Source organism: Oncorhynchus keta, unplaced genomic scaffold (genome assembly GCF_023373465.1).
Source record: "Oncorhynchus keta strain PuntledgeMale-10-30-2019 unplaced genomic scaffold, Oket_V2 Un_contig_4167_pilon_pilon, whole genome shotgun sequence".
Classification (NCBI taxonomy): Eukaryota; Metazoa; Chordata; class Actinopteri; order Salmoniformes; family Salmonidae; genus Oncorhynchus; species Oncorhynchus keta.
The window spans coordinates 294-72,382 of NW_026287625.1; the positions used below are offsets into that span (position 1 = coordinate 294).

Below are 72,089 nucleotides of genomic sequence, written 5' to 3' on the forward strand. Positions count from 1 at the left end.
GGCTAATACCTCTACACAGATAAACAGTCAGTCAGGCTAATACATCTACACAGATAAACAGTCAGACAGGCTAATACCTCTACACAGATAAACAGTCAGACAGATAAACAGTCAGACAGGCTAATACCTCTACACAGATACACAGTCAGACAGGCTAATACCTCTACACAGATAAATAGTCGTAGTTATAATTCATTAAATAATCCATCTGGACATTTACTGCAGCAGGAAAGTTCCCCCCCCCCCTCTCACGTCCCCTCCTCCCCTCTCAATCCCCCTCCCCTCTCACGTACCCCCCTCCTCTCTCACGTCCCCCCTGCCCTCTCCGCCCCCCTCTCCCGTCCCCCCTCCCCTCTCCCGTCCCCACCCTCCCCTCCCCTCTCCACGTCCCCACCCTCCCTCTCCGCCCCCCTCTCACGTCCCCCTCCCCTCTCGTCCCCCCTCCCCCTCTCCGTCCCCCACCCCCCTCACACGTCCCCCCCTCCACCTCTCACGTCCCCCCTCCCCTCTCTCACGTCCCCCTCCTCTCATGTCCCCCCTCTCACGAAACAGTGGGCGTCACTGGGTGAGTCAGACCCCTCTACAGATATAACACCGTCTGATCTGGGATGTGTGTGGTCTGGAACACATCAACCTCCCATTCTGTTTTGTGTGTGTACTGTTGCTACTGCAGGATGACAGTTTAATGGCCGTGGGCCAGCTACTGCAGCATGACAGTTTAATGGCTGTGGGCCAGCTACTGCAGGCATGACAGTTTAATGGGCCGTGGGTCAGCTACTGCAGGATGAGCCAGTTAAATAACAGATGTGGCTGAGCAGGATGACCAGTTCAATGGCTGTGGGACCCCTACTGCAGGATGACAGTTTAATGGCCTTGGGCCAGCTACTGCAGGATGACAGTTTAATGGTTCAGGCCAGCTACTGCAGATGACAGTTTAATGGCGTGGCCAGCTACTGCAGGATGACAGTTTAATGGCTGTGACCCCTGCAGATGTGGTTTAATGGCATGACCCCTACTGCAGGATGACAGTTTAATGGCTGTGGCCAGCTACTGCAGATGACAGTTTAATGGCTGTGGACCAGCTACTGCAGGATGACAGTTCAAGATGTGGGCCAGCTTACTGCAGGATGACAGTTTAATGGCCGTGGGCCAGCTCTCCAGGATGCCAGTTTAATGGCTGTGACCCAGCTCTGCAGGATGACAGTTCAATGGCTGTGGGCCAGCTACTGCAGGATGACAGTTTAGATGTGCTACTGCAGGATGCCAGTTAAATGTGGGCCAGCTACTGCAGGATGACAGTTTAATGGCCGTGGGCCAGCTACTGCAGGATGACAGTTTAATGGCTGTGCGCCAGCTACTGCAGGATGACAGTTAAATGGCCTTGGGCCAGCTACTGCAGGATGACAGTTTAATGGCTGTGGGCCAGCGACTGCAGGATGACAGTTTAATGGCCGTGGGCCAGTGACTGCAGGATGACAGTTTAATGGCTGTGGCACCAGCTACTGCAGGATGACAGTTAAATGGATGTGGCCAGCTACTGCAGGATGACAGTTAAATGGCTGTGGGCCAGCTACTGCAGGATGACAGTTTAATGGCTGTGGGCCAGCTACTGCAGGATGACAGTTTAATGGCTGTGGGCCAGCTCTGCAGGATGACAGTTTAATGGCTGTGGGCCAGCTACTGCAGGATGACAGTTAAATGGCTGTGGGCCCTACTGCAGGATGACAGTTAAATGGCTGTGGGCCAGCTACTGCAGGATGACAGTTTAATGGATGTGGGCCAGCTACTGCAGGATGACAGTTTAATGACCCCTCTCAGGATGACAGTTGGCTCGGGGCCGTGGGCCCTCTGCAGGATGACAGTTTAATGGCTGTGGGCCAGCTACTGCAGGATGACAGTTTAATGGCTGTGGGCCAGCTACTGCAGGATGACAGTTTAATGGATGTGGGCCAGCTCAACCTGCAGGATGACAGTAATGGCTGTGGGCCAGCTACTGCAGGATGACAGTTTAATGGATGTGGGCCAGCTACTGCAGGATGACAGTTTAATGGCTGTGGGCCAGCTACTGCAGGATGACAGTTTAATGGCTGTGGGCCAGCTACTGCAGGATGCCAGTTAAATGGCTGTGGGCCAGCTACTGCAGGATGACAGTTAAATGGCTGTGGGCCAGCTACTGCAGGATGACAGTTCAATGGAGTGGGCCAGCTTAGGATGCCAGATGGCTGTGGGCCAGCTACTGCAGGATGACAGTTAAATGGCTGTGGGCCAGCTACTGCAGGATGACAGTTCAATGGCTGTGGGCCAGCTACTGCAGGATGCCAGTTTAATGGCTGTGGGCCAGCTGACTGCAGGATGAGTTCAATGGCTGTGGGCCAGCTTCAATGGATGTGTGGGCCAGCTACTGCAGGATGACAGTTTCAATGGCTGTGGGTCGAACTAAAACATCCTTTCTCTCCTCTATCCTCTCCAGAGCAGACTACCCAACATGCAATGGGGGTAGTTTAATGAGGAAGTCTCTAACATACACACCAGAAGCTCCCAGGAAGGTATCCCTGTCTGGAGGGTTGACTACTCCACTGGGTTCGGATCCTCATTGAGTATATGAAGATTAAACGCATTAGGAAGCTATGAGCAGTATGCATCATGGGATTGAGGAAGCGGGAGTCATCTCTGAATATTTGACAGATATAATGGGTTTGTTTCAGCTCTCCTCATTAGTGAGTCTCTTGGCCGAGACTATATGCAGAGGAGAATTTAAGCACTGACCACAGTAGGAAGCCCTGACCACAGTAGAATAGGATGACCCACAGTAGAATGAAGCCCTGACCACAGTAGAATAGGAAGCCCTGACCCACAGTAGAATGGGAAGCCCTGACTACAGTAGAATAAAGCCCTGACCCACGGTAGCAGGAATGACCACAGTAGAATAAGCCCTGACCACAGTAGAATAGGATGGCTGTGACCCACAGTAGAATAGGGAAGCCCTGACCCACAGTAGAATAGTGGAAGCCCTGACCCACTAGAATAGGAAGCCCTGACCACAGTAGGAATAGGGAAGCCCTGCAGTAGAATGGGAAGCCCTGACCACAGTAGAATAGGGAAGCCCTGACCCACAGTAGAATAGGGGCCAGCTGACCACAGTAGAATAGAGAAGCCTGACCCACAGTAGTAGGAGAGAAAAGGAAGCCCTGACCACAGTAGAATAGGGGAAGCCATGACCACAGTAGAATAGGGAAGCCCTGACCACAGTAGTATAGGAGCCCTGACCACAGTAGAATAGGGAAGCCCTGACCCACAGTAGAATAGGATGAAGCCCTGACCATGGTAGAATAGGGAAGCCCTACCACAGTAGAATGAGCCCTGACCACAGTAGTTTAACCCTGACCACAGTAGAATAGGGCCCTGACCACAGTAGAATAGGGAAGCCCTGACCCACAGTTTGTAAAATAGGCCCTGCTACTAGAATAGGGATGCCAGTTTAATGGCCGTGACCACAGTAGAATAGGATGCCAGTGACCAAGTAGGCTAGTGGGCCAGCTGACCCACAGTAGAATGACAGCCCTGACCCAAGTGGATGTGGAAGCCCTGACTACTGAATAGGAAGCCCTGACCACAGTTAAATGGATGCCCTGACCCAGCAACTGCAGGAGTCTGACAGTTCAATAGATGCCTGACCAGCTAGAATGCGAAGCCCTGACCACAGTTTAATGGCTGTGGGCCAGCTACGAGTAGAATAGGATGACAGTTCAATGGATGTGGGCCAGCTGACCTGACAGTAGAATGGCCCTGACCACAGTAGAATAGGAAGCCCTGCCAGTTAAATGGCTGTGGGCCAGTAACTAGGATGACAGTTCAATGGATGTGACCCAGCTAGAATGGAAGCCCTGACCACAGTTTAATGGATGACCAGAGTAGAACTAAAAGCCTGACCACTAGAATAGGGAACCTCTGACCCAGAGCAGAATACCCACCACATGCAATAGGTAGTCTGACCACAGAGAATCTAACCTGACACCAGAAGCTCCAGGAAGGTATCCCACTGTCTGGAGAATAGGGAAGCCCTGACCACAGTAGGGTAGGGAGCCCTCATTGAGTATAGGGAAGATGACCACAGTAGAATAGGAAGCTGACCCACAGTAGCATCATGGGATTGAGGAAGCGGGAGCCTCTGACCACAGTTGAAAGAGATATGACCACAGTTGGGTTTGCCCTGACCTCATTAGTGAGTCTCTTGACCATATGCAGAGGAGAATAGAGAAGCACTGACCACAGTAGAATAGGAAGCCCTGACCCACAGTAGAATAGGGAAGCCCTGACCCACAGTAGAATAGGGAAGCCCTGACCACAGTAGAATAGGAAGCCCTGACCCACAGTAGAATAGGAAGCCCTGACCCACAGTAGAATAGGAAGCCCTGACCCACAGTAGAATAGGAAGCCCTGACCCACAGTAGAATAGAAGCCCTGACCCACAGTAGAATAGGAAGCCCTGACCCACAGTAGAATAGGAAGCCTGCCCACAGTAGAATAGGGAAGCCCTGACCCAGAGTAGAATAGGGAAGCCCTGACCCACAGTAGAATAGGGAAGCCCTGACCCCACAGTAGAATTGACCCACAGTAGAATAGGGAAGCCCTGACCACAGTAGAATAGGGAAGCCCTGACCACAGTAGAATAGGGAAGCCTGACCCACAGTAGAATAGGAGCCCTGACCCACAGTAGAAAAGGGAAGCCCTGACCACAGTAGAATAGGGAAGCCCTGACCACAGTAGAATAGGGAAGCCTGACCACAGTAGAATAGGGAAGCCTGACCACAGTAGAATAGAAGCCCTGACCACAGTAGAATAGAGAAGCCTGACCACAGTAGAATAGGGAAGCCCTGACACAGTAGAATAGAAGCCCTGACCACAGTAGAATAGGAAGCCCTGACCCCACAATAGAATAGAGAAGCCCTGACCCACCGTAGAATAGAAGCCCCTGACCCACAGTAAAATAGAGGCCCTGACCCACAGTAGAATAGAGGAAGCCCTGACCACAGTAGAATAGAAGCCCTGACCACAGTAGAATAGGGAAGCCTGACCCACAGTAGAATAGGAAGCCCTGACCCACAGTAGAATAGGAAGCCCTGACCCACAGTAGAATGGAAGCCCTGACCCACAGTAGAATAGGGAAGCCCTGACCCACAGTAGAATAGGAAGCCTGACCCACAGTAGAATAGGGAAGCCTGACCACAGTAGAATAGAACCCTGAGTAGAATAACTGACCACAGTAGAATAGAAGCCCTGACCAAGTAGAAAGGGAAGCCCCTGACCCACAGTAGAATAGGGAAGCCCTGACCACAGTAGAATAGGGAAGCCTGACCCACAGTAGAATAGGGAAGCCCTGACCCACAGTAGAATAGGGAAGCCCTGACCACAGTAGAATAGGGAAGCCCTGACCACAGTAGAATAAGGGAAGCCCTGACCCACAGTAGAATAGGGAAGCCCTGACCACAGTAGAATAGGAAGCCCTGACCCAGAGTAGAATAGGAAGCCCTGACCACAGTAGAATAGGGAACCCCTGACCCACAGTAGAATAGAGAAGCCCTGACCACAGTAGAATAGGATGTTAAACAGTAGAATATGACCAAGTAAAATAGTCTTCACAGTAGAATAGGTAACTCTACTAACAAGACAATAGAAGCCCTGACCACAGTAGAATAGGAAGCCCTGACCACAGTAGAATAGAGGAAGCCCTGACCCACAGTTTTAGAGGATACAACATATTATATAAAGCCCTGACCACAGTGATCAGGTTATCTGAATAGGGAAGCCCTGACCACAGGTGGCCCTGGTTCACAGTAGAATTATCTGCACCACAGTAGAATAGAAGCCTGACCACAGTACAGATGGTCTGGTTCATCAGTAGTTATCTGACCACAGTAGAATAGGAAGCCCTCCCACAGGTGGTCTGACCACAGTAGAATAGGGAAGCCTGACCACAGTAGACTCCTGACCCACACAGTAGTGGTCTGTTCAGAGTAGTTATCTGACCACAGTAGAATCCCTGACCCACAGTAGAACAGGTGGCCCTGACACAGTAGAATCAGGTTATCTGACCCAGTAGACTCCCTGACCACAGTAGAATAGGGAACCCCTGACCCACAGTAGTTAGCCTGACCACAGTAGAATAGGGAAGCCCTGACCACAGGTGGTCTGGACCCACAGTTATAGGAAACTCCCACAGAATAGGAAGCGGTTCACCAGGTTATAGGGAAGCCTGACCCACAGATGGTCTGGTTCATCAGGGAATCTGACCCACAGTAGAATCCACTGACCCACAGTAGTGGTCTGACCCACAGTAGAATCAGGTTATCTGACCCACAAACTCCCTGACCCTACAGTAGAATAGGGAAGTCTGGTTCACAGGTTATTTGCACCAAACCCTGACCCACAGATGGCCCTGACCCACAGTAGTTATCTGACCCAAACTCCCTGACCCACAGATGGTCTGGTTCACAGTAGTTAGGGAAGCCTGACCCCAGTAGAATAGGGAAGCCCTACAGAGTGGAATAGGGAAGCCCAGACCCACAGTGACCAAAGCCCTGACCCAGGTGGTCTGGCCCTGACCCACAGGTTATCTGACCCACAGTAGACTCCCTCCCTACAGATGGTCTGGTTCATAGGTTATCTGCCCACAGTAGACTAGGGAAGCCCTGACCCACAGATGGCCCTGGTTCACAGTAGTTAGCCTGACCCACAGTAGAATAGGGAAGCCCTGACCACAGATGGCCCTGGTTCATCAGGTTATCTGCCCACAGTAGAATAGGAAGCCCTGACCCACAGTAGAATGGTCTGACCCACAGTAGCTAGGAAGCCTGACCTACAGTAGACAGAAGCCCTGACATGTACATTTCTCACCCTGAACATGGCCAGTATGTTAAACTGTATGTCCATTACAAAATGTTTCCATTGATATGGTAGCTCTACTAACAAGAATAGCGTTGCACCATGATGTCTTGGTGCTGATGGTTCCAAAGCACCAGTTTTTTAATAAACATGTTATATAAACTGACAAGTGATTGAATGTGGATCTGCACCAATACTCCCTGGGTGGTTTGGTTGAAACAAATTATCTGCGAACTCCTCCCAGTATTGAATGCATGGTTCATACATTTATAATTGCTCGGTAGAACGAACCCACGACCTACAGGTGGTCTGGTTCATCAGTTATCCCCAAACTCCCTCCCTACAGGTGGTCTGGTTCACAGGTTACACACTCCCACACACTCCCTACAGGTGGTTCGGTTCATCAGGTTATCACACACAAATCACACACACAGATGGTCTGGTTCACAGGTTACACACAAACTCCCTCCCACAGGTGGTCTGGTTCACAGGTTATCTCACACAAACTCCACACCCTACAGATGGTCTGGTTCACACTCTCATAACTCTGCTGCTCAGATGGTCTGGTTCATTAGGTTATCCTGATTGCCACTACAGGTGGTCTGGTTCATCAGTACATATTTCTGCACCAAACTCCCTCCCTACAGGTGACTCTGTACTCCTTGTACATATTCTCAAACTCCTACCTGGATACCCCTGTTCACTGTGACTCTGTACCAAACTCCTTCCCTACAGATGGTCTGGTTCATCAGGTACCCCTGCACACAAACTGACTCTGTACTGGTTCATCAGGTGACTCTGTACTGGTACTCCTGGTATATAGTCTGGTTCACCTGGTTACCCTGCACCAAACTCCCCTCCTACAGATGGTCTGGTTCATCAGGTTATCTGTACCCCTGCACTGTGACTCTGTTCTAGGTATATAGCCAAACTCATTCCTACAGATGGTACTGGTTCATCAGGTTATCTGCACCAACTCCAGACAGATGGTCTGTCTCAGGCTCTACCTACAACAGACAGCCCATGCACATTTCTCACCCCTGAACATGGCCTATATATAGCCTCTGTTGATTTGATGATGTTTAAATTGACTCTGGTGCTGGAATAGCGGAAAGCGTCTGTTGTCTTTGTACCCCTGACTTGCGGTAACAAATCAGTGGTTGTTTAATAAACTGTTGAAAACGACAACTTGATTGAATGTGGACTCCTTGGACAGATATTCCTCTGCGGTTTTGTGATAACCTGCACCGATGACTACTGTATTGAATCCTTGTATACATTTTCATAATTGTACCTGGTACCCCTGACCCTGGTGTTGCAACTCCTTGTATATAGTCTCACGCACGCACACACACACACCCCTGCACCGTGACACACACACACACACACACTCACACACACACTGGTACCCCTGCACAGTGACTCTGTACTCCTTGTATATAGTCTCATTACTACCTAGTACCCCCTGACTCACACACACACCCACTCACATAGTACTCTTGGTATCACTCACAGTGACTCTGTACTCCTCTGTTATAGTCTCATTGGTATCACTGCACAGTTTGACTCTGTACATACTTCTTGTACAACTACCTGGTACCCCTGCACAGTGACTAGGGGCCCTGACTCACAGTAGAATACATAAGCCCTTGGCTAATGGAACCCCTGCACAGTAGAATAGGGAAGCCCTGACACAGTAGAATATAGTCTCGTCCAATTAATCAGATTGCCTGACCCACAGTTATCTTTATTTTTGCAATGACTTTAAACTCTACGCCCAGTATCATTGGTCAATGCATTTACAGTAGTACCCCTGCACTGTCAACCGAGCTGACTCCAGTATATAGTCTCATTCCCCGACCCATGCACTGTCGGGCTGTAAACAGTATCCTAGCTGATTTTTAAAGGACCCCTGACCCACAGTGACTCTGACCCACAGTAGAATACTCTTTTCATGACCCACCTAGGAAGAGACCCTCACTGGTAGAATCTGTAATCATTGATATAGTTATTTACCTGACCCCTGCACTGTTAATCTGTAAGTTGTATATATTCTGACATTTATGGAAAGAAAGCCCTGCACTGTGACTCTGTGATGAGTAAATTAGCGTTGCACGCCAGTACCTGGTACCCCTGACCACCGTGACTCTGAAGCCCTGACCACAGTATATAGCCCTGACCACAGTACCGGGGAACCCTGACCACAGTTAATGAACTCCTGTACCACAGTAGAATACTAGCCCTGTACCCAGTGAACCGTGACTGCTCTCACAGTAGAATATAGTGACCCACATTTATAGGGAACCTTCTCTTCACAGTTTGAGCTCTTTACTTTGAATATATATTGACCACAGTGAATTGCCCCTGCTAGTAGAATTTCAGTAGAATAGCTAGCTCTGACCACTAGACTGGAACGGTGCACAGTGACTCTGTACTCCTGACCATGTTCAATCAGGAAGTGACCACAGTAGTAGGGAGCCCTGACCACAGTAGAATATAGTCTGACCCAAGTAGGTAGGGACTGAACTGAGCTCTAACTAATAGGAAGCCCTTGTCAACCAGTACAATAATTAGCCTGTTCAAGTATTTAATACGGGCCTGACCACAGTAGAATAGGGAAGCCTGGCGTGTGGTCTCCGCATCATCCAAAAAGCCCTGACTCGGAGAAAGGGCAGTCTGATCTTGAATAAAACTACACATTTAATATTTTTGATATTTTAATACAATCTCTGACCCGCTATCAATCAATGCATTTGCCATTTGAATAGCTGAACCCTTCGTACACAGCTGATAGCCCTTCCCCAGTGCTTTCGGGCTGAAACCCAGCTGATTTTTAAAGCCTGACCCAGAATAGGGAGCAAGCAATAGCGCCATCTTGACCCTCTAGAATAGGGAAGTGACCCACAGGAAAAACTCGCTGACCCACAGTAGAATAGGGAAGCCATAACCCTCAATAGATAGAAATTTTGAAGAGGAACAGGCTATGTTAAATATATTTTAGCCTCTTATGGAAGAAAAAAATGATTTATGAGTTTTGTGATGAACAGAACATAGGCAAGATGACCCAAAGTAGTATAAGCCCTGACCACCATAGGGCGCCCTGACCCACAGTAGGGGAAAAGCCCTGACCCACAGTAGAATAGGAAGCCCTGGCCCACAGTAGAATAGGAAGCCCTGACCCACAGTAGAATAGGGAAGCCCTGACCTCACAGTAGAATAGAGAAGCCCTGACCACAGTTTAGGGAAGCCCTGACCCTCAGTAGAATTGGTTTACCCTGAGTAGAATAGGGAAGCCCTGTTGCATTGTAGAATAGGAAGCCTTTCACAGTAGCTCTCTTGCTACAGTAGAACGGGAATTTGACCCACAGTAGAATGCTAGCCTAGCCATGTAGAATAGGGAAGCCCTGACCCAAGCTTTAAATTTGACCCACAGTAGAATAGGTGCCCTGACCCACAGTAGAATAGAAGCCCTGACCCCAGTAGAATAGGGAAGCCCTGCCACAGTAGAATTTGTCCTGTCCGTGGCCCCAGTACAATAACAAGACCCTGCCGGCCCAGTTATGGTTATTAGAGCTGCAAGTTTTAGCAGAACATTTATATAACCCACAGTAGCAATGTGGAAGCATCTATCTGCCCCAAGGTAAAGCCCTGGCTAGAATAGTCTGGTTCACAGTCAAAATGCCCTGACACACAGTTTAATCTGGTTCCAGTCTGATACTAGTCTACAGATGGTCCCTGGTTCCTGTTCAATACAGAATCAAATGTGGTCTAGCCCTTCAGGTTATAGCATTGACCCTCCCACAGATAGGTCTGGTTCACAGTAGGAAGAAGCCTAGACCCCAAACAGGTGGTCAATGACCCAGGTTAAGCACCTGACCCTAGTGACAGATCTGACCCCAGGCCCAAACTGAGTTCCAATACTAGTCCAACAGTGAGGAACTGTCCCCATGATGAAATTCCTACCAGTTTGGGGTAAACTGCAGTGATCAGGTTATCTGGCTCCCTCCTACAGGTGGTCTGGTTCATCAGGTTATCTGCACCAACCTCCCTACAGGTGGTCTGGTTCATCAGGTTATCTGCACCAAACTCCCTCCCCAGCATGGTCTGGTTCATCCCAGGTTATCTGCCCCAAACTCCCTCCTACAGTTGGTCTGGTTCATCAGGTTATCTGCAGGAACTCCCTCCCCTACATGTGGTCTGGTTCATCAGGGACAACTCCCTTTGTCAGGTGGTCTGGTTCATCAGGTTATCTGCACCCAAACTCCTCCTTACAGGTGGTCTGGTTCATCAGGTTATCTGCACCAAACTCCCTCCTACAGATGGTCTGGTTCATCAGGTTATCTGCACAAAACTCTAGCTACCTACAGGTGGTCTGGTTCATCAGGTTATCTGCACCAAACTCCTCTCCTTACAGGTGGTCTGGTTCATCAGGTTATCTGCACCAAACTCCCTCCCTCCCCTACAGGTGGTCTGGTTCATCAGGTTATCTCACCAAACTCCTCTCCCTACAGATGGTCTGGTTCATCAGGTTATCTGCACCAAACTCCCTCCTACAGATGGTCTGGTTCATCAGGTTATCTGCACCAAAGCTCCCTCTTACAGGTGGTCTGGTTCATGGTTATCTGCAAATAAACCTACAGATGGTCTGGTTCATCAGGTTATCTGCTCCCTACAGATGGTCTGGTTCATCAGGTTATCTGCACCAAACTCCCTCCCTACAGGTGGTCTGGTTCATCAGGTTATCTGCACCAAACTCCCTCCCTACAGATGGTCTGGTTCCAGGTTATCTGCACCAAACTGTCCCTTACAGATGGTCTGGTTCATTAGGTTATCTGCACCAAACTCCCTCTTACAGATGGTCTGGTTCATCCCAGGTTATCTGACCAAACTCCCTCCTACAGATGGTCTGGTTCAGATCTGCCAAACTCCCTCCCCTACAGGTGGTCTGGTTCATGGTTCTAATGATCCCTCCCTACAGATGGTCTGGTTCATCAGGTTATCTGCACCAAACTCCCCCTCCTACAGATGGTCTGGTTCATCAGGTTATCTGCACCTGCTCCCCTCCCTACAGATGGTCTGGTCAGGGATCTGCAGGCTACAACAGACAGATGAACTGGTTGCATTTCTCACCTGAACATGGCCTATCAGCCTTGTCTGACTTTTGATGATGTTTAAATTGATATGGTTGCTGGAATAGCGGATGGTCTGTTCATCTTTGTGCTGACGTTCAAACAGTGGTTGTTTAATACTATTATAAACCAGAAATGATTTCATCAGGTTATCTGCACCGGACAGATATTCCTCTCGGTTTTGGATGCAACAAATGTTCAGAACAGTATTGAACCATACATACCCTACAGGTGGTCTGGTTCCTCGGTTATCTGCACCTCCCTCGAAGATGGTCTGTTGCAAGCTGCCGCGCTGAGGACACAGGTGGTCTGGTTCATGAGGTTATCTGCACAAACTCACACACACATGTCTGGGTGAGGACACACTACGTCCACAGGACACACACAAGTACCTCCTGACAGACACACACACATCACACACAACACACACACAGATGGCTACACCCTCACAGACACACACAGTGCGTGAACACTCTTTCACACTCTATTATGCTGCTGACTCTGTTCATTATCTATCCCTGATTGCCTGGTAACAAACGTTTACCACCTGCAACTTGTGAATATTTCCTACCTGGTTTACCCCTGAAATGTGACTCTTTACAGTTTCATACATATTCTCATTCCTACCTGGTACCCTGCACTGTGTCTGTACTGGGTACTAGGCAGCGCTATATAGTCTCATTACTACCTGGTACCCCTGACTGTGACTCTGTACTTGATCCCTGCACAGTGAGTCTGTACGGGTGACACCCTGGTATACAGTCTCATTATACCTGGTACTGTTCATTAAACTGTGACTTTACTCCTAGTATATAGTCTCACCTACCTGGTACCCCCTGCACTGTGACTCTGTACTCCAGGTGGTAGTCTCATTGCCACCTAGTACCCCTGCACAGTGACTCTGTACAGTCGCCTTTACTACCTGGTACCCTGCACTGTGACTCTGTACTCCTTGTATATAGTCTCATTACCAACCTGGTACCCCTGCACTGTGACTCTGTACTCCTTGTATATAGTCTCATTACTACCTGGTACCCCTGCACTGTGACTCTGTACTCCTTGTATATAGTCTCATTCCTACCTGGTACCCCTGAACCATGACTCTGTACTGGTACTCCTTGTATATAGTCTCATTACTACCTGGTAACCCTGCACAGTGACTCTGTACTCCTTGTATATAGTCTCATTACTACCTGGTACCCCTCAGCCGTGACTCTGTACTCCTTGTATATAGTCTCATTACTACCTGGTACCCCTGCACCGTGACTCTGTACTCCTTGTATATAGTCTCATTTACCTGGTACCCCTGCACTGTGACTCTGTACTCCTTGTATATAGTCTCATTACTACCTGGTACCCCTGCACTGTGACTCTGTACTCCTTGTATATAGTCTCATTACTACCTGGTACCCCTGCACTGTGACTCTGTACTGGTAGTCTGTACTGGTACCCCTGCAGTGACTCTTACTCCTTGTATATAGTCTCATTACTACCCCCTGCACTGTGACTCTGTACTCCTTGTATATAGTCTCATTACTACCTGGTACCCTGACTGTGACTCTGTACCTTGTATATAGTCTCATTACTACCTGGTACCCCTACTTGACTTGTATGGTGATTTGCATATAGTCTCATTACTACCTGTACTGACTCTGTACTCCTTGTATATGCAGCTCATTCTACCTGGTACCCCTGCCAGTGACTCTGTACAGGGCTCCTTGTATATAGTCTCATTACTACCTGGTACCCTGCACCGTGACTCTGTACTGGTACTCCTTGTATATAGTCTCATTACTACCTGGTACCCCTGCACAGTGACTCTGGCTCCTTGTATATAGTCTCATTCTACCTGGTACCCCCTGCACAGTGACTCTGGTACTCCTTGTATATAGTCTCATTACTACCTGGTACCCCTGCCGTGACTCTGTACTCCTTGTATATAGTCTCATTACTACCTGGTACCCCTGCACTTCACGCCTGTACTCCTTGTATATAGTCTCATTACTACCTGGTACCCAGCACCGTGACTGTACTCCTTGTATATAGTCTCATTACTACCTGGTACCCCTGCTCAGTGACTCTGTACTTTGTATATAGTCTCATTACTGCTGGTACCCCTGCACAGTGACTCTGTTCCTAATATAGTCTCATTTACCTGGTGCCCCTGCACTGTGACTCTGTACTCCTTGTATATAGTCTCATTACTACCTGGTACCCCTGCACCGTGACTCTCCAACTGGTACTCCTTGTATATAGTCTCATTACTACCTGGTACCCTGCACCGTGACTCTAATACTCCTTGTATATAGTCTCATTACTACCTGGTACCCCTGCACAGTGACTCTGTATCCTTGTATATAGTCTCAAACTACCTGGTACCCCTGCACCGTGACTCTTACTGGTACTCCTTGTATTTAGTCTCATTACTACCTGGTACCCCTCGTGACTCTGTACTGGTACTCTTGTATATAGTCTCATTACCCTACCTGGTACCCCTGCACCGTGACTCTGTACTGGTACTCCTTGTATATAGTCTCATTCCTACCTGGTACCCCTGCACCGTGACTCTGTACTGGTACTCCTTGTATATAGTCTCATTACTACCTGGTACCCCTGCACCGTGACTCTGTACTGGTACTCCTTGTATATAGTCTCATTACTACCTGGTACCCCTGCACAGTGACTCTGTACTGGTACTCCTTGTATATAGTCTCATTACTACCTGGTACCCCTGCACAGTGACTCTGTACTGGTACTCCTTGTATATAGTCTCATTACTACCTGGTACCCCTGCACAGTGACTCTGTACTCCTTGTATATAGTCTCATTACTACCTGGTACCCCTGCACAGTGACTCTGTACTCCTTGTATATAGTCTCATTCCTACCTGGTACCCCTGCACAGTGACTCTGTACTCCTTGTATATAGTCTCATTACTACCTGGTACCCCTGCACAGTGACTCTGTACTCCTTGTATATAGTCTCATTCCTACCTGGTACCCCTGCACAGTGACTCTGTACTCCTTGTATATAGTCTCATTCCTACCTGGTACCCCTGCACAGTGATTCTGTACTCATAATGTATATAGTCTAGATTACCTACCTGGTATCACTGCACATGACTCTGTACTCCTTGTATATAGTCTCATTCCTAGCTGGTACTTTATATAGTCCCTGCACAGTGACTCTGTACTCCTTGTATATAGTCTCATTCCTACCTGGTACCCCTGCACATTGACTCACTCCTTGTATATAGTCTCATAGCTGGTATCACTGCACAGTGATTCTGTCTCCTTGTATATAGTCTCATTGGTATCACTGCACAGTGACTCTGTACTGGGACTCCTTGTACATGTACTTTTGCCCTTTCAAGTCACGGGCCATAGACTGGTGCCCCTTGGCTAATCGAATCCGCACATTTTAAAGTCTGACTCAGGAGCAAAGCATCTCGTCCTTGAATTAATCAGATTGCATATTTTATTTTATTTTTGCAATAATCGAATTTAAACAATCTCGCCCGCTATCATTGGTCAATGCATTTGCCATTTGCAGCTGGCTGTCAACACGAGCAGACTCCTCCTTCGCCATGTTTCGGGCTGTAAACATCCTGCTGATTTTTAAAAGGACACTGAGCGGGAGGAAGTCTACTGGCGCCATCTTGACTCTTTTCATGAGTACAACAGGAAGAGACAATCGCTGGGAGTAATTGCATAATCATTGATATTTATTTTTGAAAGGGGGGGGTACAATCGGTAAGTTAAATATATTTTACTTTATGGAAAGAAAAAAAAATGATTTATGAGTTTTGTGATGAGAAATTAGCGTTGCACGCCGATGGTTTCTGTACCGGGGCCCTCCTACCAACTAGCGCGCCTGCTAACCGCTACCGGGGGGGGAAAGTGTTTGCAGTTAATGCACGCACGCTCAGCACCGTCGCTAGTTAGCGTGAAATGATGCATCTCACAATTATGATTATGCATTTATCATGCTTCTCTTCTTATTTGGTTTACTTTGATATATTTTCCGAAATTGTTGCTAGGATTTCAAGCTAGCTAACTAGCTCTCTTGCTAACTGAACGGTGAACGTGAGCTAGCATGTTAGCATGCTAGCCTAGCCATGTTCAATCAAAGCCCCAAGTAGTAGATTTTTTTTTTTCGGACAACTTTTAACTCGCAAGTCCACCAGTACTTGAACATGAGCTGCTAACTATATAAATCCCGTTTCAACCAGTACAATAATTAGCTAGCTTAAGTTATTTATTAGATTGCAAGGCAGATATTTCTGAGTATTGGTCTCCTATCATCCAAAAAGCCAATAGAGTCGTGAATGAGTCTGATCTTAAATCCAAAACTACACATTTAATTTGTTGATATTAGCTACAACTACCGCCTATTTTCATTCAATCAATCAAATTTTATTTATATAGCCCTTCGTACATCAGCTGATATCTCAAAGTGCTGTACAGAAACCCAGCCTAAAAACTCCATAGAAAGGCCAGAACCTAGGAAGAAACCTAGAGAGGAACCAGGCTATGTGGGGTGGCCAGTCCTCTTCTGGCTGTGCCGGGTGGAGATTATAACAGAACATGGCCAAGATGGTCAAATGTTCATAAATGACCAGCATGGTCGAATAATAACAAGGCAGAACAGTTGAAACTGGAGCAGCAGCACAGTCAGGTGGACTGGGGACAGCAAGGAGTCATCATGTCAGGTCGTCCTGGGGCACGGTCCTTGGGCTAAGGTCCTCAGAGAGAGAAAGAAAGAGAGAATTAGAGAGAGCATGTAGCATTTTGCATGTAGAATTTTCTTCACAAAAGCTTAGCTACCTAAACATTATGATAAAGTTGCTATTTCACATTTCATCTTAATAAAGCTTTCAAATACGTCTTTCTCTCTATTCCAGGTGCTCTTACCCCCGGTTCTTCAAGAGCTAGCAACCAACCGGGGCAATGTTCTACGCCCATTTTGTCCTGTCCAAACGTGGGCCCCTGGCCAAGATCTGGCTAGCGGCCCACTGGGACAAGAAGCTGACCAAGGCTCATGTGTTTGAATGTAACCTAGAGAGCAGTGTGGAGAGCATTATCTGCCCCAAGGTAAGCGGAGACCTGGCGAGCAGATATCATGATTCATGTCTCTGTTGAATGGACCTTACACAATGAAGACCCAGTCTGAGAAGTCAGTCTCATCCTTTTGGCTGTTCATTAGACATCCCATTGGCTAACCTTATTTCCGCATTGACCAATCCAATAGTTTCAGATCTACGTGTGGAAGAAGTAGACATGGGTCTAATGATGTAACTAGGTAGTGACCAGATTAGAACCAGGCCGATTGACTGAGACTGCATGCATGTTCCCCACATCGAGTAACATACCTTGGTAGTGACCACAGCTACTGGGTGATGCTTGCGGTTGACTGTTCTTCAGCCGATGATGATGATGTAATGTGATCTATGGGACCTGTTCAGGAGGGCACATCGTTACGCAACGTTCAAACTAGAAGTCTATTTTGTAGACCAGAAATGATTGTCAGTTAGAATAGGGAATCATATCGTCTCTCTTCATTCTGTTTCAACAGCGTTCAGAACATTTCACCACACTGAATACACCCATGGTTCTGTCTCCTCCCCCTAGGTGAAGATGGCGCTGAGGACCTCTGGTCACCTCCTGCTCGGTGTGGTGAGGATCTACAACAGGAAGGCCAAGTACCTCCTGGCTGACTGTAATGAAGCCTTCATCAAGATCAAGATGGCTTTCAGACCAGGTGCGTAGCTAGGGTGTAATGTGACTAGGAATAAGGTTAATCAACGTGGCTTTCAGACCAGGTATGTAGCTAGTGTCTTATGGGACTAGGAATAAGGTTAATCAACGTGGCTTTCAGACCAGGTACGTGACTAGGACTAAACTTGAAGAGATCAGGAGTTTGAGCGGCTGGTGATCCTAGTCTTACTGATTGTTGTTTATTTGCTCACCACTCTGTCTGGCTGCCCTCCAGGTGTGGTGGATCTGCCAGAGGAGAACAGAGAGGCTGCCTACAACGCTATCACCCTGCCGGAGGATTTCCACGACTTTGACCAACCCTTACCTGACCTTGAGTAAGTCATATATATATATATATATATATATATGGATATATATATATATAGCTGAGGATATTATATAGATAGATGTGTCTGTGGAGAAGTTCCCTCCCAATACAGCCCTACACAAGCCTCCCAGGAAGAGGACTGTTTCTAATTGTAACAGGCAACTAATGAGGATGCAAATCACCAAACAAGTATTCTCCTAATTTTAGGAGACCCCCCCCCCGTCCCTTCCTAACCAAATACAGATTGTACTCTGCTATCTGACATAAGAAACGGGTGATTGTGCAGCGCTATAACGAACTGAGTTGAAATATTGACACTGGCGGTTGTTTCCACAGCGACATAGACGTCGCCCAGCAGTTCACCCTGAACCAGAGCAGAGTGGAGGAGATCACCATGAGGGAGGAGGTGGGCAACCTCAGCCTCATGCAGGACAATGACTTTGGTAAGGAGCTGTCTGTCAATATTCCTGGCTTTTGTTCGACGTGCTCCGGTATATTTTTTGGCGACCGAGAAAGTGTGTGTATTTATTTCAACTCCCGCCTTTGGCTTGATGTCAATGTGGAGTTTACATCTCCTTCACATGGGCCGGTCAGCCACCAAGCAATTTCAGTTCTAGCCAATGAGCTTCAGCTCCTCCCATTTGCATAATATATGAGCAGAATGACTCATACCTCAATTAGCTGTGAAATCCCTAGTTTCAAAGCAAATTATTTTTTATTTTAACTTTGCCATGCCAAATTTATCCAACCCCCCACGTGGGCCAGCCCTCTAGCAATTTTAGTTCTAGCCAATGAGCTTCAGCTCCTCCCATTTGAGTGACAGCTAGCCAGAGGCCTGCCCAGCGTTATCTAGGGCGGGCTCAACGGCCCAGTGGACACAGCAGAGAGAGAGAGAGCAACGACGTTGTGCACATATCAGCACATTTGTGATGCATTATGCAAATTTTTGTTGGTCGCTTTTGGCTCGTGTACTACTTTCAGAACTACTGGCTGAAAAGTATACAGAGTACCTGAGTATCTCTTTAACTGGGTTTTTGGATCGCTGCTGAATATGCAACAGCAAGTCATGTTCATAATACACAACATTTGTATTTCCCCTGTAAAAACCAAACTGGTTCATGAATATGCAAATCTAAAACTAAGTCATACATTCTCAATGCTAACTAGATTACCTTGCTGGAGACATATTCTCATTATGCTAACTAGATTACCTAGCTGAAGACACATTCTCATAATGCTAACTAGATTACCTAGCTGGAGACACATTCTCATAATGCTAACTAGATTACCTAGCTGGAGACACATTCTCATAATGCTAACTAGATTACCTAGCTGGAGACATATTCTCATAATGCTAACTAGATTACCTAGCTGGAGACATATTCTCATAATGCTAACTAGATTACCTAGCTGGAGACATATTCTCATAATGCTAACTAGATTACCTAGCTGGAGACATTCTCATAATGCTAACTAGATTACCTAGCTGGAGACACATTCTCATGATGCTAACTAGATTACCTAGCTGGAGACACATTGTCATAATGCTAACTAGATTACCTAGCTGGAGACATATTCTCAGACACATTCTCAGGGCAATGCTAACTAGATTACCTAGCTGGAGACACATTCTCATAATGCTAACTAGATTACCTAGCTGGAGACATATTCTCAATGCTAACTAGATTACCTAGCTGGAGACGCATTCTCAGCTAATGCTAACTAGATTACCTAGCTGGAGACATTCTCATTCTCAATGCTAACTAGATTACCTAGCTGGAGACATATTCTCATAATGCTAACTAGATTACCTAGCTGGAGACATATTCTCAATGCTAACTAGATTACCTAGCTGGAGACATATTCTCAATGCTAACTAGATTACCTAGCTGGAGACATATTCTCATAATGCTAACTAGATTACCTAGCTGGAGATATTCTCAATGCTAACTAGATTACCTAGCTGGAGACATATTCATAATCAACTAGATTACCTAACCAACTAGATTACCTAGCTGGAGACATATTCTCAATGCTAACTAGATTACCTAGCTGGAGGAGACATATTCTCAATGCTAACTAGATTACCTAGCTGGAGACATATTCTCAATGCTAACTAGATTACCTAGCTGGAGACATATTCTCAATGATTTAGCTAACTAGATTACCTAGCTGGAGACATATTCTCAATGCTAACTGATTACCTAGCTGGAGACATATTCTCATATGCTAACTAGATTACCTAGCTGGAGACATATTCTCATTATGCTAACTAGATTACCTAGCTGGAGACATATTCTCATAATGCTAACTAGATTACCTAGCTGGAGGAGACATATCTCAATGCTAACTAGATTACCTAGCTAACTAGATTACCTAGCTGGAGACATATTCTCATAATGCTAACTAGATTACCTAGCTGGAGACATATTCTCGATGCTAACTAGATTACCTAGCTGGAGACATATTCTCGATGGAGCTAACTAGATTACCTAGCTGGAGACATATTCTCATTATGCTAACTAGATTACCTAGCTGGAGACATTCTCATAATGCTAACTAGATTACCTAGCTGGAGAGACATATTCTCGATGCTAACTAGATTACCTAGCTGGAGACATATTCTCGATGCTAACTAGATTACCTAGCTGGAGACACATTCTCATAATGCTAACTAGATTACCTAGCTGGAGACATATTCTCAATGCTAACTAGATTACCTAGCTGGAGACATTTCTAATGCTAACTAGATTACCTAGCTGGAGACATATTCTGCATATTATGCTAGATTACCTAGCTGGAGACACTAGATTCTCATTATGTTAACTAGATTACCTAGCTATTCTCATAATGCTAACTAGATTACCTAGCTGGAGACATATTCTCAATGCTAACTAGATTACCTAGCTGACACATTCTCTAATGCTACGAGATTACCTAGCTGGAGACATATTCTCAATGCTAACTAGATTACCTAGCTGGAGACATAGGGATGCTAACTAGATTACCTAGCTGGAGACATATTCTCGAGATTACCTAGCTGGAGACACATGCTAACTAGATTACCTAGCTCTTAGAGACATATTCTCGATGCTAACTAGATTACCTAGCTGGAGACACATTCTCATGCTAATGCTAACTAGATTACCTAGCTGGAGACATTCTCAATGCATCACTCTGCTGGAGATACATTATCATAATGCTAACTAGGTTACTTAGATTAGTTAGAATCAGACCTTCTCATGAATATTACCTTACATCCCATCTCTTTGCCATTGGCTTTCCATGTATTGTAACAACCCTCTGTGTCCCTCCTGCGCTCCCAGCTGACTTTGGCATGGATGACCGTGAGATGATGAGGGTAGAGGGAGGCTTGGCATGGATGGCTGAGATTGAAGAGGACATCATCCATGGAGCGACAGCCTCTAATCTGCTGCTGGAGGCGGAGCCGGGGCCTGCTCACCTGCCGGACAAGACCAACCACCTGGAGTAGGGAGGGAGGGGAATGTTGGGTAGGGAGGGGAGACACCATGGGCTGTCTCTGTGAGGGAGGGGAATGCTGGGTAGGGAGGGAGGAATGCTGGGCTGTCTCTGTGAGGGAGGGGAATGCTGGGTAGGGAGGGAGGGGAATGCTGGGATACCGCCCCATAGTGTTGACTGGTTCTGTGCTCTTGGGGAGGGAGGGGAATGCTGGGTAGGGAGGGAGGGGAATGCTGGGTAGGGAGGGAGGGGGAGAATGCTGGGTAGTGTTGGCTGTCTCTGGGAGGGAGGGGAATGCTGGGTAGGGAGGGAGGGGAATGCTGGGATACCGCCCCATAGTGTTGACTGTCTCTGTCTCTGTGACTGTCTCTGGGAGGGAGGGAGGGGAATGCTGGGATACCGCCCCATAGTGTTGGCTGTCTCTGTGCTCTTAGGGGGAGGAGGGGAATGCTTAGGGAGGGAGGGAATGCTGGGATACCGCCCCATAGTGTTGGCTGTCTCTGTGCTCTTAGGGAAGGGATGGATGTCTGGCATACCGCACCATAGTGTTGACTGTCTCTGTGCTCTTAGGGAGGGGGATGCTGGGATACCGCTGGGATACCGCCCCATAGTGTTGACTGTCTCTGTGCTCTAAGCTGTGTGTTTGTGTGAAGGATTAATATAGTACTATTCTAAATTCAGGGTGATGCGATGACAGCAGTCAATGTGTTATCACCCCCCAAATGGTTTGTCCCGGAGCCTGAACCGTGTTGTCTCGTTTGTCCAGTGGATAAACTACTGTCCCAGGAGGATGGGGGTGGTATCTTTGACGACCCTCCAGCCATCACAGAGAGCGTGATTCCCCCAGACCATGGAGACGATGAGGACGACTTCGACAACCTGCAGTCACGTACGTTCATTACCCAGACCGATGTGGTCATTTAAAATCTGTTGATCTTTCTCTCTTTCTGGGATAACATGTCAGTGTGTTGTTCATTGGGGTCTACCGTACCAAATACTTTCCCCAGCAGAAAACAAACACCTGTGTTCTTATTTGACAAGTTCAGGTTGTACCTCCCTGTTTCAAAACGTTTTCTCCCTACTGAACACTACCCAGATCACAAGCTTGTGTGTTTGCTTAATCGATAACAATTCACCATTAAAATGACCCAGAAGCTTGTTATTATCGACTTAACCATAACACCATTAAAACAACCTATGAACTTGTTTATTATTGATTTAACCATGACACCATTAAAACGACCTAGAAGATAATTACTGCGGTCATCACTCCTACTGTGTGCAGTAAGATGTGTTGTTGTCCCACAGCGGGTCCAGACAGTCCCGACTCCGGCCCAGTCGAGCCGCTGCCGGCCATGCAGGACCAGACGGAACAGACCACTCTGGTCCACAATGAGGAGGAGGCTTTTGCCTTGGAGCCTATCGACATCACTGGTGAGCAGCTAGAGACACAACCAAAAACACTTCTCAGCTCTACTCTGTCAACCAATAACACTTCTGTCAGAATAGTGTAGAGACACAACCAATAACACTTCTCTCAGCTCTACTCTGTCAGAATACTGGAGAAACACAACCAAAAACACTTCTCTCAGCTTGTCTGTCAACCAATGAGCAGTTCTCCTCTGTCAGAATAGTGTAGAGACACAACCAAAAACACTTCTCTCAGTTCTCATCTGTCAGAATAGTGTAGAGACACAACCAATAACACTTCTCTCAGCTCTCCTCTGTCAGAATAGTGTAGAGACACAACCAATAACACTTCTCTCAGCTCTCCTCTGTCAACCAATAACACTTCTCTCAGTTCTCCTCTGTCAGAATAGTGTAGAGACACAACCAATAACACTTCTCTCAGCTCTCCTCTGTCAACCAATAACACTTCTCTCAGCTCTCCTCTGTCAACCAATAACACTTCTCTCAGCTCTCCTCTGTCAACCAATAACACTTCTCTCAGCTCTCCTCTGTCAACCAATAACACTTCTCTCAGCTCTCCTCTGTCAACCAATAACACTTCTCTCAGCTCTCCTCTGTCAACCAATAACACTTCTCTCAGCTCTCCTCTGTCAACCAATAACACTTCTCTCAGCTCTCCTCTGTCAACCAATAACACTTCTCTCAGCTCTCCTCTGTCAACCAATAACACTTCTCTCAGCTCTCCTCTGTCAACCAACAACACTTCTCTCAGCTCTCCTCTGTCAACCAACAACACTTCTCTCAGCTCTCCTCTGTCAACCAACAACACTTCTCTCAGCTCTCCTCTGTCAACCAACAACACTTCTCTCAGCTCTCCTCTGTCAACCAAAAACACTTCTCTCAGCTCTACTCTGTCAGAATAGTGTAGAAACACAACCAAAAACACTTCTCTCAGCTCTACTCTGTCAGAATAGTGTAGAGACACAACCAATAACACTTCTCTCAGCTCTCCTCTGTCAGAATAGTGTAGAGACACAACCAATAACACTTCTCTCAGCTCTCCTCTGTCAGAATAGTGTAGAAACACAACCAACAACACTTCTCTTTCATTGACTGTTAAAATCTAAATCTGTTATAAATACAGCGCTGTGAAAAAGTATTTGCCCCCTTTTCTCATTTAAAAAAATATTGTTTTTAAAAATTTTATTATAAAATTATTTTTGTGTGCATATTTCTGATACTGAATTATCAGATCTTCAACCAAAACCTAATATTGGATAAAGGGGAACCTGAGTTCACAAATAACAAGGAAAAGATATACTTATTTTATTAATAACACATTTATGCAATACCCAATTCACCTCGTGGGTAAAAAAAAGGTAATTCCCCCCTCTTACACTCTAACTGGTTGTGCCACTTTTTAGCAGCAATGACTTCCTGTAGTTGTTGATCAGTCTGTCACATCTCTGTGGAGGAATTCTGGCCCGTTCTTCTATGCAGAACCCCTTTAACTCAGCCACATTTGTGGGATTTTCAATCGTGGAACTGCTTGTTTCAAGTCCTGCCACAACTTCTCAAATCGGGATTAGGTCTGGACTTTGACGAGGCCATTCCAAATCACAGACGGATGGCCTGACATTCTAGAACTCTCTGATACAGAGACATTCTAGAACTCTCTGATACAGAGACATTCTAGAACTCTCTGATACAGAGACATTCTAGAACTCTCTGATACAGAGACATTCTAGAACTCTCTGATACAGAGACATTCTAGAACTCTCTGATACAGAGACATTCTAGAACTCTCTGATACAGAGACATTTTAGAACTCTCTGATACAGAGACATTTTAGAACTCTCTGATACAGAGACATTTTAGAACTCTCTGATACAGAGACATTTTAGAACTCTCTGATACAGAGACATTTTAGAACTCTCTGATACAGAGACATTCTAGAACTCTCTGGTACAAAGGATAATTAATTCATGGTTCCTTCTATTAAGGCAAGTCATCCAGGTCCTGAGGCAGCAAAGCCTCCCCAAAACCATCACACTACCACCACCATGCTTGACCGTTGGTATACGTTTCTTACTGTGGAATGCAGTGTTTGGTTGAAAACGGTTAAGATGTGAAGTTTTATTGAGTTGTAAAAGGAGGCAATTACTTTTTCGCCGGGGGCGTTGTTAGTTAAAAAAATATATACTTTATTTTATTTATTTCTAAACTCAGGTTTCCTTTATCTAATATTAGGTTTTGGTTGAAAATCTGATTTACATTTCAGTATCAAAAATATGCAAACAAATCTTTCTTCCCAGCAAAGCGGTGTTGGGTACTTTTAATCTCTAGTTCTGTAAAAACACAATGAAAAACACTTCCGTTGTCTCCGCTTGTCTGGAACTAAGAGAATAACTTGAGTTTCCTCTGGAATGAAATGCTGACACAGAGTTGATTGATATTGTTGAACATTGACACCACGGGGACTTGATATTGTTGAACATTGACACCACGGGGACTTGATATTGTTGAACATTGACACCACAGGGACTTGATATTGTTGAACATTGACACCACAGGGACTTGATATTGTTGAACATTGACACCACGGGGACTTGATATTGTTGAACATTGACACCACGGGGACTTGATATTGTTGAACATTGACACCACGGGGACTTGATATTGTTGAACATTGACACCACGGGGACTTGATATTGTTGAACATTGACACCACGGGGACTTGATATTGTTGAACATTGACACCACGGGGACTTGATATTGTTGAACATTGACACCACGGGGACTTGAGATTGTTGAACATTGACACCACGGGGACTTGAGATTGTTGAACATTGACACCACGGGGACTTGAGATTGTTGAACATTGACACCACGGGGACTTGAGATTGTTGAACATTGACACCACGGGGACTTGAGATTGTTGAACATTGACACCACGGACTTGAGATTGTTGAACATTGACACCACGGACTTGAGATTGTTGAACATTGACACCACGGACTTGAGATTGTTGAACATTGACACCACGGGGACTTGAGATTGTTGAACATTGACACCACGGGGACTTGAGATTGTTGAACATTGACACCACGGGGACTTGAGATTGTTGAACATTGACACCACGGGGACTTGAGATTGTTGAACATTGACACCACGGGGACTTGAGATTGTTGAACATTGACACCACGGGGACTTGAGATTGTTGAACATTGACACCACGGGGACTTGAGATTGTTGAACATTGACACCACGGGGACTTGAGATTGTTGAACATTGACACCACGGGGACTTGAGATTGTTGAACATTGACACCACGGGGACTTGAGATTGTTGAACATTGACACCACGGGGACTTGAGATTGTTGAACATTGACACCACGGGGACTTGAGATTGTTGAACATTGACACCACGGGGACTTGAGATTGTTGAACATTGACACCACGGGGACTTGAGATTGTTGAACATTGACACCACGGGGACTTGAGATTGTTGAACATTGACACCACGGGGACTTGAGATTGTTGAACATTGACACCACGGGGACTTGAGCTTTGGAAGAATCTCTTTTTCTTTGAATGACTCCAGTCTGCGCACGAAACCTGGAAATAAACACCTGCCCCCTGCTGGCGAAGAATCACCTTCTTTATTCTGCTAACGTTTAAGCTAACCTATCAAACTTCTCGATCTGTGGCGGAAGAAACCAAATGTTAAAGAAATGGGGATTTTTGGTCATTAGTGGGAAAATAGCATCCACACTTCTGTCTAGTGAACGAGAATGACATCCACACTTCTGTCTAGTGAACGAGAATGACATCCACACTTCTCTGTCTAGTGAACGAGAATGACATCCACACTTCTGTCTAGTGAACGAGAATGACATCCACACTTCTCTGTCTAGTGAACGAGAATGACATCCACACTTCTGTCTAGTGAACGAGAATGACATCCACACTTCTGTCTAGCGAACGAGAATGACATCCACACTTCTGTCTAGCGAACGAGAATGACATCCACACTTCTGTCTAGTGTCAGAGAATGACATCCACACTTCTGTCTAGTGAACGAGAATGACATCCACACTTCTGTCTAGTGAACGAGAATGACATCCACACTTCTCTGTCTAGTGAACGAGAATGACATCCACACTTCTCTGTCTAGTGAACGAGAATGACATCCACACTTCTGTCTAGTGAACGAGAATGACATCCACACTTCTGTCTAGTGAACGAGAATGACATCCACACTTCTGTCTAGTGAACGAGAATGACATCCACACTTCTGTCTAGTGGACGAGAATGACATCCACACTTCTGTCTAGTGGACGAGAATGACATCCACACTTCTGTCTAGTGTCAGAGAATGACATCCACACTTCTGTCTAGTGTCAGAGAATGACATCCACACTTCTGTCTAGTGTCAGAGAATGACATCCACACTTCTGTCTAGTGTACGAGAATGACATCCACACTTCTGTCTAGTGTCCGAGAATGACATCCACACTTCTGTCTAGTGTCAGAGAATGACATCCACACTTCTCTGTCCAGTGAAAGAGACCAAGGCGAAGAGGAAGAGGAAGCTGATTGTCGACAACCTGAAAGAGCTGGACAGTAAGTCGATCCGCGCCCAGCTCAGCGACTACTCGGACATCGTGACCACGTTGGACAAGAAGCTGGCTCTCTCTCCACCTGAAGGTAAGAGACCGGAGAAGCTGAGCCGCTCTGCAAATGTGGAAAGAGACCGGAGGAGTGGAGAAACTCTTCTCTCTCCCCGCACAGCCGCTCTGGAACGGCAAACTGCTGAAGGTAAGAGACCGGAGGAGTGGAGAAACTCTTCTCTCTCCCCGCACAGCCGCTCTGGAACGGCAAACTGCTGAAGGTAAGAGACCGGAGGAGTGGAGAAACTCTTCTCTCTCCCCGCACAGCCGCTCTGGAACGGCAAACTGCTGAAGGTAAGAGACAGGAGGAGTGGAGAAACTCTTCTCTCTCCCCGCACAGCCGCTCTGGAACGGCAAACTGCTGAAGGTAAGAGACCGGAGGAGTGGAGAAACTCTTCTCTCCCCGCACAGCCGCTCTGGAACGCAAACTGCTGAAGGTAAGAGACAGGAGGAGTGGAGAGCCGCTCTGGAACGGCAAACTGCTGAAGGTAAGAGACAGGAGGAGTGGAGAAACTCTTCTCTCTCCCCGCACAGCCGCTCTGGAACGGCAAACTGCTGAAGGTAAGAGACAGGAGGAGTGGAGAAACTCTTCTCTCTCCCCGCACAGCCGCTCTGGAACGGCAAACTGCTGAAGGTAAGAGACAGGAGGAGATCAACGCACAGCCGCTCTGGAACAGCAAACTGCTGAAGGTAAGAGACAGGAGGAGATCAACGCACAGCCGCTCTGGAACAGCAAACTGCTGAAGGTAAGAGACAGGAGGAGATCAACGCACAGCAAACTGCTGAAGGTAAGAGACAGGAGGAGATCAACGCACACAGCAAACTGCTGAAGGTAAGAGACGGAGGAGGAGATCAACCACAGCAAACTGCTGTAAGAGACAGGAGGAGATCAACGCACAGCAAACTGCTGAAGGTAAGAGACAGGAGGAGATCAACGCAGCCGCTCAGCAAACTGCTGAAGGTAAGAGACAGGAGGAGATCAACGCACAGCGCTCTGGAACAGCAAACTGCTGAAGGTAAGAGACAGGAGGAGATCAACGCACAGCCGCTCTGGAAGCAAACTGCTGAAGGTAAGAGACAGGAGGAGATCAACGCACAGCCGCTCTGGAACGGCAAACTGCTGAAGGTAAGAGACAGGAGGAGATCAACGAGCCGCTCTGGAACAGCAAACTGCTGAAGGTAAGAGACAGGAGGAGATCAACGCACAGCCGCTCTGGAACAGCAAACTGCTGAAGGTAAGAGACAGGAGGAGATCAACTCACAGCAAACTGCTGAAGGTAAGAGACAGGAGGAGATCACAGCCGCTCTGGAACAGCAAACTGCTGAAGGTAAGAGACAGGAGGAGATCACTCAACAGATCAACGCACAGCCGCTCTGGAACAGCAAACTGCTGAAGGTAAGAGACAGGAGGAGATCAACGCACAGCCGCTCTGGAACGGCAAACTGCTGAAGGTAAGAGACAGGAGGAGATCAACGCACAGCCGCTCTGGAACGGCAAACTGCTGAAGGTAAGAGACAGGAGGAGATCAACACACAGCAAACTGCTGAAGGTAAGAGACAGGAGGAGATCAACGCACAGCAAACTGCTGAAGGTAAGAGACAGGAGGAGATCAACACACAGCAAACTGTTGAAGGTAAGAGACAGGAGGAGATCAACTCACAGCAAACTGTTGAAGGTAAGAGACAGGAGGAGATCAACGCTCACAGCAAACTGCTGAAGGTAAGAGACAGGAGGAGATCAACAGCCGCTCACAGCAAACTGCTGAAGGTAAGAGACAGGAGGAGATCAACGCACAGCAAACTGCTGAAGGTCAGAGACAGGAGGAATGACAGCACAGCAAACTGCTGAAGGTAAGAGACAGGAGGAGATCAACGCACAGCAAACTGCTGAAGGTAAGAGACAGGAGGAGATCAACGCTCACAGCAAACTGCTGAAGGTAAGAGACAGGAGGAGATCAACACACAGCCGTAAGAACAGATCAACACAGCAAACGCTGAAGGTACACAGACAGGAGGAGATCAACGTGAACACACACACTGACACACACTGCACAACAGACGGACATCACACACACAGCACACACTGAACACAGAGTGACAGGAGGAGATCAACGACAGCACACACTGAAGGTAACACAGACGTGACACACACACACTGAACAGAGACAGAGATGACACACACACACACTCACACACACAGACGAGGAACACACACACTGCTGAAGGTAAGAGACACACACACAGAGACTTCTGTCTACACACACACACAGCACACTGCTGAACAGAGACAGGAGTGCACACACACTTCACACACAGCACAAGACTGCTGACACACACACACACACAGGAGACACAGAGACGACATCACACACACACACACACAGAGACGTGCACAACACACACACACACACAGAGACGTGAACACACACACACACACACACACAGAGACGTGAACACACACACACACACACAGAGACGTGAACACACACTCACACACACACACAGACGTGAACACACACACACACACACAGACAGACGTGAACACACACACACACACGGAACAATGGCGTTTTGAAGTGCAGTTACTGACTAAGATGAAACCATTTTATTTTTCAGCTTGTTTCTCACAGGTATAGATGAGTCTAGACTGCTGAATCGGCTTTAGACTGGAGGGGTGGACACTCTTTAGTCTGGAGGGTGGACAGGCTGCAGAGACGTGCACTGCTTTAGTCACACACACAGGGGTGGACAGGCAAACTGCTGAAGAGGACAGGGGGTGGACACACTCTTTAGTCTGGAGGGGGTGCACAGCCGCTCTGGTCTGGGGGTGGACAGGCTAAGAGTCTGGAGGGGTGGACAAACTGCTTTAGTCACAGGGGTGGACAGGCTGCTTTAGAGACTGGAGGGGTGGACAGGCTGCTTTAGTCTGGAGGCTCACACAGGTAAGGACTTTAGTCTGGAGGGTGAAACTCTTTAGTCACACAGCTGGGGTGGACAGGCAAACTGCTTTAGTCTGGACCGGGGGTGGACAGGCTGCTTTAGTCTGGAGGGGTGGACAACTGCTTTAGTCTGAGAGGGGTGGACAGGCTGCTTTAGTCTCCCCGAGGTGGTGGACAGGCTGCTTTAGTCTGGAGGGGGTGGACAGGCTGCTTTAGTCTGGAGGGGTGGACAGGCTGCTTTAGTCTGGAGGGGGTGGACAGGCTCTTTAGTCTGGAGGGGTGGACAGGCTGCTTTAGTCTGGAGGGGGTGGACAGGCTGCTTTAGTCTGGAGGGGTGGACAGGCTGCTTTAGTCTGGAGGGGTGGACAGGCTGCTTTAGTCTGGAGGGGTGGACAGGCTGCTTTAGTCTGGAGGGGTGGACAGGCTGCTTTAGTCTAGTCTCTGGAGGGGGTGGACAGGCTGCTTTAGTCTGGATGGAGGGGTGGACAGGCTCTTTAGTCTGGATGGGAGACACGCTGCTTTAGTCTGGATGGAGGGGTGGACAGGCTGCTTTAGTCTGGTGGAGGGGTGGACAGGCTGGAGTCTGGATGGGTGGACAGGCTGCTTTAGTCTGGATGGGGGTGGAAACTGCTTTAGTCTGGATGGAGGGGGTGGACAGGCTGCTTTAGTCTGGATGGAGGGGGTGGACGTGTCGGAGATCTCATTAACTGTCCCTCTGGGACACCTGAAGTTGAATGTGTTTTTAACTGAAATATGTCCTGTGTTGTCAGATGTTTACGCGCTGCCTGACTCCCCTGGTGCCGGATGAGATGAGGAAGAGGAGGAAGGGAGGAGAGGCTGATAGTCTGGATGAGTTCCTGAAGGACCTGGAGAACCCCGAGGTGCCCAGAGAGGAGGCTCTGTCTGGCAGGGACGTTATTGGTAAGTTACCTTCAGCCTCCCACCCCTCATATACTAACCCCAGAGAGGAGGCTGTCTCACCCCTCATATACTAACCCCAGAGAGGAGGCTGTCTCACCCCTCATATACTAACCCCAGAGAGGAGGCTGTCTCACCCCTCATATACTAACCCCAGAGAGGAGGCTGTCTCACCCCTCATACTAACCCCAGAGATGAGGCTGTCTCCCTGTCTCACCCCTCATACTAACCCCAGAGAGGAGGCTGTCCCACCCCTCATATACTAACCCCAGAGAGGAGGCTGTCTCACCCCTCATATACTAACCCCAGAGAGGAGGCTTTCTCCCTAGGAGACAGCTCACCCCTCATATACTAACCCCAGAGAGGAGGCTGTCCCACCCCTCATATACTAACCCCAGAGAGGAGGCTGTCTCACCCCTCATATACTAACCCCAGAGAGGAGGCTGTCTCACCCCTCATATACTAACCCCAGAGAGGAGGCTGTCTCACCCCTCATATACTAACCCCAGAGAGGAGGCTGTCTCACCCCTCATATACTAACCCCAGAGAGGAGGCTGTCTCACCCCTCATATACTAACCCCAGAGAGGAGGCTGTCTCACCCTTCATATACTAACCCCAGAGAGGAGGCTGTCCCACCCCTCATATACTAACCCCAGAGAGGAGGCTGTCTCACCCCTCATATACTAACCCCAGAGAGGAGGCTGTCTCACCCCTCATATACTAACCCCAGAGAGGAGGCTGTCTCACCCCTCATCTACTAACCCCAGAGAGGAGGCTGTCTCACCCCTCATATACTAACCCCAGAGAGGAGGCTGTCTCACCCCTCATATACTAACCCCAGAGAGGAGGCTGTCTCACCCCTCATATACTAACCCCAGAGAGGAGGCTGTCTCCCTGTCTCACCCCTCATATACTAACCCCAGAGAGGAGGCTGTCTCACCCCTCATATACTAACCCCAGAGAGGAGGCTGTCTCACCCCTCATATACTAACCCCAGAGAGGAGGCTGTCTCACCCCTCATATACTAACCCCAGAGAGGAGGCTGTCTAACCCCTCATATACTAACCCCAGAGAGGAGGCTGTCTCCCTGTCTCACCCCTCATATACTAACCCCAGAGAGGAGGCTGTCTCACCCCTCATATACTAACCCCAGAGAGGAGGCTGTCTAACCCCTCATATACTAACCCCAGAGAGGAGGCTGTCTCCCTGTCTCACCCCTCATATACTAACCCCAGAGAGGAGGCTGTCTCACCCCTCATATACTAACCCCAGAGAGGAGGCTGTCTCACCCCTCACCAACCCTGTCTCTCTCTCCTCAGACCAGGCCTGTCATTATCAAACCAACCCTGTGTCTCTCTCTCTCTCCTCAGACCAGACCTGTCATTATCAAACCAACCCTGTGTCTCTCTCTCCTCAGACCAGGCCTGTCATTATCAAACCAACCCTGTGTCTCTCTCTCTCTCCTCAGACCAGACCTGTCATTATCAAACCAACCCTGTGTCTCTCTCTCCTCAGACCTGTCATTATCAAACCAACCCTGTGTCTCTCTCTCTCCTCAGACCAGACCTGTCATTATCAAACCAACCCTGTCTCTCTCTCTCTCCTCAGACCAGGCCTGTCATTATCAAACCAACCCTGTGTCTCTCTCTCTCTCCTCAGACCAGACCTGTCATTATCAAACCAACCCTGTCTCTCTCTCTCTCCTCAGACCAGACCTGTCATTATCAAACCAACCCTGTGTCTCTCTCTCTCCTCAGACCAGACCTGACATTATCAAACCAACCCTGTGTCTCTCTCTCCTCAGACCTGTCATTATCAAACCAACCCTGTGTCTCTCTCTCTCCTCAGACCAGACCTGTCATTATCAAACCAACCCTGTGTCTCTCTCTCTCTCTCTCCTCAGACCAGACCTGACATTATCAAACCAACCCTGTGTCTCTCTCTCCTCAGACCAGACCTGACATTATCAAACCAACCCTGTGTCTCTCTCTCTCTCTCCTCAGACCTGACCTGTCATTATCAAACCAACCCTGTGTCTCTCTCTCTCTCCTCAGACCAGACCTGTCATTATCAAACCAACCCTGTCTCTCTCTCTCTCTCTCCTCAGACCAGACCTGACATTATCAAACCAACCCTGTGTCTCTCTCTCTCCTCAGACCAGACCTCACATTATCAAACCAACCCTGTGTCTCTCTCTCTCCTCAGACCAGACCTGACATTATCAAACCAACCCTGTGTCTCTCTCTCCTCAGACCTGTCATTATCAAACCAACCCTGTGTCTCTCTCTCTCCTCAGACCAGACCTGACATTATCAAACCAACCCTGTGTCTCTCTCTCTCCTCAGACCTGTCATTATCAAACCAACCCTGTGTCTCTCTCTCTCCTCAGACCAGACCTGTCATTATCAAACCAACCCTGTGTCTCTCTCTCTCTCCTCAGACCAGACCTGACATTATCAAACCAACCCTGTGTCTCTCTCTCCTCAGACCAGACCTGTCATTATCAAACCAACCCTGTGTCTCTCTCTCCTCAGACCAGGCCTGTCATTATCAAACCAACCCTGTCTGTCTCTCTCTCTCTCTCCTCAGACCAGACCTGACATTATCAAACCAACCCTGTGTCTCTCTCTCCTCAGACCTGTCATTATCAAACCAACCCTGTGTCTCTCTCTCTCCTCAGACCAGACCTGTCATTGTCAAACCAACCCTGTCGCTCTCTCCAGACCTGTCATTATCAAACCAACCCTGTCGCTCTCTCCAGACCTGTCATTACCAAACCAACCCTGTCTCTCTCTCCTCAGACCAGACCTGTCATTATCAAACCAACCCTGTGTCTCTCTCTCTCTCCTCAGACCAGACCTGTCATTATCAAACCATCCCTGTGTCTCTCTCTCTCTCCTCAGACCTGTCATTATCAAACCAACCCTGTGTCTCTCTCTCTCTCCTCAGACCAGACCTGTCATTATCAAACCAACCCTGTGTCTCTCTCTCTCTCCTCAGACCAGACCTGTCATTATCAAACCAACCCTGTCTCTCTCCTCAGACCAGACCTGTCATTATCAAACCAACCCTGTCTCTCTCCTCAGACCTGTCATTATCAAACCAACCCTGTCTCTCTCTCCTCAGACCAGACCTGTCATTATCAAACCAACCCTGTCTCTCTCTCTCTCCTCAGACCAGACCTGTCCTTATCAAACCAACCCTGTGTCTCTCTCTCTCCTCAGACCAGACCTGTCATTATCAAACCAACCCTGTCTCTCTCTCCTCAGACCAGACCATCATGGAGGAACCCAGTATGCTGCAGGCCTCAGCCATGGAGGGAAGTAGGACGACCCTGGATGAGTCTGTCATGCCGCCACCGTCCACCCCACACGGACTCAAACACAAGGAGGCTGGCCTGCCCGTGAGTACTGCTGCTTTCATTCAGGGGGCTGGCCTGCCCGTGAGTACTGCTGCTTTCATTCAGGGGGCTGGCCTGCCCGTGAGTACTGCTGCTTTCATTCAGGGGGCTGGCCTGCCTGAGTACTGCTGCTTTCATTCAGGAGGCTGGCCTGCCTGAGTACTGCTGCTTTCATTCAGGAGGCTGGCCTGCCTGAGTACTGCTGCTTTCATTCAGGAGGCTGGCCTGCCTGAGTACTGCTGCTTTCATTCAGGAGGCTGGCCTGCCTGAGTACTGCTGCTTTCATTCGGGGGGCAGGCCTGCCTAAGTACTGCTGCTTTCATTCAGGGGGCTGGCCTGCCTGAGTACTGCTGCTTTCATTCAGGAGGCTGGCCTGCCCGTGAGTACTGCTGCTTTCATTCAGGGGCTGGCCTGCCCGTGAGTACTGCTGCTTTCATTCAGGAGGCTGGCCTGCCCGTGAGTACTGCTGCTTTCATTCAGGGGGCTGGCCTGCCCGTGAGTACTGCTGCTTTCATTCAGGGGGCTGGCCTGCCCGTGAGTACTGCTGCTTTCATTCAGGAGGCTGGCCTGCCCGTGAGTACTGCTGCTTTCATTCAGGAGGCTGGCCTGCCCGTGAGTACTGCTGCTTTCATTCAGGGGCTGGCCTGCCCGTGAGTACTGCTGCTTTCATTCAGGGGGCTGGCCTGCCCGTGAGTACTGCTGCTTTCATTCAGGGGGCTGGCCTGCCCGTGAGTACTGCTGCTTTCATTCAGGAGGCTGGCCTGCCCGTGAGTACTGCTGCTTTCATTCAGGGGGCTGGCCTGCCTGAGTACTGCTGCTTTCATTCAGGGGCTGGCCTGCCTGAGTACTGCTGCTTTCATTCAGGAGGCTGGCCTGCCTGAGTACTGCTGCTTTCATTCAGGAGGCTGGCCTGCCTGTGAGTACTGCTGCTTTCATTCAGGGGGCTGGCCTGCCCGTGAGTACTGCTGCTTTCAGGAGACTGGTTGGGATATCAGCCTTCTAACCTACTGCTGTTACAGTTGATTGGGATATCAGCCTTCTAACCTACTGCTGTTACAGTTGATTGGGATATCAGCCTTCTAACCTACTGCTGTTACAGTTGATTGGGATATCTGCCTTCTAACCTACTGCTGTTACAGTTGATTGGGATATCAGCCTTCTAACCTACTGCTGTTACAGTTGATTGGGATATCAGCCTTCTAACCTACTGCTGTTACAGTTGATTGGGATATCAGCCTTCTAACCTACTGCTGTTACAGTTGATTGGGATATCAGCCTTCTAACCTACTGCTGTTACAGTTGATTGGGATATCAGCCTTCTAACCCCCTGCTGTCAGTTTATTTATTAACCAGTAATGAAAAAATACATTTACATAAATAATAACAGCAAGGTGTATGTAAATGTATTCAACAACCAGTAATGAAAAGGTTGATGTTTTGTCTTACCTCTGACTAGTTCTGGCATGTGTATCCAACAACCCGTCTCTCGTCTCGTCCATTTAGATGGGAGCCCAGGAGCCTCAGGCTGATCTCTCAGTCCTCTCCATGCCCCAGGTAGACCTGCCCCAGGTAGACCTGCCCCAGGTAGACCTGCCCCCAGAGGAGAGCCTCAGCCTCACACAGCTGGTCCCTGAGCTGGATCTGCTGGACAAGGAGAAGAAGGACAAGGATGACAGTGATGAGGAGGTGAGTGGTGGCAACTTACCGTCAGGGAGGGTTTATATGGGGGGTAGAGACCTGGGGGTTGGGGAGGAGGGGGTGTAGAGACCTGGGGGGGGTAGAGACCTGGGGGTTGGGTAGAGACCTGGGGGCGTTGTGGAGGAGGGGGGTAGAGACCTGGGGGGGTTGGGAAGAGACCTGGGGGTTGGGTAGAGACCTGGGGGTTGGGTAGAGACCTGGGGGTTGGGTAGAGACCTGGGGGTTGGGTAGAGACCTGGGGGTTGGGTAGAGACCTGGGGGTTGGGTAGAGACCTGGGGCGTTGGGTAGAGACCTGGGGCGTTGGGTAGAGACCTGGGGCGTGGGTAGAGACCTGGGGGCGTTGGGTAGAGACCTGGGGCGTTGTGGGGAGACCTGGGGCGTTGTGGAGGAGGGGAGGATAGAGACCTGGGGGATTGGGTAGAGACCTGGGGCGTTGTGGAGGAGGGGAGGGTAGAGACCTGGGGGTTGGGGAGGAGGGTAGAGACCTGGGGGGTTGGGGAGGAGGGTAGAGACCTGGGGGGGGTTCGGGGGGAGGAGGGTAGAGACCTGGGGGGGTTGGTGGAGGGGAGGAGGGTAGAGACCTGGGGGTTGGGGAGGAGGGTAGAGACCTGGATGGGAGGAGGGTAGAGACCTGGGGGGTTGGGGAGGGGAGGAGGGTAGAGACCTGGGGGGGGTTGGGAAGGGGACGAGGGTAGAGACCTGGGGGGTTGGGGGAGGGTAGAGACCTGGGGGCGTTGTGGGGGGGGAGGGTAGAGACCTGGGGGTTGGAGAGGAGGGTAGAGACCTGGGGGTTGGGGAGGAGGGTAGAGACCTGGAGGGAGGAGGGTAGAGACCTGGGGGGGTTGGGGAGGGGAGGAGGGTAGAGACCTGGGGGGGGTTGGGGAGGGGAGGAGGGTAGAGACCTGGGGGGTTGGGGGAGGGTAGAGACCTGGGGCGTTGTGGGGGAGGGGAGGGTAGAGACCTGGGGGGTTGGAGAGGAGGGTAGAGACCTGGGGGTTGGAGAGGAGGGTAGAGACCTGGGGGTTGGGGAGGAGGGTAGAGACCTGGGGGTTGGGAAGTAGGGTAGAGACCTGGGGGTTGGGGAGGAGGGTAGAGACCTGGAGGGGTTGGGGTGGGGAGGAGGGTAGAGACCTGGGGGGTTGGAGGGGAGGGTAGAGACTGGGGGTTGGGGAGGAGGGTAGAGACCTGGAGGGGGTTGGGGTGGGGAGGAGGGTAGAGACCTGGGGGGTTGGGGAGGAGGGGAGGGTAGAGACCTGGGGGTTGGGGAGGAGGGGAGGGTAGAGACCTGGGGGTTGGGGAGGAGGGGAGGGTAGAGACCTGGGGAGGAGGGTAGAGACCTGGGGGTTGGGTAGAGACCTGGGGGTTGGGGGAGGGTAGAGACCTGGGGGTTGGGGAGGAGGGGAGGGTAGAGACCTGGGGGGTTGGAGGGGAGGGTAGAGACCTGGGGGGTGGGGAGGAGGGGAGGGTAGAGACCTGGGGAGGAGGGTAGAGACCTGGGGGGGGGGGGGGGAGGAGGGGAGGGTAGAGACCTGGGGGGTTGGAGGGGAGGGTAGAGACCTGGGGGGTGGGGAGGAGGGGAGGTAGAGACCTGGGGGGGTGGGGAGGAGGGGAGGGTAGAGACCTGGGGGGGAGGGGAGGGTAGAGACCTGGGGGGGTGGGGAGGGGGGGAGGAGGGGAGGGTAGAGACCTGGGGGTTGGGGAGGGTAGAGACCTGGGGGAGGGGAGGGTAGAGACCTGGGGGGTTGGGGAGGGTAGAGACCTGGGGGGGGTGGGGAGGAGGGGAGGGTAGAGACCTGGGGGGGAGGGGAGGGTAGAGACCTGGGGGGTTGGGGAGGGTAGAGACTGGGGGTTGGGGAGGAGGTTAGAGACCGGGGGGTTGGGGAGGGGAGGAGGGTAGAGATCTGGGGGGTGGGGAGGAGGGTAGAGACTGGGGGGGAGGGGAGGGTAGAGACCTGGGGGATGGAGGACGTAACTGATTAGAAATTAAGTTCAGAAGATATGTAAAGAATGTTTATATTTTTATGTCGTCACACTTGGGGTCAACTTGAACCTTAGCTTGAGAGACCTGGGGGTTGGGGGAGACCTGGGGGTTGGCTAGAGACCGGGGGGTTGGGGAGAGACCTGGGGGGTTGGGTAGAGACCGGGGGGGTTGGGGAGAGACCTGGGGGGGGGGGGTAGAGACTTGAACCGTAGCTTGATAAACACGTCAACAATTTGACCTCAACTGACCTGATGGAAAAGTAACATTTGTGGGTAATACACATCTATGATACCTTTGGAGATTAATGGACTGTGTCCAGCCACCCTGAGGTCCTGCATGTTTTCAGAGAGTGTGTGTGTGTGTGTGTGTGTGTGTGTGTGTGTGTGTGTGTGTGTGTGTGTGTGTTTGCAGGAGGAGGAGGGGGATCCAACTCAGGACCAGGAGGAGAAGAGGTGGAACAAGAGGACCCAGCAGATGCTACATGGCCTTCAGGTAAACAAATATGTTGTTATTCACTTCTTCAAGTAAACAAACAAACTATGCTAATGTTCTGTTGGGAATTAGAGGTACAGAATATTACATTTCCATGTGGAAAATTGCTATAATGGAAAACTGGTCGTTGGAGAATATCTGATGATATCTGGTGTCTACATCTGATGATATCTGGTGATATCTGGTGTCTACATCTGATGATATCTGATGATATCTGATGATATCTGGTGTCTACATCTGATGATATCTGATGATATCTGGTGTCTACATCTGATGATATCTGATGATATCTGATGATATCTGATGATATCTGGTGTCTACATCTGATGATATCTGGTGTCTATATCTGATGATATCTGATGATATCTGGTGTCTACATCTGATGATATCTGATGATATCTGATGATATCTGGTGTCTACATCTGATGATATCTGATGATATCTGATGATATCTGGTGTCTACATCTGATGGTGATATCTGGTGTCTACATCTGATGATGATATCTGGTGTCTACATCTGATGATGATATCTGGTGTCTACATCTGATGATGATATCTGGTGTCTACATCTGATGGTGATATCTGGTGTCTACATCTGATGGTGATATCTGGTGTCTACATCTGATGGTGATATCTGGTGTCTACATCTGATGGTGATATCTGGTGTCTACATCTGATGATGATATCTGGTGTCTACATCTGATGATGATATCTGGTGTCTACATCTGATGATGATATCTGGTGTCTACATCTGATGATGATATCTGGTGTCTACATCTGATGATGATATCTGGTGTCTACATCTGATGATGATATCTGGTGTCTACATCTGATGATGATATCTGGTGTCTACATCTGATGATGATATCTGGTGTCTACATCTGATGATGATATCTGGTGTCTACATCTGATGATATCTGGTGTCTACATCTGATGATATCTGGTGTCTACATCTGATATCTGGTGTCTACATCTGATGATGATATCTGGTGTCTACACCTGGTGATGATGTCTGGTGTCTACATCTGATGGTGATGTCTGGTGTCTACATCTGATGGTGATATCTGGTGTCTACATCTGATGATGATATCTGGTGTCTACATCTGATGGTGATATCTGGTGTCTACATCTGATGATGATGTCTGGTGTCTACATCTGATGGTGATATCTGGTGTCTACATCTGATGGTGATATCTGGTGTCTACATCTGATGGTGATATCTGGTGTCTACATCTGATGATGATGATATCTGGTGTCTACATCTGATGATGATGATATCTGGTGTCTACATCTGATGATGATGATGATATCTGGTGTCTACATCTGATGATGATGATGATATCTGGTGTCTACATCTGATGATGATGATGATATCTGGTGTCTACATCTGATGATGATGATGATATCTGGTGTCTACATCTGATGATGATATCTGGTGTCTACATCTGATGATGATATCTGGTGTCTACATCTGATGATGATATCTGGTGTCTACATCTGATGATGGTGATATCTGGTGTCTACATCTGATGATGATATCTGGTGTCTACATCTGATGATGATGATATCTGGTGTCTACATCTGATGATGATGATATCTGGTGTCTACATCTGATGATGATGATATCTGGTGTCTACATCTGATGATGATATCTGGTGTCTACATCTGATGATGATGATATCTGGTGTCTACATCTGATGATGATATCTGGTGTCTACATCTGATGATGATATCTGGTGTCTACATCTGATGATGATATCTGGTGTCTACATCTGATGATGATATCTGGTGTCTACATCTGATGATGATGATATCTGGTGTCTACATCTGATGATGATGATATCTGGTGTCTACATCTGATGATGATGATATCTGGTGTCTACATCTGATGATGATGATATCTGGTGTCTACATCTGATGATGATGATGATATCTGGTGTCTACATCTGATGATGATATCTGGTGTCTACATCTGATGATGATATCTGGTGTCTACATCTGATGATGATATCTGGTGTCTACATCTGATGGTGATATCTGGTGTCTACATCTGATGGTGATATCTGGTGTCTACATCTGATGATGATATCTGGTGTCTACATCTGATGGTGATATCTGGTGTCTACATCTGATGATGATATCTGGTGTCTACATCTGATGATGATATCTGGTGTCTACATCTGATGATGATATCTGGTGTCTACATCTGATGATGATATCTGGTGTCTACATCTGATGGTGATATCTGGTGTCTACATCTGATGGTGATATCTGGTGTCTACATCTGATGATGATATCTGGTGTCTACATCTGATGATGATATCTGGTGTCTACATCTGATGGTGATATCTGGTGTCTACATCTGATGATGATATCTGGTGTCTACATCTGATGGTGATATCTGGTGTCTACATCTGATGGTGATATCTGGTGTCTACATCTGATGGTGATATCTGGTGTCTACATCTGATGGTGATATCTGGTGTCTACATCTGATGGTGATATCTGGTGTCTACATCTGATGGTGATATCTGGTGTCTACATCTGATGGTGATATCTGGTGTCTACATCTGATGGTGATATCTGGTGTCTACATCTGATGGTGATATCTGGTGTCTACATCTGATGGTGATATCTGGTGTCTACATCTGATGATGATATCTGGTGTCTACATCTGATGATGATATCTGGTGTCTACATCTGATGGTGATATCTGGTGTCTACATCTGATGGTGATATCTGGTGTCTACATCTGATGGTGATATCTGGTGTCTACATCTGATGGTGATATCTGGTGTCTACATCTGATGATGATGATATCTGGTGTCTACATCTGATGATGATGATATCTGGTGTCTACATCTGATGATGATGATATCTGGTGTCTACATCTGATGATGATGATATCTGGTGTCTACATCTGATGGTGATATCTGGTGTCTACATCTGATGATGATATCTGGTGTCTACATCTGATGATGATATCTGGTGTCTACATCTGATGATGATGATATCTGGTGTCTACATCTGATGATGGTGATATCTGGTGTCTACATCTGATGATGGTGATATCTGGTGTCTACATCTGATGGTGATATCTGGTGTCTACATCTGATGGTGATATCTGGTGTCTACATCTGATGATGATACATCTGATGATGATATCTGGTGTCTACATCTGATGGTGATATCTGGTGTCTACATCTGATGGTGATATCTGGTGTCTACATCTGATGGTGATATCTGGTGTCTACATCTGATGGTGATATCTGGTGTCTACATCTGATGGTGATATCTGGTGTCTACATCTGATGAAGATATCTGGTGTCTACATCTGATGAAGATATCTGGTGTGATACATCTGATGATGATATCTGGTGTCTACATCTGATGATGATATCTGGTGTCTACATCTGATGATGATATCTGGTGTCTACATCTGATGATGATATCTGGTGTCTACATCTGATGATGATATCTGGTGTCTACATCTGATGATGATATCTGGTGTCTACATCTGATGATGATATCTGGTGTCTACATCTGATGATGATATCTGGTGTCTACATCTGATGATGATATCTGGTGTCTACATCTGATGATGATATCTGGTGTCTACATCTGATGATGATATCTGGTGTCTACATCTGATGATGATATCTGGTGTCTACATCTGATGATGATATCTGGTGTCTACACCTAGTGATGATGTCTGGTGTCTACATCTGATGGTGATGTCTGGTGTCTACATCTGATGGTGATGTCTGGTGTCTACATCTGATGGTGATATCTGGTGTCTACATCTGATGATGATATCTGGTGTCTACATCTGGTGTCTACATCTGGTGGTGATATCTGGTGTCTACATCTGATGATGATATCTGGTGTCTACATCTGATGATGATGATATCTGGTGTCTACATCTGATGATGATGATATCTGGTGTCTACATCTGATGATGATGATGATATCTGGTGTCTACATCTGATGATGATGATATCTGGTGTCTACATCTGATGATGATGATGATATCTGGTGTCTACATCTGATGATGATGATATCTGGTGTCTACATCTGATGATGATATCTGGTGTCTACATCTGATGGTGATATCTGGTGTCTACATCTGATGATGATATCTGGTGTCTACATCTGATGATGGTGATATCTGGTGTCTACATCTGATGATGATGATATCTGGTGTCTACATCTGATGATGATGATATCTGGTGTCTACATCTGATGATGATGATATCTGGTGTCTACATCTGATGATGATGATATCTGGTGTCTACATCTGATGATGATACCTGGGTCTACATCTGATGATGATGATGATATCTGGTGTCTACATCTGATGATGATATCTGGTGTCTACATCTGATGATGATATCTGGTGTCTACATCTGATGATGATATCTGGTGTCTACATCTGATGATGATATCTGGTGTCTACATCTGATGATGATGATATCTGGTGTCTACATCTGATGATGATGATATCTGGTGTCTACATCTGATGATGATGATATCTGGTGTCTACATCTGATGATGATATCTGGTGTCTACATCTGATGATGATGATATCTGGTGTCTACATCTGATGATGATATCTGGTGTCTACATCTGATGATGATATCTGGTGTCTACATCTGATGGTGATATCTGGTGTCTACATCTGATGGTGATATCTGGTGTCTACATCTGATGATGATATCTGGTGTCTACATCTGATGATGATATCTGGTGTCTACATCTGATGATGATATCTGGTGTCTACATCTGATGATGATATCTGGTGTCTACATCTGGTGTCTACATCTGATGATGATATCTGGTGTCTACATCTGATGATGATATCTGGTGTCTACATCTGATGATGATATCTGGTGTCTACATCTGATGATGATATCTGGTGTCTACATCTGATGATGATATCTGGTGTCTACATCTGATGGTGATATCTGGTGTCTACATCTGATGGTGATATCTGGTGTCTACATCTGATGGTGATATCTGGTGTCTACATCTGATGGTGATATCTGGTGTCTACATCTGATGGTGATATCTGGTGTCTACATCTGATGGTGATATCTGGTGTCTACATCTGATGGTGATATCTGGTGTCTACATCTGATGGTGATATCTGGTGTCTACATCTGATGGTGATATCTGGTGTCTACATCTGATGATGATATCTGGTGTCTACATCTGATGATGATATCTGGTGTCTACATCTGATGGTGATATCTGGTGTCTACATCTGATGGTGATATCTGGTGTCTACATCTGATGATGATATCTGGTGTCTACATCTGATGATGATGATGATATCTGGTGTCTACATCTGATGATGATGATGATATCTGGTGTCTACATCTGATGATGATGATATCTGGTGTCTACATCCGATGATGATGATATCTGGTGTCTACATCTGATGATGATGATATCTGGTGTCTACATCTGATGATGATATCTGGTGTCTACATCTGATGATGATATCTGGTGTCTACATCTGATGATGATATCTGGTGTCTACATCTGATGATGATGATATCTGGTGTCTACATCTGATGATGGTGATATCTGGTGTCTACATCTGATGATGATGATATCTGGTGTCTACATCTGATGGTGATATCTGGTGTCTACATCTGATGGTGATATCTGGTGTCTACATCTGATGATGATGATATCTGGTGTCTACATCTGATGATGATGATATCTGGTGTCTACATCTGATGATGATGATATCTGGTGTCTACATCTGATGATGATGATATCTGGTGTCTACATCTGATGATGATGATATCTGGTGTCTACATCTGATGATGATGATATCTGGTGTCTACATCTGATGATGATGATATCTGGTGTCTACATCTGGTGTCTACATCTGATGACTACATCTGATGGTGATATCTGGTGTCTACATCTGATGGTGATATCTGGTGTCTACATCTGATGATGATATCTGGTGTCTATGATGATGTCTGATGATGATATCTGATGATAGCTGTTCAGGTTCATCTGGTTGTCTGGAGGCGACTGACTTCATATCTTTAGCAGTCATTCCATCATCTCTTATTTGGGCGAACCACTTTCTCCTGGGTCGGTCTGTTATCTCGCTGGACAGACCATTGATCAGTAAGGTGACCGTCTCTCTGTTCTCTCCTCTCTACAGCGAGTCATGGCCAAGACGGGAGCCGAGCAGGTCAGCTTGTTGGCGCTGTGCCGAGACAACAACAAGAAGCAGGCGGCCGCCAAGTTCTACAGTTTCCTGGTTCTGAAGAAACAGCAGGCCATCGAGCTCAACCAGACCGAGCCTTACAGTGACATCATCGCTACAGCCGGACCAAGATTCCACCTGGTTTAGACACTGCCTGAGGTCCAAATGGCACTAGTTCCTATACAGCGCCCTACTTTTGACCAGAGCCTCCTAGGGTTCTGGGCAAAAGTAGTGCACTATATAGGGAATATGGTGCTATTTGGAAATGTCTTTTTCACTATTTTTATGTATGTTTTAGTTGTTTTGTTTTTTTGCCTTTTTTTTTTGTTGGGGGGGGGGGTCCTAAATGCTAACTTTGAAAAGGATTGTACTGTTTCTACCACCAACTGAATCATGCAGTATTGTTGTTTTTTTAGTGAGAAATGCATTTATCCAGTATATTTATATTTTCTGTCGAGTTTTTTTTTTTTTTTTTCATTTTGTAAAGCTTTTCGACCACACTTGTTGTTTTGTTGTGGGGGTAGGGGTGGGGGGGGGGGGTTTGGAACAATACATGTCCCACTGCTCGGTAACGGTCAAATTCATCAAAAGATTCATCAATTTTTTTAGTCTCCAATCAAGGTTTCCCCTCCAAAAATTGTGTAAGAACATTTTAGTCTTTCATGCTTGCATACATGCTGTTTACAGGTACTGTTATATCATGAGAGAAACGGAATAAGTGCTCTTCACCTCGGGGTCTTCCTCATTGCACTTGACAAAATCCTGGTTTTCATATTTAAAAATAAAAAATTTAAAAAAGCAAATTTTTTTCGTTTTTACAGGTTGTTATTTCTGTTGATAAATTGGCTATATTACGACTAGCATTGAATTGTATTGTTTAGGTGTATAATAATGCCCATTTTATTCACGTTGCGTTTTGTACCTCCACAGCTATGTTTGTTGTCGTTGCATATAAAGTAACTAGACGCTTGTACATGTTTCAATGAAAGTTGATGATCCCATGTTTTTTAAGTCTTATGGTTAACTAGCTGTTGTGATACTTCTGTAAAGAATTTGAAATAAAAGTGTTTTAATTACTTGGTTTACAAAAACTCTGAACCATTCAGTCTGGTGAAATAACTTAAAGGATCTGTTCCAGAAAGCAAGATCAACGACTTGGCCCAGCTGACTGTTCAAAATGACTTGGCCCGGCTGACTGTTCAAAATGACTTGGTCCAGCTGACTGTTCAAAATGACTTGGTCCAGCTGACTGTTCAAAATGACTTGGCCCAGCTGACTGTTCAAAATGACTTGGCCCGGCTGACTGTTCAAAATGACTTGGCCAGCTGACTGTTCAAAATGACTTGGCCCGGCTGACTGTTCAAAATGACTTGGCCCAGCTGACTGTTCAAAATGACTTGGCCCGGCTGACTGTTCAAAATGACTTGGCCCGGCTGACTGTTCAAAATGACTTGGCCCGGCTGACTGTTCAAAATGACTTGGCCCAGCTGACTGTTCAAAATGACTTGGCCCAGCTGACTGTTCAAAATGACTTGGCCCAGCTGACTGTTCAAAATGACTTGGCCCAGCTAACTGTTCAAAATGACTTGGTCCAGCTGACTGTTCAAAATGACTGGGTCCAGCTGACTGTTCAAAATGACTGGGTCCAGCTGACTGTTCAAAATGACTTGGCCCGGCTGACTGTTCAAAATGACTTGGTTCAGCTGACTGTTCAAAAAATGACTGTTCTTGGCTCAGCTGACTGTTCAAAATGACTTGGCCCAGCTGACTGTTCAAAATGACTTGGCCCAGCTGACTGTTCAAAATGACTTGGCCCAGCTGACTGTTCAAAATGACTTGGCCCAGCTGACTGTTCAAAATGACTTGGCTCAGCTGACTGTTCAAAATGACTTGGCCCAGCTGACTGTTCAAAATGACTTGGCCCAGCTAACTGTTCAAAATGACTTGGTCCAGCTGACTGTTCAAAATGACTTGGTCCAGCTGACTGTTCAAAATGACTTGGCCCAGCTGACTGTTCAAAATGACTTGGCCCAGCTGACTGTTCAAAATGACTTGGTCCAGCTGACTGTTCAAAATGACTTGGCTCAGCTGACTGTTAAAAATAACTTGTTCAAAGCCCTGGCCCAGCTGACTGTTCAAAATGACTTGGCCCAGCTGACTGTTCAAAATGACTTGGCCCAGCTGACTGTTCAAAATGACTTGGTCCAGCTGACTGTTCAAAATGACTTGGCCCAGCTGACTGTTCAAAATGACTTGGCCCAGCTGACTGTTCAAAATGGCTTGAAATGATTTAATCTTTTAGAGAAATGTGGACTTGTCAAGTCAGTTATTTTGAGGCTAACTTAAAGGGATGCTTAAATATTTTGGCAATGAAACCTTTTTACATCCGAGTCCAATGAATTCGTGGATATCATTTTTATGTCTGTGCAGTTTGAAATCAAATCAAAATTGATTTGTCGCGTGCACAATAAAAAAACATTAAAAAAAAAGGAGGTTGCTAACTAGCGTCTATGGGAACAGCTAGCATGCTTCCTTCATATTGGACAGTCTGAGACATCAAATGGTATCCACGAGTTAATCTGACTGGGGAAGAAGATAAAGGGCTTAATTGCCAAAATCTCGAGGTATCCCTTTAATAATCCCCCTTTTTAGAATACAACACCAGTTGACACTCGTGACTCCCGACGAAAAAGCTTAAAACCAGCCAGCTGTATGGTAATCATGTTGTAGTTCAGCCACGACTCTGTGAAACATTAGATATTAATCAAATGAAATGTATTCATAAAGCCCTTCTCACATCATGTATTCATAAAGCCCTTCTCACATCATGTATTCATAAAGCCCTTCTCACATCATGTATTCATAAAGCCCTTCTCACATCATGTATTCATAAAGCCCTTCTCACATCATGTATTTATAAAGCCCTTCTCACATCATGTATTCATAAAGCCCTTCTCACATCATGTATTCATAAAGCCCTTCTCACATCATGTATTCATAAAGCCCTTCTCACATCATGTATTCATAAAGCCCTTCTCACATCATGTATTTATAAAGCCCTTCTCACATCATGTATTTATAAAGCCCTTCTCACATCATGTATTCATAAAGCCCTTCTCACATCATGTATTCATAAAGCCCTTCTCACATCATGTATTTATAAAGCCCTTCTCACATCATGTATTCATAAAGCCCTTCTCACATCATGTATTCATAAAGCCCTTCTCACATCATGTATTTATAAAGCCCTTCTCACATCATGTATTCATAAAGCCCTTCTCACATCATGTATTCATAAAGCCCTTCTCACATCATGTATTTATAAAGCCCTTCTCACATCATGTATTCATAAAGCCCTTCTCACATCATGTATTCATAAAGCCCTTCTCACATCATGTATTCATAAAGCCCTTCTCACATCATGTATTTATAAAGCCCTTCTCACATCATGTATTTATAAAGCCCTTCTCACATCATGTATTTATAAAGCCCTTCTCACATCATGTATTTATAAAGCCCTTCTCACATCAGCTGATATCTCAAAGTGGTGGACTATGCATATATGTAAACAACAGCTGGTGCACGATATCTAAGGAAGTGTCTAAGGTTTTGCTCGCCTGAGGTAGAGTATCTCATGATAAGCTGTAGAATCAATCAAATGTATTTATAAAGCCCCTTCTTGCATCAGCTGATGTCACAAAGTGCTGTACAGAAACACAGCCTAAAACCCCAAACAGCAAGCAATGCAGGTGTAGGAGCACGGTGGCTAGGAAAAACTCCCTAGAAAGGCCAGAACCTAGGAAGAAACCTAGAGAGGAACCAGGCTATGAGGGGTGGCCAGTCCTCTTCTGGCTGTGCCGGGTGGAGATTATAACAGAACATGGCCAAGATGTTCAAATGTTCATAAATGACCAGCATGGTCAAATAATAATAATCACAGTAGTTGTTGAGGGTGCAGCAAGTCAGCACCTCAGGAGTAAATGTCAGTTGGCTTTTCATAGCCGATCATTAAGAGTATCTCTACCGCTCCTGCTGTCTCTAGAGTTGAAAACAGCAGGTCTGGGACAGGTAGCACGTCCGGTGAACAGGTCAGGATTCCATAGCCGCAGGCAGAACAGGTGAAACTGGAGCAGCAGCACGGCCAGGTGGACTGGAGACAGCAAGGAGTCATCATGCCAGGTAGTCCTGAGGCATGGTCCTGGGCTCAGGTCCTCCGAGAGAGAGAAAGAAAGGGAGAAAGAGAGAATTAGAGAGAGCATAAGTAAATTCACACAGGACACCGAATAGGACAGGAGAAGTACTCCAGAGTTAACAGACTGACCCTAGCCCCCCGACACATAAACTACTGCAGCATAAATACTGGAGGCTGAGACATGAGGGGTCAGGAGACACTGTGGCCCCATCCTATGATACCCCCGGACAGGGCCAAACAGGAAGGATATAACACCACCCACTTTGCCAAAGCACAGCCCCCACACCACTAGAGGGATATCTTCAACCACCAACTTACCATCCTGAGACAAGTTTTTAATGTCCCGTTGGTAGGATATACGTGCTCGTCTATTTGATTCTAATTTGATTCGTCGTTGGCTAATAGGACCGATGGTAAATGTAGATCACCCACTTTGAGACGGATCCTTACAAGGCACCCGGACCGTCGTCCACGACATCTCCGTCTTTTCCTCCTGCGAAATACGGGGATGAGGGCCCTGTTGGGGATGACGTCATCGTTTCCGTGCGACTCGTTGAAGAATTCCTCCAGTACGGGGTGAGTAATCTCTGCCCTGATATCAAGAAGCTCTTTTCGGTCATAAAACACTGCGTCAGAAACATTATGTACAAATTAAGTTACAGATAACGCAAAAAAATAAATACATTTAAAATCCATTCAGCCCCTTTTCCTCTCTTCCTCTCCTCCTTCCTTTCATCTTTCCTTCATTCCTTCCTTCCCTCCCCCCCTCTCTCTCTCCCTCTCTTCTCTTCATAACAGTAGAGGCAAAGCCCTCTAAAGAGGTGGAGACCACAGTGGGACCACACATTGACACATTATTCCACTCATCCAATCTGTCTCTTAGCAACCCCTCCATCTTGTTGTGTCATTCTGGCACATTGAAGAATTCCTCCAGTACGGGGTGAGTAATCGCTGCCCTGATATCAAGAAGCTCTTTTCGGTCATAAGACACCGCGTCAGAAACATTTATGTACAAAATAAGTGACAAATAAAAACATACATATTGGTTAGGGGATCGTAAAACGGCAACCATCTCCTTCGGTGTCATTATTATGCAGTGTCTAAGGCACTGCATGTCAGTGCAAGAGGCGTCACTACAGTCCCTGGTTCGAATCCAGGCTGAATCACATCCTGCCGTGATTGGGAGTCCCAAAGGCGGAGCACAATTGGCCCAGCGTCGTCCGGAGTAAATAAGAATTTGTTCTTAACTGACTTGCCTCGTTAAATAAAAAAGCTTACATTTAAAACGGCAACATCTTCTCTATGCCCCATGGCAAAATGTGTACAATTGCAGGAAATTAACTCTATAACGTATTTTTTTTCCTAACCGCTGTCAAGGGGGGCTGCTAAAATGTTTTGATCGCTGGGTGTGGGGGAAACTAAATGATGCTTTGGGCCCCAAAAGGCTCGTGAACGGCACAAGACAATTTACTGTTAAAAAGTATAGAAAGGAGATTGAGGTTGAAGATCTTTTCCTCTTGAACTACTTACTGTATGTAGATATGACTGTATCCAGTCTCTGAATAACGGCTCCACACTCGGAACTATTTATTATGGAACCATTTACCCCAAGCGTAGAAAGCCGGTGCACCACGTCCCACCCTCTCTTTCCTCCCCGGCGTGTTTCAGAATGGCTACTCGCAAGGAAACACCGTCGACACCAACCGCCCCGATGGCTTCCACGTCTCCGGGAGCAACTTTAGATTCACCCGTGAAGCAGATTCAGATCGAAGGGCTGGTGAGTTAAATACGAGGTGATTTCTGTCCGTTTTTGGAGGCTGTGGGACCCGGATGGACTGGCTGGAAAGTGTGGCTATGCTAGTTAGCTTTAGCATCATGGCGGACACAAGCGGGATGTATGCAATGTGTCCTAACTGTTAAATGTGGTTGGATAGTATCGCTGTCGGTACCATTTTTTGTTGTTGTTATGACAATTAAAAAGCCCGATTTACCAGACATTAACGCCAGGGTCTTGTTGCTAATGTTAAAGGTGGTTAGTGCTGCCATATTGTGTTGGATCTTCTCTAGCCGTCTTGTCTCAAGAGGACCACAATGGAAATAATCCCGTTAACCTCGATTTTATTCATGTGCATGTATAAGGCTTTTAAGTTTTGTGTCCTTGTTTTTTTTTTTTTTTAATGGTCGAATTAATAAATTAAACTAAAATACTTTTTTTTCATGTAGAAAAGGATAGTGACGTAACTCCTGCCATACGGCTGAAAATCCATCTCAAACGATGTAGTTAATAAACAGGGGTGGACAAAAGTACCCCGTTTTCAAACTTGAGTAAATGTAGACCTCTTAAAAGAAAATGACTCAAGTAAAAGTCACCCAGTAAAATACTATTAGAGTAAAAGTCTAAAAGTATTTGGTTTAAAATGTACTTAAGTATCAAAGGTTATAGTATACATTTAAGATGTCTTATATTAAGAGAACCAGACGATACAATGTTCTTGTTTTTTTTACATTTACGGATAGCCAGGGTCACAGTTCAACTCTCAGACATAGTTTACAAACGAAGCGTTTGTGTTTAGTGAGTCCTCCAGATCAGAGACAGTAGGGATGACCAGGGATGTTCTCTGTTTAGTGAGTCCTCCAGATCAGAGACAGTAGGGATGACCAGGGATGTTCTCTGTTTAGTGAGTCCTCCAGATCAGAGGCAGTAGGGATGACCAGGGATGTTCTCTGTTTAGTGAGTCCTCCAGGTCAGAGGCAGTAGGGATGACCAGGGATGTTCTCTGTTTAGTGAGTCCTCCAGATCAGAGGCAGTAGGGATGACCAGGGATGTTCTCTGTTTAGTGAGTCCTCCAGATCAGAGGCAGTAGGGATGACCAGGGATGTTCTCTGTTTAGTGAGTCCTCCAGATCAGAGACAGTAGGGATGACCAGGGATGTTCTCTGTTTAGTGAGTCCTCCAGATCAGAGACAGTAGGGATGACCAGGGATGTTCTCTGTTTAGTGAGTCCTCCAGGTCAGAGGCAGTAGGGATGACCAGGGATGTTCTCTGTTTAGTGAGTCCTCCAGATCAGAGGCAGTAGGGATGACCAGGGATGTTCTCTGTTTAGTGAGTCCTCCAGGTCAGAGGCAGTAGGGATGACCAGGGATGTTCTCTGTTTAGTGAGTCCTCCAGGTCAGAGGCAGTAGGGATGACCAGGGATGTTCTCTGTTTAGTGAGTCCTCCAGATCAGAGGCAGTAGGGATGACCAGGGATGTTCTCTGTTTAGTGAGTCCTCCAGGTCAGAGGCAGTAGGGATGACCAGGGATGTTCTCTGTTTAGTGAGTCCTCCAGATCAGAGGCAGTAGGGATGACCAGGGATGTTCTCTGTTTAGTGAGTCCTCCAGATCAGAGGCGAGTAGGGATGGACCAGGGATGTTCTCTGTTTAGTGAGTCCTCCAGATCAGAGGCAGTAGGGAGGACCAGGGATGTTCTCTGTTTAGTGAGTCCTCCAGATCAGAGGCTAGTAGGGATGACCAGGGATGTTCTCTGTTTAGTGAGTCCTCCAGATCAGAGGCTGGTAGGGATGACCAGGGATGTTCTCTGTTTAGTGAGTCCTCCAGATCAGAGGCAGTAGGGATGACCAGGGATGTTCTCTGTTTAGTGAGTCCTCCAGATCAGAGGCAGTAGGGATGGACCAGGGATGTTCTCTGTTTAGTGAGTCCTCCAGATCAGAGGCAGTAGGGATGACCAGGGATGTTCTCTGTTTAGTGAGTCCTCCAGATCAGAGGCAGTAGGGATGACCAGGGATGTTCTCTGTTTAGTGAGTCCTCCAGATCAGAGGCAGTAGGGATGGACCAGGGATGTTCTCTGTTTAGTGAGTCCTCCAGATCAGAGGCAGTAGGGATGACCAGGGATGTTCTCTGTTTAGTGAGTCCTCCAGATCAGAGGCAGTAGGGATGTTCTCTTGATAAGTGCGTAAATTAGACAATTTCCTGTCCGGCTAAACATTCTAAATGTAACGAATTTCAGGGAAAATGTAAGGAGTAAAAAGTACATTATTTTCATTAAAAATGTAGTGGAGTAAAACCTAAAGTTGTCAAAAATATAAATTGTTAAGTACAGATGCCCCCCAAAAACTTAATAAGTACTTTACACCACTAGTAGTTAGTCTGTAGCAATAACTGGGAGCATATATACATAGTTCAAAGAGAGATGTTGCCATGTTTGTGTCCACAGTACAAACCACAGGACTGACAGTCAGTGCCAGAAGTGGCCCCTGCTGTGTCCACAGTACAAACCACAGGACTGACAGTCAGTGCCAGAAGTGGCCCCTACTGTGTCCACAGTACAAACCACAGGACTGACAGTCAGTGCCAGAAGTGGCCCCTGCTGTGTCCACGGTACAAAACACAGGACTGACAGTCAGTGCCAGAAGTGGCCTCTACTGTGTCCACGGTACAAAACACAAGACTGACAGTCAGTGCCAGAAGTGGCCCCTGCTGTGTCCACAGTACAAACCACAGGACTGACAGTCAGTGCCAGAAGTGGCCCCTGCTGTGTCCACAGTACAAACCACAGGACTGACAGTCAGTGCCAGAAGTGGCCCCTGCTGTGTCCACAGTACAAACCACAGGACTGACAGTCAGTGCCAGAAGTGGCCCCTGCTGTGTCCACAGTACAAAACACAGGACTGACAGTCAGTGCCAGAAGTGGCCCCTCCTGTGTCCACAGTACAAAACACAGGACTGACAGTCAGTGCCAGAAGTGGCCCCTGCTGTGTCCACAGTACAAAACACAGGACTGACAGTCAGTGCCAGAAGTGGCCCCTGCTGTGTCCACAGTACAAAACACAAGACTGACAGTCAGTGCCAGAAGTGGCCCCTCCTGTGTCCACGGTACAAAACACAGGACTGACAGTCAGTGCCAGAAGTGGCCCCTGCTGTATCCACAGTACAAACCACAGGACTGACAGTCAGTGCCAGAAGTGGCCCCTGCTGTGTCCACAGTACAAACCACAGGACTGACAGTCAGTGCCAGAAGTGGCCCCTCCTGTGTCCACAGTACAAAACACAAGACTGACAGTCAGTGCCAGAAGTGGCCCCTCCTGTGTCCACAGTACAAACCACAGGACTGACAGTCAGTGCCAGAAGTGGCCCCTGCTGTGTCCACAGTACAAAACACAAGACTGACAGTCAGTGCCAGAAGTGGCCCCTCCTGTGTCCACGGTACAAAACACAGGACTGACAGTCAGTGCCAGAAGTGGCCCCTGCTGTGTCCACGGTACAAAACACACATTACTCAAATAAATAAATAAAAAAAGCTCACAAATTAACTGGAAAAACAGAAATAACAGATTTGCATCTAGGCTACATTGACCTTTTCTCCTGCACTACCTCCGTTTTGCCAACAGAGGGCGCCATTGTTTTACTGCTAGTGAAATCTCCTAATCAATCTGCAGTAGAAAAAATAAAGAAGTAGTTTTTTTTTTTAATGCTTCACGTTTCATCAGAGGAGAGGAGAGGAACGTGACCGGGCAGCTGCTGCTAGAACACGATTTGATCGTCCTCGTTAAATCAACAGCCAGACTAGAGGACTAAAGGTTCAAATCAGAGTCTACTGTGTATGGTTTAATAAGTGCTTGGCTGGTTAGATACAAGGAGATTTGTTATGAAGAAATATGGACTCATTTTGGGGAAATGATTGTCTGCCCGCATCTCAAATAGCACCCTATTCTCTAATATAGCGAATACACCGCGTCCCCTGGTCTAAAGTAGTTCACTATATAGGGAATAGGGCCCTGGTCTAAAGTAGTGCACTATATAGGGAATAGGGCTCTGGTCTAAAGTAGTGCTCTATATAGGGAATAGGGCTCTGGTCTAAAGTAGTGCATTATATAGGCCCCTGGTCTAAAGTAGTTCGCTATATAGGGAATAGGGCCCTGGTCTAAAGTAGTGCATTATATAGGGAATAGGCCCCTGGTCTAAAGTAGTTCGCTATATAGGGAATAGGGCCCTGGTCTAAAGTAGTGCACTATATAGGGCCCTGGTCTAAAGTAGTTCGCTATATAGGGAATAGGGCCCTGGTCTAAAGTAGTGCATTATATAGGGAATAGGGCCCTGGTCTAAAGTAGTGCATTATATAGGGAATAGGGCCCTGGTCTAAAGTAGTGCTCTATATAGGGAATAGGGCCCTGGTCTAAAGTAGTGCACTATATAGCGAATAGGGTGTCATTCAGGATTCAGCCTGTTTGTCTGTGAAATACACTGCATTCGTTAATTTTGGGGCTTCCGAGTGGCTCAGCGGTCTAAGGCACTGCAACTCGGTGTTAGAGGCGTCACTACAGGCCCTGGTTCGATCCCGGGCTGTGTCACAGCCGGCCGTGATCTGAAGTCCCACAATTTGGCCCAACGTCATCCCGGGTTAATGGAGGTTTTGGCCAGTGGAAGGCCGTCGTTTGTAAATAAGAATTAACCGACTTGCCTGGTTGAGTAAAACATCTAACCCACCTGTGGTTGCTGCCTGCCTGGTGCTAGATTGGATCATTGTGAAGGACAGTTATTCCCAGTGTAGCTAAACTATTCACCTGCTCGGGGTACTTGGAGCCAGCCAGCTAGTTGCTATTCCATTGCTAAGTCAAGAGATCTAGAGTCAGGGTGGCCAGTATGTCCTGTTAAAACAGAAGCAGAGTCAGGATGGCCAGGATGTCCTGTTAAAACAGAAGCAGAGTCAGGATGGCCAGGATGTCCTGTTAAAACAGAAGCAGAGTCAGGATGGCCAGGATGTCCTGTTAAAACAGAAGCAGAGTCAGGATGGCCAGGATGTCCTGTTAAAACAGAAGCAGAGTCAGGATGGCCAGGATGTCCTGTTAAAACAGAAGCAGAGTCAGGATGGCCAGGATGTCCTGTTAAAACAGAAGCAGAGTCAGGATGGCCAGGATGTCCTGTTAAAACAGAAGCAGAGTCAGGATGGCCAGGATGTCCTGTTAAAACAGAAGCAGAGTCAGGATGGCCAGGATGTCCTGTTAAAACAGAAGCAGAGTCAGGATGGCCAGGATGTCCTGTTAAAACAGAAGCAGAGTCAGGATGGCCAGGATGTCCTGTTAAAACAGGAGCAGAGTCAGGATGTCCTGTTAAAACAGGAGCAGAGTCAGGATGTCCTGTTAAAACAGGAGCAGAGTCAGGATGTCCTGTTAAAACAGGAGCAGAGTCAGGATGTCCTGTTAAAACAGGAGCAGAGTCAGGATGTCCTGTTAAAACAGGAGCAGAGTCAGGATGTCCTGTTAAAACAGGAGCAGAGTCAGGATGTCCTGTTAAAACAGGAGCAGAGTCAGGATGTCCTGTTAAAACAGGAGCAGAGTCAGGATGTCCTGTTAAAACAGGAGCAGAGTCAGGATGTCCTGTTAAAACAGGAGCAGAGTCAGGATGTCCTGTTAAAACAGGAGCAGAGTCAGGATGTCCTGTTAAAACAGGAGCAAGTCAGGATGTCCTGTTAAAACAGGAGCAGATGTCCTGTTAAAACAGGATGTCCTGTTAAAACAGGAGCAGAGTCAGGATGTCCTGTTAAAACAGGAGCAGAGTCAGGATGTCCTGTTAAAACAGGAGCAGAGTCAGGATGTCCTGTTAAAACAGGAGCAGAGTCAGGATGTCCTGTTTCAGGATGTCCTGTTAAAACAGCAGAGCAGATGTCCTGTAAAACAGGAGCAGGATGTCCTGTTAAAACAGGAGCAGAGTCAGGATGTCCTGTTAAAACAGGAGCAGAGTCAGGATGTCCTGTTAAAACAGGAGCAGAGTCAGGATGTCCTGTTAAAACAGGAGCAGAGTCAGGATGTCCTGTTAAAACAGGAGCAGAGTCAGGATGTCCTGTTAAAACAGGATGTCCTGTTAAAACAGAGTCAGGATGTCCTGTTAAAACAGGAGCAGAGTCAGGATGTCCTGTTAAAACAGGAGCAGAGTCAGGATGTCCTGTTAAAACAGGAGCAGAGTCAGGATGTCCTGTTAAAACAGGAGCAGAGTCAGGATGTCCTGTTAAAACAGGAGCAGAGTCAGGATGTCCTGTTAAAACAGGAGCAGAGTCAGGATGTCCTGTTAAAACAGGAGCAGAGTCAGGATGTCCTGTTAAAACAGGAGCAGAGTCAGGATGTCCTGTTAAAACAGGAGCAGAGTCAGGATGTCCTGTTAAAACAGGATGTCCTGTTAAAACAGAGTCAGGATGTCCTGTTAAAACAGGAGCAGAGTCAGGATGTCCTGTTAAAACAGGAGCAGAGTCAGGATGTCCTGTTAAAACAGGAGCAGAGTCAGGATGTCCTGTTAAAACAGGAGCAGAGTCAGGATGTCCTGTTAAAACAGGAGCAGAGTCAGGATGTCCTGTTAAAACAGGAGCAGAGTCAGGATGTCCTGTTAAAACAGGAGCAGAGTCAGGATGTCCTGTTAAAACAGGAGCAGAGTCAGGATGTCCTGTTAAAACAGGAGCAGAGCAGATGTCCTGTTAAAACAGGAGCAGAGTCAGGATGTCCTGTTAAAACAGGAGCAGAGTCAGGATGTCCTGTTAAAACAGGAGCAGAGTCAGGATGTCCTGTTAAAACAGGAGCAGAGTCAGGATGTCCTGTTAAAACAGGAGCAGAGTCAGGATGTCCTGTTAAAACAGGAGCAGAGTCAGGATGTCCTGTTAAAACAGGAGCAGAGTCAGGATGTCCTGTTAAAACAGAATACAACAGGTGTAGTAGTCCTCACAGTGAAATGCTGAATACAACAGGTGTAGTAGACCTCACAGTGAAATGCTGAATACAACAGGTGTAGTAGACCTCACAGTGAAATGCTGAATACAACAGGTGTAGTAGACCTCACAGTGAAATGCTGAATACAACAGGTGTAGTAGACCTTACAGTGAAATGCTGAATACAACAGGTGTAGTAGACCTTACAGTGAAATGCTGAATACAACAGGTGTAGTAGACCTCACAGTGAAATGCTGAATACAACAGGTGTCCAGTGAAATGCTGAATACAACAGGTGTAGTAGCAGTGAAATGCTGAATACAACAGGTGTAGTAGTCCAGTGAAATGCTGAATACAACAGGTGTAGTAGACCTCACAGTGAAATGCTGAATACAACAGGTGTAGTAGACCCAGTGAAATGCTGAATACAACAGGTGTAGTAGACCTCACAGTGAAATGCTGAATACAACAGGTGTAGTAGACCTCACAGTGAAATGCTGAATACAACAGGTGTAGTAGACCTCACAGTGAAATGCTGAATACAACAGGTGTAGTAGACCTCACAGTGAAATGCTGAATACAACAGGTGTAGTAGACCTCACAGTGAAATGCTGAATACAACAGGTGTAGTAGACCTCACAGTGAAATGCTGAATACAACAGGTGTAGTAGACCTCACAGTGAAATGCTGAATACAACAGGTGTAGTTGACCTCACAGTGAAATGCTGAATACAACAGGTGTAGTAGACCTCACAGTGAAATGCTGAATACAACAGGTGTAGTAGACCTCACAGTGAAATGCCGAATACAACAGGTGTAGTAGACCTCACAGTGAAATGCCGAATACAACAGGTGTAGTAGACCTCACAGTGAAATGCTGAATACAGCAGGTGTAGTAGACCTTACAGTGAAATGCTGAATACAGCAGGTGTAGTAGACCTTACAGTGAAATGCTGAATACAACAGGTGTAGTAGACCTTACAGTGAAATGCCGAATACAACAGGTGTAGTAGACCTCACAGTGAAATGCTGAATACAACAGGTGTAGTAGACCTCACAGTGAAATGCTGAATACAACAGGTGTAGTAGACCTGACAGTGAAATGCTGAATACAACAGGTGTAGTAGACCTCACAGTGAAATGCTGAATACAACAGGTGTAGTAGACCTACAGTGAAATGCTGAATACAACAGGTGTAGTAGACCTCACAGTGAAATGCTGAATACAACAGGTGTAGTAGACCTCACAGTGAAATGCTGAATACAACAGGTGTAGTAGACCTCACAGTGAAATGCTGAATACAACAGGTGTAGTAGACCTCACAGTGAAATGCTGAATACAACAGGTGTAGTAGACCTCACAGTGAAATGCTGAATACAACAGGTGTAGTAGACCTCACAGTGAAATGCTGAATACAACAGGTGTAGTAGACCTCACAGTGAAATGCTGAATACAACAGGTGTAGTAGACCTCACAGTGAAATGCTGAATACAACAGGTGGTAGACCTCACAGTGAAATGCTGAATACAACAGGTGTAGTAGACCTCACAGTGAAATGCTGAATACAACAGGTGTAGTAGACCTCACAGTGAAATGCTGAATACAACAGGTGTAGTAGACCTCACAGTGAAATGCTGAATACAACAGGTGTAGTAGACCTACAGTGAAATGCTGAATACAACAGGTGTAGTAGACCTCACAGTGAAATGCTGAATACAACAGGTGTAGTAGACCTCACAGTGAAATGCTGAATACAACAGGTGTAGTAGACCTCACAGTGAAATGCTGAATACAACAGGTGTAGTAGACCTCACAGTGAAATGCTGAATACAACAGGTGTAGTAGACCTCACAGTGAAATGCTGAATACAACAGGTGTAGTAGACCTCACAGTGAAATGCTGAATACAACAGGTGTAGTAGACCTTACAGTGAAATGCTGAATACAACAGGTGTAGTAGACCTTACAGTGAAAGTGAATACAAAGGTGTAGTAGACCTCACAGTGAAATGCTGAATACAACAGGTGTAGTAGACCTCACAGTGAAATGCTGAATACAACAGGTGTAGTAGACCTCACAGTGAAATGCTGAATACAACAGGTGTAGTAGACCTCACAGTGAAATGCTGAATACAACAGGTGTAGTAGACCTTACAGTGAAATGCTGAATACAACAGGTGTAGTAGACCTCACAGTGAAATGCTGAATACAACAGGTGTAGTAGACCTCACAGTGAAATGCTGAATACAACAGGTGTAGTAGACCTACAGTGAAATGCTGAATACAACAGGTGTAGTAGACCTTACAGTGAAATGCTGAATACAACAGGTGTAGTAGACCTCACAGTGAAATGCTGAATACAACAGGTGTAGTAGACCTCACAGTGAAATGCTGAATACAACAGGTGTAGTAGACCTCACAGTGAAATGCTGAATACAACAGGTGTAGTAGACCTCACAGTGAAATGCTGAATACAACAGGTGTAGTAGACCTTACAGTGAAATGCTGAATACAACAGGTGTAGTAGACCTTACAGTGAAATGCTGAATACAACAGGTGTAGTAGACCTCACAGTGAAATGCTGAATACAACAGGTGTAGTAGACCTTACGGTGAAATGTTTACTTACGAGCCCCTCGTTAACCAACAATGCAGTTAAATAAATAAAAAATACTGATAAGAATAAGCGATAAAAGTAACAAGTAATTAAAGAGCAGCAGTTAAATAACAATAGAGAGACTATATACAGGGGGGGGGGTACTAGTACAGAGTCAATATGGAGGCTATATACAGGGGGGGTACCAGTACAGAGTCAATGTGGAGGCTATATACAGGGGGTACCAGTACAGAGTCAATGTGGAGGCTATATACAGGGGGTACCAGTACAGAGTCAATGTGGAGGCTATATACAGGGGGTACCGGTACAGAGTCAATGTGGAGACTATATACAGGGTGTTACGGTACAGAGTCAATGTGGAGGCTATATACAGGGGGTACCAGTACAGTCAATGTGGAGACTATATACAGGGGGGTACCAGTACAGAGTCAATGTGGAGACTATATACAGGGGGTACCAGTACAGAGTCAATGTGGAGACTATATACAGGGGGGTACCAGTACAGAGTCAATGTGGAGACTATATACAGGGGGTACCAGTACAGAGTCAATGTGGAGACTATATACAGGGGGGTACCAGTACAGAGTCAATGTGGAGACTATATACAGGGGGGTACCAGTACAGAGTCAATGTGGAGACTATATACAGGGGGTACCAGTACAGAGTCAATGTGGAGACTATATACAGGGGGTACCAGTACAGAGTCAATGTGGAGGCTATATACAGGGGGTACCAGTACAGAGTCAATGTGGAGGCTATATACAGGGGGTACCAGTACAGAGTCAATGTGGAGGCTATATACAGGGGGTACCAGTACAGAGTCAATGTGGAGACTATATACAGGGGGTACCAGTACAGAGTCAATGTGGAGACTATATACAGGGGGTACCAGTACAGAGTCAATGTGGAGACTATATACAGGGGGTACCAGTACAGAGTCAATGTGGAGGCTATATACAGGGGGTACCAGTACAGAGTCAATGTGGAGACTATATACAGGGGGTACCGGTACAGAGTCAATGTGGAGGCTATATACAGGGGGTACTGGTACAGAGTCAATGTGGAGACTATATACAGGGGGTACCAGTACAGAGTCAATGTGGAGACTATATACAGGGGGTACCAGTACAGAGTCAATGTGGAGGCTATATACAGGGGGTACCGGTACAGAGTCAATGTGGAGGCTATATACAGGGGGTACCGGTACAGAGTCAATGTGGAGGCTATATACAGTGGGTACCAGTACAGAGTCAATGTGGAGACTATATACAGGGGTACCAGTACAGAGCCAGTGTGGAGGCTATATACAGGGGGTACCGGTACAGAGTCAATGTGGAGACTATATACAGGGGGTACCAGTACAGAGTCAATGTGGAGACTATATACAGGGGGTACCAGTACAGAGCCAGTGTGGAGGCTATATACAGGGGGTACCAGTACAGAGTCAATGTGGAGTCTATATACAGGGGTACCAGTACAGAGCCAGTGTGGAGACTATATACATGGGGGGTGGGGTACAGAGTCAATATGCATGGGGGGGCACCGGTTAGTTGAGGTAATATGTACATGTAGGTAGAGTTATTAAAGTGACTAGATGATAACAGAGAGTAGCAGCAGTGTAAAAATGAACAGTTTGGCCATTGATTTATAGACCTAATTACATTGGAGTTTCCTCACTCTCCTCCATTTTCTCAGACAATTAGGGCGAAGGGCTGTTTCCGCCTCCCTGCTGCTGCCTCCGCCTCATTGTTCTCAATAGGCTGGTTTCATTTAGTTATTATGCACACAGCAACATGGGGGAAGGTGCCAATTCCACAGTTATTATGCACATAGCAACATGGGGAAAGGTGCCAATTCCACAGTTATTATGCACATAGCAACATGGGGAAAGGTGCCAATTCCACAGTTATTATGCACATAGCAACATGGGGAAAGGTGCCAATTCCACAGTTATTATGCACATAGCAACATGGGGAAAGGTGCCAATTCCACAGTTATTATGCACACAGCAACATGGGGAAAGGTGCCAATTCCACAGTTATGCACATAGCAACATGGGGAAAGGTGCCAATTCCACAGTTATTATGCACATAGCAACATGGGGAAAGGTGCCAATTCCACAGTTATTATGCACATAGCAACATGGGGAAAGGTGCCAATTCCACAGTTATTATGCACATAGCAACATGGGGAAAGGTGCCAATTCCACAGTTATTATGCACACAGCAACATGGGGAAAGGTGCCAATTCCACAGTTATTATGCACATAGCAACATGGGGAAAGGTGCCAATTCCACAGTTATTATGCACATAGCAACATGGGGAAAGGTGCCAATTCCACAGTTATTATGCACATAGCAACATGGGGAAAGGTGCCAATTCCACAGTTATTAAGCTTTGCACACACTTGGCATTCTCATTCACTGGTAGTGTATAACGTGAATCACCCATCAGTCTGAAAAAATGTAGCTTTTCATTTTTAGGTCATATCGCCCTGCCCTACACGGCTTTCATGTGGCCCTCCATGGAGGCCCGGCCCTACACGGGGTCCCACCGAGGCCCGGCCCTCCACCGAGGCCCTTGCCAGCCCTACCAACAGTTCTATTGAGCTTTGCACCAGGTTAACAGGTCATCGGGGTGGAGGCCTCAGTCAGCCACTTCAGATGCTTGGCAGGTACAAACATTCCACATCGTAGTCACTAACGTCCAGGCGACTCAAAGCTAACGTTTTATTTCTGACATCGTGTTGCCTTTCCCTTCAGGATGTGTTATTGTGTCTGTGGGGCTCATGATTTACGTTTTATTTCTGACATCGTGTTGCCTTTCCCTTCAGGATGTGTTATTGTGTCTGTGGGGCTCATGATTTACGTTTTATTTCTGACATCGTGTTGCCTTTCCCTTCAGGATGTGTTATTGTGTCTGTGGGGCTCATGATTTACGTTTTATTTCTGACATCGTGTTGCCTTTCCCTTCAGGATGTGTTATTGTGTCTCTGTGGCTCATGATTTACGTTTTATTTCTGACATCGTGTTGCCTTTCCCTTCAGGATGTATTATAGTGTCTGTGGGGCTCATGATTTACGTTTTATTTCTGACATCGAGTTGCCTTTACCTTCAGGATGTATTATTGTGTCTGTGGGGCTCATGATTTACGTTTTATTTCTGACATCGTGTTGCCTTTCCCTTCAGGATGTATTATTGTGTCTGTGGGGCTCATGATTTACGTTTTATTTCTGACATCGTGTTGCCTTTCCCTTCAGGATGTGTTATTGTGTCTGTGGGGCTCATGATTTACGTTTTATTTCTGACATCGTGTTGCCTTTCCCTTCAGGATGTGTTATTGTGTCTGTGGGGCTCATGATTTACGTTTTATTTCTGACATCGTGTTGCCTTTCCCTTCAGGATGTGTTATTGTGTCTGTGGGGCTCATGATTTACGTTTTATTTCTGACATCGTGTTGCCTTTCCCTTCAGGATGTGTTATTGTGTCTGTGGGGCTCATGATTTACGTTTTATTTCTGACATCGAGTTGCCTTTCCCTTCAGGATGTGTTATTGTGTCTGTGTGGCTCATGATTTACGTTTTATTTCTGACATCGTGTTGCCTTTCCCTTCAGGATGTGTTATTGTGTCTGTGGGGCTCATGATTTACGTTTTATTTCTGACATCGTGTTGCCTTTCCCTTCAGGATGTGTTATTGTGTCTGTGGGGCTCATGATTTACGTTTTATTTCTGACATCGTGTTGCCTTTCCCTTCAGGATGTGTTATTGTGTCTGTGGGGCTCATGATTTACGTTTTATTTCTGACATCGTGTTGCCTTTACCTTCAGGATGTGTTATTGTGTCTGTGGGGCTCATGATTTACGTTTTATTTCTGACATCGTGTTGCCTTTCCCTTCAGGATGTGTTATTGTGTCTGTGGGGCTCATGATTTACGTTTTATTTCTGACATCGTGTTGCCTTTCCCTTCAGGATGTGTTATTGTGTCTGTGGGGCTCATGATTTACGTTTTATTTCTGACATCGAGTTGCCTTTACCTTCAGGATGTGTTATTGTGTCTCTGTGGCTCATGATTTATGGCCTGGAATTGAGGATGGAAGTCAGTGGAGTTTTCGCCTACGATTTCATTATTTATTTTGTTTGTTGCATGATTCAATTTTAAACCTGTTTTTGATTTTTTTTTTCTACAATTTTAGTGCCCACACATATCCATCTTTCTTCTCCACGTGAAGTTTGCTGCCACCAGCTGTTTGAGCAAGATCGATCTGAGGTAGAAGAGAAACCTACCTAATAAAGTCCAACAGGCTTAACTTGCAATACCTGATGGTATTTATATGAAGACTGAATATCATCACAAAGCCACTACTAGCTGATTTTTAACCCGCAGTCCTTCAGGAGATGTGGGACGATCGATCTGTCGCAGTTCCAGCTCTGTTGTGACGCTCCATTATTTTAGTTTTTGAGACGTGATGGAAGGATTGGTGTGGCTGGGTGAAGGTTTAGAATACGTGACGGAAGGATTGGTGTGGCTGGGTGAAGGTTTAGAATACGTGACGTGATGGAAGGATTGGTGTGGCTGGGTGAAGGTTTAGAATACGTGACGTGATGGAAGGATTGGTGTGGCTGGGTGAAGGTTTAGAATACGTGACGTGATGGAAGGATTGGTGTGGCTGGGTGAAGGTTTAGAATACGTGACGTGATGGAAGGATTGGTGTGGCTGGGTGAAGGTTTAGAATACGTGACGTGATGGAAGGATTGGTGTGGCTGGGTGAAGGTTTAGAATACGTGACGTGATGGAAGGATTGGTGTGGCTGGGTGAAGGTTTAGAATACGTGACGTGATGGAAGGATTGGTGTGGCTGGGTGAAGGTTTAGAATACGTGACGTGATGGAAGGGTTGGTGTGGCTGGGTGAAGGTTTAGAATACGTGACGTGATGGAAGGATTGGTGTGGCTGGGTGAAGGTTTAGAATACGAGACGTGATGGAAGGATTGGTGTGGCTGGGTGAAGGTTTAGAATACGTGACGTGATGGAAGGATTGGTGTGGCTGGGTGAAGGTTTAGAATACGTGACGTGATGGAAGGATTGGTGTGGCTGGGTGAAGGTTTAGAATACGAGACGTGATGGAAGGATTGGTGTGGCTGGGTGAAGGTTTAGAATACGAGACGTGATGGAAGGATTGGTGTGGCTGGGTGAAGGTTTAGAATACGTGACGTGATGGAAGGATTGGTGTGGCTGGGTGAAGGTTTAGAATACGTGACGGAAGGATTGGTGTGGCTGGGTGAAGGTTTAGAATACGTGACGTGATGGAAGGATTGGTGTGGCTGGGTGAAGGTTTAGAATACGTGACGAAAGGATTGGTGTGGCTGGGTGAAGGTTTAGAATACGTGACGTGATGGAAGGATTGGTGTGGCTGGGTGAAGGTTTAGAATACGTGATGAAAGGATTGGTGTGGCTGGGTGAAGGTTTAGAATACGTGACGTGATGGAAGGATTGGTGTGGCTGGGTGAAGGTTTAGAATACGTGACGAAAGGATTGGTGTGGCTGGGTGAAGGTTTATAATACGAGACGTAATGGAAGGATTGGTGTGGCTGGGTGAAGGTTTAGAATACGAGACGTAATGGAAGGATTGGTGTGGCTGGGTGAAGGTTTAGAATACGAGACGTGATGGAAGGATTGGTGTGGCTGGGTGAAGGTTTAGAATACGAGACGTGATGGAAGGATTGGTGTGGCTGGGTGAAGGTTTAGAATACGAGACGTGATGGAAGGATTGGTGTGGCTGGGTGAAGGTTTAGAATACGAGACGTAATGGAAGGATTGGTGTGGCTGGGTGAAGGTTTAGAATACGAGACGTAATGGAAGGATTGGTGTGGCTGGGTGAAGGTTTAGAATACGAGACGTGATGGAAGGATTGGTGTGGCTGGGTGAAGGTTTAGAATACGTGACGTGATGAAAGGATTGGTGTGGCTGGGTGAAGGTTTAGAATACGTGACGTGATGGAAGGATTGGTGTGGCTGGGTGAAGGTTTAGAATACGAGACGTGATGGAAGGATTGTGTGGCTGGGTGAAGGTTTAGAATACGTGACGTGATGGAAGGATTGGTGTGGCTGGGTGAAGGTTTAGAATACGTGACGTGATGAAAGGATTGGTGTGGCTGGGTGAAGGTTTAGAATACGTGACGTGATGGAAGGATTGGTGTGGCTGGGTGAAGGTTTAGAATACGAGACGTGATGGAAGGATTGGTGTGGCTGGGTGAAGGTTTAGAATACGTGACGTGATGGAAGGATTGGTGTGGCTGGGTGAAGGTTTAGAATACGTGACGTGATGGAAGGATTGGTGTGGCTGGGTGAAGGTTTAGAATACGTGACGTGATGGAAGGATTGGTGTGGCTGGGTGAAGGTTTAGAATACGTGACGTGATGGAAGGATTGGTGTGGCTGGGTGAAGGTTTAGAATTACGTGACGTGATGGAAGGATTGGTGTGGCTGGGTGAAGCTTTAGAATACGAGACGCGATGGAAGGATTGGTGTGGCTGGGTGAAGGTTTAGAATACGAGACGTGATGGAAGGATTGGTGAAGGTTTAGAATACGTGACGAAAGGATTGGTGTGGCTGGGTGAAGGTTTAGAATACGTGACGTGATGGAAGGATTGGTGTGACTGGGTGAAGGTTTAGAATACGTGACGTGATGGAAGGATTGGTGTGGCTGGGTGAAGGTTTAGAATACGTGACGTGATGGAAGGATTGGTGTGGCTGGGTGAAGGTTTATAATACGTGACGTGATGGAAGGATTGGTGTGACTGGGTGAAGGTTTAGAATACGTGACGTGATGGAAGGATTGGTGTGGCTGGGTGAAGGTTTAGAATACGTGACGTGATGGAAGGATTGGTGTGGCTGGGTGAAGGTTTAGAATACGTGACGTGATGGAAGGATTTGTGTGGCTGGGTGAAGGTTTAGAATACGTGACGTGATGGAAGGATTTGTGTGGCTGGGTGAAGGTTTAGAATACGAGACGTGATGGAAGGATTGGTGTGGCTGGGTGAAGGTTTAGAATACGTGACGTGATGGAAGGATTTGTGTGGCTGGGTGAAGGTTTAGAATACGAGACGTGATGGAAGGATTGGTGTGGCTGGGTGAAGGTTTAGAATTACGTGACGTGATGGAAGGATTGGTGTGGCTGGGTGAAGGTTTAGAATACGTGTCGTGATGGAAGGATTGGTGTGACTGGGTGAAGGTTTAGAATTACGTGACATGATGGAAGGATTGGTGTGACTGGGTGAAGGTTTAGAATACGTGATGGAAGGATTGGTGTGGCTGGGTGAAGGTTTAGAATACGTGACGTGATGGAAGGATTGGTGTGGCTGGGTGAAGGTTTAGAATACGTGACGTGATGGAAGGATTGGTGTGACTGGGTGAAGGTTTAGAATACGTGACGTAATGGAAGGATTGGTGTGGCTGGGTGAAGGTTTAGAATACGAGACGTGATGGAAGGATTGGTGTGGCTGGGTGAAGGTTTAGAATACGTGACTTGATGAAATGATTGGTGTGGCTGGGTGAAGGTTTAGAATACGTGACGTGATGGAAGGATTGGTGTGGCTGGGTGAAGGTTTAGAATACGTGACTTGATGAAATGATTGGTGTGGCTGGGTGAAGGTTTAGAATACGTGACGTGATGGAAGGATTGGTGTGACTGGGTGAAGGTTTAGAATACGTGACGTAATGGAAGGATTGGTGTGGCTGGGTGAAGGTTTAGAATACGAGACGTGATGGAAGGATTGGTGTGGCTGGGTGAAGGTTTAGAATACGTGACGTGATGAAAGGATTTGTGTGGCTGGGTGAAGGTTTAGAATACGTGACGTGATGGAAGGATTGGTGTGGCTGGGTGAAGGTTTAGAATACGAGACGTGATGGAAGGATTGGTGTGGCTGGGTGAAGGTTTAGAATACGTGACGTGATGGAAGGATTGGTGTGGCTGGGTGAAGGTTTAGAATACGAGACGTGATGGAAGGATTGGTGTGGCTGGGTGAAGGTTTAGAATACGTGACGTGATGGAAGGATTGGTGTGGCTGGGTGAAGGTTTAGAATACGTGACGTGATGGAAGGATTGGTGTGGCTGGGTGAAGGTTTAGAATACGAGACGTGATGGAAGGATTGGTGTGGCTGGGTGAAGGTTTAGAATACGAGACGTGATGGAAGGATTGGTGTGGCTGGGTGAAGGTTTAGAATACGTGACGTGATGGAAGGATTGGTGTGGCTGGGTGAAGGTTTAGAATACGTGACGTGATGGAAGGATTGGTGTGGCTGGGTGAAGGTTTAGAATACGTGACGTGATGGAAGGATTGGTGTGGCTGGGTGAAGGTTTAGAATACGTGACGTGATGGAAGGATTGGTGTGGCTGGGTGAAGGTTTAGAATACGTGACGAAAGGATTGGTGTGGCTGGGTGAAGGTTTAGAATACGTGACGTGATGGAAGGATTGGTGTGGCTGGGTGAAGGTTTAGAATACGTGACGTGATGGAAGGATTGGTGTGGCTGGGTGAAGGTTTAGAATACGTGACGAAAGGATTGGTGTGGCTGGGTGAAGGTTTAGAATACGTGACGTGATGGAAGGATTGGTGTGGCTGGGTGAAGGTTTATAATACGAGACGTAATGGAAGGATTGGTGTGGCTGGGTGAAGGTTTAGAATACGAGACGTAATGGAAGGATTGGTGTGGCTGGGTGAAGGTTTAGAATACGAGACGTGATGGAAGGATTGGTGTGGCTGGGTGAAGGTTTAGAATACGAGACGTGATGGAAGGATTGGTGTGGCTGGGTGAAGGTTTAGAATACGAGACGTGATGGAAGGATTGGTGTGGCTGGGTGAAGGTTTAGAATACGAGACGTAATGGAAGGATTGGTGTGGCTGGGTGAAGGTTTAGAATACGAGACGTAATGGAAGGATTGGTGTGGCTGGGTGAAGGTTTAGAATACGAGACGTGATGGAAGGATTGGTGTGGCTGGGTGAAGGTTTAGAATACGTGACGTGATGAAAGGATTGGTGTTGCTGGGTGAAGGTTTAGAATACGTGACGTGATGGAAGGATTGGTGTGGCTGGGTGAAGGTTTAGAATACGAGACGTGATGGAAGGATTGGTGTGGCTGGGTGAAGGTTTAGAATACGTGACGTGATGGAAGGATTGGTGTGGCTGGGTGAAGGTTTAGAATACGTGACGTGATGAAAGGATTGGTGTGGCTGGGTGAAGGTTTAGAATACGTGACGTGATGGAAGGATTGGTGTGGCTGGGTGAAGGTTTAGAATACGAGACGTGATGGAAGAATTGGTGTGGCTGGGTGAAGGTTTAGAATACGTGACGTGATGGAAGGATTGGTGTGGCTGGGTGAAGGTTTAGAATACGTGACGTGATGGAAGGATTGGTGTGGCTGGGTGAAGGTTTAGAATACGTGACGTGATGGAAGGATTGGTGTGGCTGGGTGAAGGTTTAGAATACGTGACGTGATGGAAGGATTGGTGTGGCTGGGTGAAGGTTTAGAATACGTGACGTGATGAAAGGATTGGTGTGGCTGGGTGAAGGTTTAGAATACGTGACGTGATGGAAGGATTGGTGTGGCTGGGTGAAGGTTTAGAATACGTGACGTGATGGAAGGATTGGTGTGGCTGGGTGAAGGTTTAGAATACGTGACGTGATGGAAGGATTGGTGTGGCTGGGTGAAGGTTTAGAATACGAGACGTGATGGAAGGATTGGTGTGGCTGGGTGAAGGTTTAGAATACGTGACGTGATGGAAGGATTGGTGTGGCTGGGTGAAGGTTTAGAATACGTGACGTGATGGAAGGATTGGTGTGGCTGGGTGAAGGTTTAGAATACGAGACGTGATGGAAGGATTGGTGTGGCTGGGTGAAGGTTTAGAATACGAGACGTGATGGAAGGATTGGTGTGGCTGGGTGAAGGTTTAGAATACGTGACGTGATGGAAGGATTGGTGTGGCTGGGTGAAGGTTTAGAATACGTGACGTGATGGAAGGATTGGTGTGGCTGGGTGAAGGTTTAGAATACGTGACGTGATGGAAGGATTGGTGTGGCTGGGTGAAGGTTTAGAATACGTGACGTGATGGAAGGATTGGTGTGGCTGGGTGAAGGTTTAGAATACGTGACGAAAGGATTGGTGTGGCTGGGTGAAGGTTTAGAATACGTGACGTGATGGAAGGATTGGTGTGGCTGGGTGAAGGTTTAGAATACGTGACGTGATGGAAGGATTGGTGTGGCTGGGTGAAGGTTTAGAATACGTGACGAAAGGATTGGTGTGGCTGGGTGAAGGTTTAGAATACGTGACGTGATGGAAGGATTGGTGTGGCTGGGTGAAGGTTTATAATACGAGACGTAATGGAAGGATTGGTGTGGCTGGGTGAAGGTTTAGAATACGAGACGTAATGGAAGGATTGGTGTGGCTGGGTGAAGGTTTAGAATACGAGACGTGATGGAAGGATTGGTGTGGCTGGGTGAAGGTTTAGAATACGAGACGTGATGGAAGGATTGGTGTGGCTGGGTGAAGGTTTAGAATACGAGACGTGATGGAAGGATTGGTGTGGCTGGGTGAAGGTTTAGAATACGAGACGTAATGGAAGGATTGGTGTGGCTGGGTGAAGGTTTAGAATACGAGACGTAATGGAAGGATTGGTGTGGCTGGGTGAAGGTTTAGAATACGAGACGTGATGGAAGGATTGGTGTGGCTGGGTGAAGGTTTAGAATACGTGACGTGATGAAAGGATTGGTGTTGCTGGGTGAAGGTTTAGAATACGTGACGTGATGGAAGGATTGGTGTGGCTGGGTGAAGGTTTAGAATACGAGACGTGATGGAAGGATTGGTGTGGCTGGGTGAAGGTTTAGAATACGTGACGTGATGGAAGGATTGGTGTGGCTGGGTGAAGGTTTAGAATACGTGACGTGATGAAAGGATTGGTGTGGCTGGGTGAAGGTTTAGAATACGTGACGTGATGGAAGGATTGGTGTGGCTGGGTGAAGGTTTAGAATACGAGACGTGATGGAAGAATTGGTGTGGCTGGGTGAAGGTTTAGAATACGTGACGTGATGGAAGGATTGGTGTGGCTGGGTGAAGGTTTAGAATACGTGACGTGATGGAAGGATTGTGTGGCTGGGTGAAGGTTTAGAATACGTGACGTGATGGAAGGATTGGTGTGGCTGGGTGAAGGTTTAGAATACGTGACGTGATGGAAGGATTGGTGTGGCTGGGTGAAGATTTAGAATTACGTGACGTGATGGAAGGAT

The 72,089-nt window shown here is 46.9% G+C and overlaps 3 long non-coding RNA genes and 1 pseudogene across 6 annotated transcripts in view; 3 read left to right on the plus strand and 1 right to left on the minus strand.

Moving 5' to 3' along the window:
* The first annotated feature begins 15,597 nt into the window (after positions 1-15,597).
* On the plus strand, positions 15,598-46,396 carry LOC127906125 (double-strand-break repair protein rad21 homolog A-like; annotated as a pseudogene). Its single transcript, XR_008118007.1, has 15 exons — positions 15,598-15,763; positions 16,915-17,104; positions 17,642-17,771; positions 18,003-18,102; positions 18,432-18,538; positions 21,422-21,602; positions 21,648-21,679; positions 22,342-22,464; positions 22,884-23,009; positions 27,549-27,806; positions 31,368-31,518; positions 34,786-34,919; positions 36,420-36,602; positions 39,008-39,088; positions 45,276-46,396. The product of XR_008118007.1 is annotated as a double-strand-break repair protein rad21 homolog A-like (transcript).
* LOC127924508 (uncharacterized) lies at positions 27,825-29,576 on the plus strand. Of its 2 annotated transcripts, none has more exons than XR_008118009.1 (4): positions 27,825-27,952; positions 28,349-28,446; positions 28,894-28,935; positions 29,510-29,576. It is a non-coding gene; the product is annotated as an uncharacterized LOC127924508 (long non-coding RNA). The 2 variants fall into 2 exon arrangements; XR_008118008.1 differs by lacking the exon at positions 29,510-29,576 and adding an exon at positions 29,209-29,351.
* On the minus strand, positions 32,930-34,583 carry LOC127924509 (uncharacterized). The gene is made up of 3 exons (XR_008118010.1): positions 34,242-34,583; positions 33,527-33,728; positions 32,930-33,322 (listed from the first exon to the last, which is right to left on the minus strand). It is a non-coding gene; the product is annotated as an uncharacterized LOC127924509 (long non-coding RNA).
* A 20,331-nt stretch (positions 46,397-66,727) lies between the features above and the next one.
* LOC127924510 (uncharacterized) overlaps positions 66,728-72,089 on the plus strand; it is an 8,462-nt gene continuing 3,100 nt past the window's right edge. The window contains exons 1-4 of one of the 2 annotated variants that reach the window (XR_008118011.1): positions 66,728-66,787; positions 66,928-66,974; positions 70,003-70,049; positions 70,332-70,660. This is a non-coding gene — a long non-coding RNA (uncharacterized LOC127924510). Of the gene's footprint in view, positions 66,788-66,927; positions 66,975-68,011; positions 68,227-70,002; positions 70,050-70,331; positions 70,661-72,089 lie in introns of those variants that run through there. The other variant, XR_008118012.1, reaches the window with a different exon arrangement.